This window comes from Ochotona princeps, chromosome 29 (assembly GCF_030435755.1).
Source record: "Ochotona princeps isolate mOchPri1 chromosome 29, mOchPri1.hap1, whole genome shotgun sequence".
NCBI classification, from domain to species: Eukaryota; Metazoa; Chordata; class Mammalia; order Lagomorpha; family Ochotonidae; genus Ochotona; species Ochotona princeps.
The window spans coordinates 23,411,808-23,483,896 of record NC_080860.1 but is presented as its reverse complement, the minus strand read 5'-3'; the positions used below and the strand labels follow the sequence as shown (position 1 = coordinate 23,483,896).

Sequence of the window (72,089 nt, the reverse complement as noted above, 5' to 3'; positions counted from 1 at the left end):
ATATATATATATATATATATATAAAAACATGTATGTATTTTTAAAAAATTTATGTGGAGAAAAAATATTTATAATTATGGGAATAATTTTGGCATTGTTTTTATGACCACAGAAAATATTGTATTTTAATTTCAATCACATATTCAAAAATAAAAGCAACATGATAAATCCATGCTTGAATAAGATATAAAGATTAATAATATATTTTCATTTAGACAAAATAATGTAGCTTATTTATCTATCAAATTGTATTATCCTGAATATCTTTGTCTCCTAAAATGAAAGCTTACTCTTCAAGACTAGCTCAAGTTTTTTTTTTTTCACAATGGAAGCCTGACATTAAAATGTTCATCTATTTTAGCACCTTTTAAGAAATCAAAATTAATTTGACCATTTCTTTATTAACTTCTATAAAACAATGTAAGTGTTCTTTATGTAATTTGTATTAATCTGTTTGAAATAATGTATGGTTCCTATTATAAAGTTAGGTCAATTGACTTGCATGTCAGACCAACTATTCCTCATAGATGTGCTGTATTAAATGGACCACATCATTTTTTATAAGCCATTCATTTTTCTACTTTGCTTATTAGAAGATGAAACCTGAGAAAGTAGAAAATGTGCAGAAATCTGGAGTGAGGCATAGTTCCAAATAATGACAGATTCAAAGGATTTCTCCCTAATGTGTCTACTCAGAGGACTAAAGCTACAAATCAACTAGCTACTAAGTAAAAATTACAACTTCAAAGATCCTGAAAGATTAAGTTTGTTATTCAGACCAAAAACCTTACACACAAAAGATTCATAGCTCCTTCCAAGCTGATCATTCATTGTGGTCCCAATGTGCAAGAGGACTGTAAAGTGGGAAGAATTAATAGGAGTAAACTGAAGATGGAGAAAGATGATAGAAACAGGTAATGGGCAAAAAGATAAAAAATGTACGATAGTATAACCTCTAAGAAAAATGTATATATGTGCAATATATATATATATATAATGGAAAAATAAATATGTGTATATATTTGATGTCATACAGCTCTTTTTCCAAAGGTAACTAACTCACAGTAAGTGTAAGGAATCTGTGTTTTCCAGATGTATATTTTAAATGTTGTTTTAAGAATGGGATGAAAATACAAAGGAAAGTGTTCCAGCATGATGGCTCAATTGGCTCCAACCTCCCCTTTGATGTGCTGGGATTCCACAAAAGCACTAGTTCTTTCATAGCTTCATTTAGCTATACTACAAAGTTGGAATCCCATTTCCACAATTACCATTGAGTTATGCTATTGCCATTTTAAAGGTTAAGGTATGTTCTGACCATTAACTAACTTTATTTATGTTGCTACCAGACAGAACTGAATCAAACTTTGTTCAAAAAATAATTATTATACTTAAGTTAACATAGAGGTTAAGCAAAAATGTGCTGGATATAGTTCAGAGTGGTAGGAAGTTTTAGGGGACATGCAGTTTGGTTTTGTTTAGTTTTTAATGGCAGCATGCTTTTATATGTTTCAGTTGATAAAGGTTGCAAGACGGAAGCACATCTGCGCCATTTATGAAGTGCTTCTGATTTGCAAAATAGAAAACACAAAATATACTCTAAGGCAACAGAAACTACTATTGATTCATCAGTGAATAGTCAATTTATACATACTAATTAAGCAATTTTTCTGTAAATAACCAAAAGGTCTACCATTTTGCAAACTACTCTGAAATAATGGTTATCCTTCCAAAGTAAAATTCAATGATAAAAATCAAAATTAAACACTACAAAAATAACAATTTTTAAGCATGCAATATTTCATTCAGTGTGACTGACATAAGTCCTTTACAACATATTGAAACATTATTTACCCTCCCCAGGACTTATTCATTAGATTCAGATAAAAATTTATTCTATGTGGTTTCCCCTTTTCAATCTTGTTGCTGCTTCAAATTCGTAATAATTTGATATTTTTAAAATACAGAAAAAGACTAATTTTAATGAAGCTTGTCTCCCCAAAATGAATTTTGTAATTTTTAAGGTTATTAAAATGTGATTCTATATAATTATACATTTATTTTCAATGCCACAGAAATTGAGTTAAGCCCCATATTTTAATTACTTACTAAAATAGTTTGAGATCATTAAATATGCTAACTCAACAAAGAATGGATAGAGACATAAAATACATCTTATGATAGCAATATAAAATATATCTTATAATAGTCCTCTCTTGCTTTAATTATTGCAGCCAGACTCAGATTAAGCTTTTCCACCTTTTAAATTAAAAGCCAACTATTTTAATTCTCATGTTTAGGATAATTACTTTATGCAAATTCAAGCATTTAATTCAATATGCATGAAAATTTAATATGCATCTAATATATAAACAATCTAATGCTTTTCCACTTAAGGACCCTTTAATGCATATCCAAAAGCTAGTAATAACTAACATGTCAAGAATTTGGCTTTTCAAGGTCAAAGCACTGATCATTTGTCATCCTCCGAAGCCCCACTGAGAAAGGAAGACAGAAATACTTTCCATTAGTGCTATGGAAATAAAACCTCAAACCTTGTAGTTCAAGGAGAGCTTAGACAGAGCTTTCATAGTTCCTGAATCTAAAATATTTCTAAATAATCAAATTAGTTTATAGTAACATAAATTAACAATCAGAAATATAAAGATTTAACATGTATTTCATACCAGGGGTTGAATAGATCTTTCATAGTTCCAGAATCTAAAATATTTCTAAATAACCATATTAATTTCTAGTAAGATAAATTAACTATCAGAATATATAGACTTAACATGTATTTTATAACAGGGGTTATAGTGTACAGAGAAAAATACTGTACCTCTGTCAAAGTTTTTAGCTGGAATTTCAAGCACATAAGGGTCTTTTTGTAAAGTTTCCAACTCACTTTCAGATAAACTGCAAATAGGAAAAAGCAGCTCTAAGTTACTTTTCCAAGAGAAACCACCCATACTTCAAGAAAATTACCACTGCCATAAATTAGCTATTCTAAATAACACAGTATCTTTGTAAAAGCAGATCTTCTAGGATTATTCTGATCAAAACACTCTTTCATATCTCCCAGTATTTATCTTGGGAAAATCAATATTTGTTACTGAAGGATAGTGTGTTCTACTGAAGCTTGGAATTGCTTTAATTCCACTTCAAAATAAGACTACCATGAATACTGTGACACAGAGCTAAATTACTGAAATGGAAGAGCTTATCAAAGTCAGCCGATCCCACTCCCTCATTTTGCAACTGAGCAAGTTGTTTAAATGAAGTATAAGAAATGACAAGTGCCAGGATTAAAACACAAACTTTATGGGTCTGAGAAACGTAAGCTTTTCATTGTAATGTGACCCATTTGATCACAATGGTAATTTATTTTTTAAATCAGCAATTCTGTAAAATCTTCCTACTACTTTATTGCTTAAACATTTTATATTACAAATGTAACTTCTAAAAGAATTTTCTTAGTTCTTGATCATCAGAGCTGAAACAAACATTAAAAATTCAATTGCTGAGAGTAGAAAAACAAGCAAGAATGCACACTATGGTAAGAAATCAATTCTGGGAAAACAAAGACCATTCTCACAGTACACTTATTTTCCCCCTCCTATTGTACATCACATGTTTATTCTATCATCCAGCTTAATATTGCAAAACAATGTCAATTTCTGCAGAAAAATGAGGACCTGAGATAATAAGATTGCTCTTCACAAATTTATCAAAAGATGTTGATATTTGGAGCATAACTGTGTCGAGCTTCACCCTTTACGTTTCATCCTTCTGACTCCAGCATCTCTGGCTTGAAAACCTACTTTTTTTTCTATACATGTCTGTGCTGCATCTCCTGCAAGACAGTGTGAGTTTCTCTTCAACATGGGCTCCAGTGGGGGCTTGGAGGAGAGCGGTATGTGCAACTTCAAGTTCCATGTGCAGAGAGGCATCTCTACAGGCGAGTCACTTGACTGACAGGTGAACAGATCTAACCACATCCGTGGGGAAAAATGTGGTTTCCAAATCAATAACCCAACACAAGCTGCTGATTCAGGACCATATCAATATGAAAATGTGAAAAACAAGATTTTATACAGTTATATCACATAAGTTTCCTCCAAGTAATAGTTCAGGAACCTAAGTATTTCAGCTGGAAAAACACTAGTAGATACTTCACAATCAAATATGCCAGATTCACTGGAAAACTTGCTACATGTCCTTATGACAGAATTACCTAATTAATAAAATAACAATGCAATAAACTTTTTAATAGTTAATACTAAAATACTCACATTTGCATATCAGCTGTCATTTCTTTCTTTAGGTCACTGATGTTTCTTTTAGCAGTAAAAGCTTCCCACTTAAAGACAACAAAATATTATTAAAATATCTATGCAAAAAATAAGCAAATATCACAGAGCAGAAATGTATCAGTCAATGCACATATAATTTTAACCAATTCTAAGTAAAACACATTGTATTTAAGAAATTATTGACAAATAAATGAGTTTCAGGTAAGCAAATGACCTGCCAACAAATGGTGCTCTCTTACGTAAGATCAAGAATTGTTTGGCCAAGTAATAAGCTAAGGGCTATTTAACAGGTTGCAAGCTTCAAGCAAAGGAAAAAGACTTAGAGTCGTAGAGCTTGGAAAGTTTGGTCAGTTACCTCAAGGCAATCATCTCTAGAGAAAACAAACTGCAATTCTGTGAAACCATAAAGGTCTAAGACACTTTTACAGCTTGCTGGTAAAAAACACACCTTTTAATATAGCTGATATGATCAATGTCTGTTGGACTTCAATGAAGCCCACAGAATTCTATACATCATATTACATTTGTATTGATAAAAAGCTAAAACTCAAAGTATGTTATTCTTAGAAAACTTAGATTACATGCATTTTTGTGGAAGGCAGCAATGTCCAAAAAAAAAAAAAAAAAGATTTACTAGCTTATTCATATAAATGTAAGTACTGTCACTTGGTCTATAATGTTTTAATCAATTTTAACCTAGTTTATTGGAAAAAATGAGGAAACAGAAATTCCTGCACCTGATAGAGCAAGCAAGTATCTCAGCAAAGGGCCTACAGTGCGGTCTGCATTCAGACTGCCTTTTTAATGGATGTGAGTATGAGTCCCTGCTTTTCCCCTGATTTCCTCATGTGGGAAAGTGTTGGTGGGGTTAGGGGAGGAGTTTCTGATGTGAAATTCTCCCAAGCAAATCCCTCTGGACAAAACTGTGGTCTATAATTTTCTACAAGTTAAAAGAACACACAGTATGCAGCTTTTCACAAATAAAAGGAAATATAATATCAAAATATAATATCAAACTTATATTTGCCTAAAATTTAAGTACATGCTAAAAAGAGCAATGGCCAAAGAATAGGTCACATAAAGATTTACAAAAATGACACCTTACTTCTTTGTAGGCCTTGCTTTCAAAAAATCGTGCATGTGCAAAATCTTTTCCAGTATGTAGTGATGTCATCAATTTTTACTAAAAAATTATACCAAAACAGATTAAGAAAATACATAACATATTAAACTGTTAACAATGTGGAAACACATTGTTTCAAAATGCTTTTCTGTACTTTAACACATTTGCTTGTTAAGTAGAAGAAAAAATTGAATCACTGGTAACCTAGTAATATTAAGGCTATATATGAAAAAAATCTATACAAACTAATGGCAAATTCTTGAGATTATTTTATTATGAAAGACAAGGAATCAGATTTTTTTTTCCATTAATTTATTCACTTCTCATTTGCCACACAGCCAGAGAGCCAGACTAAAGAAGAACCCAGGATTCAATCTGGGTCTCCCACACGGGTGTCAGGGACCAAGTTCTTCAACCATCAGCTGCTCTAGCCTAAGGTGCACTTTAGCAGGAAGCTGGATAAGAAGCAGAGGAGCCTGGACTTAAATCAGGCAGCCCAACAGAGGACCAGGTATCCTAAGCAGCATCTTTGCTGCCTCATGAACTGAACACCTAGTTCTGAGTCTACAGCTTATTCTCAAAGGTTAAGACAACTATCAGCCAATCACTATGTTATACTGCAAAACACTATGTTCAAACACTGAGCACTCACATCCACAAAGCCTTCTAAGAGGTCTGCCGACGAAAAAGTGACATTCGCTCATTCATGGAACTTGAAACTATCTCAGGGTAAAGACACAAAGAATGATCACAGTAAGGGCTGTTGTTGGGCCTTGAAGGCAAGCTGCCACTAAAGACAGCCATGTCCCACATTAGAGTACTTGGGTTCAATTCATGGCTCCATTTCCTTGTTCTGGATTCCTGATCATGCACTCTGAAACAGTGGTAATGGATTAAGCATCTGGATTCCTGGCCATCTACACGAAAGATATGGACTGAATTCCAAGCTCTCAGCTTCAGCCACAGCCCAGCCACAATCATTGTGGGTTCTCAGGACAAAAGCAGTTATGTGCAGGATTTTTTGTCTCTTTCTTCTTTTTCTTCTCTCCCTGGCAATTCTTACACAAATAACGTTTTTTAAGATTCATTTATCTTTTTAAAAAAGATTTATTTATTTCTATTGCGGAGTTACATATACAGAGAGAAAGAGACAGAGAGGAAGATCTTCCATCCAATGATTCACTCCCTGAGAGACCACAATGGCCGGTGCTGTGCCAGTGTGAAGCCAGGAGCCAGGAACTTTCTCCAGGTTCCCACGTGGGTGCAGGAAGGCAAGGCTTTGGGTCATCCTAGACTTCCTTCCCAGGCCACAAGCAATGAGCTTCATGGGAAGTAGAACTGCAGGGATTAGAACTGGCGCACATATGGGATCCTGGCACGTTCAAAGCGATGACTTTAGCCACTAGGCCACTGTGCCAGGCCCAAGATTAATTTATCTTTATTGGAAGGAGTGAATGAGTAGACAGAAAAGAGAAAGTTCTTCTGACCACTCATTCGGTCCCCAACTGTCCACAATTGCCTAAGCTGAGTTCATCCAAAGTCAGGAGCCAGGAGTCTCCTTCAGCTCTCCCACATGGGTGTATAATCCTAAGGGTTTTGGATTTACTCCTTTGTTATCCCTGGCCACAAGCAGGGAGCTAGATAGGAAGTATAACAAGCAGGTCATTAGCTGTCACCGTTATGGAATCCTGGTGCATGCAAGATGAGAATTTACTCAATGTTTATATCCCTGGGCCCTCAAATAACTTTACAACATTTTCTTTTTCTCTCTCTCACATACACACATACACACATACACAGACATACACATACACGAATACTACTCAGGCAAAAAAGTATTAAACATCTTTCACAACAAAATGCATGCAAATGGAGAACATTCAGTTTTAATAATCAGTTTCCAAAGGACATGTTTTCACTTTATGGGGTAACTAATCTCGGGGATGAGGTCACAGTGATCCTCTGCAGCAGAAACAATGGAGACAAACTAATAGTAGGGGATGTCGGTTTATTTGAAAGAAGTCACATGCTTATAAAGAGTAGGAAAACGGGCAGGCAGAAAGGTGGTCCTGACAACACTTTCACCCAACTACGATACTGTGACAGGCTGCTAGATATGCCTGTCTCTTTGATCCCTCCAATAAAGTTGAAGGTCAGGAAGCACAGAAAGCTGGCTGTGTCTCAGGGCAAACTCCTTACCTGCTGAAAAGCAGGATGAATGTAACATTTGACTTCCTAGAGTTGTTTATAAAGAAAGTCCTAGCACAGTTCATTAAAGGGGCAGAGAAGAGAGACTGGGATGCAGCTCATCATTCTTGCTGCATCTCCAGTGAACAGGCCAGATTGAGGTCTCAGCCAAGGATATGGTGTGTCACGTACCTATGGCTTCCAGCATGGGCTTAGCAGGCAGAGATCCAGGGGCAACATCCCACAAATATACATAATAACAGTAATAATATATTTTTGAACAAATACTTATTGCCTTTGTCTAAACTCCTCATGAACAGTAATTTTTCTACTTAACATATATATTCAAATATTTATTTAAGGAAAGGGAAATCTTGCACATTTAAAGAAAATGAAAAAATTGAAACAAAAATAAGAAAGGATGAACAATGCAGGAAAGGTAAAGGGGAACTTTATCATGTTCTTAAAACCACATATTTGAAAACTATGAAATACGTAAACAATGTGGAAGATAAAATTTTTAAAAACATTTTAAAAAGATCACAGCACTTCTGCCCATTCAGTCCCCAACTGTCCACAATTGCCTAAGATGAGCTCATCCAATAAATAAAAATAAATAAATCCTTAAAAAAAGGGTACCATCTGATGGAAGGTTAATTGTGTCTATCCCTCCCTCCACCTGTCAATTCAATATATAAACGTTACAAAGTTTTCAAAAAGTGCATGTGCATGTATATATGTATGTATGCTCATGTGTTGCTATATGTGTGCATATATGTCTAAGAGTGCTAAAAAAAGTTTATTCAATGACAGTGATATTGAGGATGACTTTATGGCACCTTTCTGCATCATCTGAACACTGGTTGTTATAGTTATTTAGGTGAAGACATTAACAAATGAGCTCAAGACCTTTGCTTTATCTCCAAAATCTAACAACCGGTGTAACTGACTCAGGACAATGTAAATAAATATATACAACTCTCATGCTATGCTCCACTCAGACTTGCCTAACATCTACAAGTCTTCAGGTAACAACAATGGTAACACGTATGCCTAATCATGTCAAGCACTTGACAAACATCCATAGATTTCTTAATCGTCACAATAAGCCAAGAAATGAGTACTATTAGTATCTCTACTTTATAGGTAAGAAAAACAGGGAATTGTCATAAAGAGTGCATACAACCAAGACAGACTGATTTCAGATGCAACACATTTAACTACAGGGCATGATGCCTCTACCTCCCTGTGACAGGCACTCCCCAGTAGACAGCTACTGTCAACAGCTCTATCTCTGCTCTTCCTTCGAACTGCTCAAAGTCTACAGCCACTTCACTTCCTCATCATGCAGTTCCTCTGCAGCACAGACAACGAGTTCTCCAGATGATCCTTTTCTTAATTTGTACCAACACTCAGAATCACTTAATAGAACCCTCAGTTTTAGAACTAGAAAGGGCTTTAGCTAGCTCCTTTTCTAATCCCATTTGTTTTACAAATGAATAAAATGATTCAAAGAGTTTTCTGGTTCTTCTAGATAACAAGGGGCAATCCAATGTTCCAAAATGTACATGCATAAACAGGAGCATACACACCAAGTTCCTCTAAACCCCTAGCAGAATACAAGTTCTTTCTGAAGTAGCATTGTGCTGAAAGTAGACTGAATGAATAACCGTGATGTAACAATGCATTATTTATCAGAGGCACATAATTTTACTACCTTTTTTTTTTTAACATAGCGCTTTTTCCACCAATTGCCATGCCTAGGTTCTTGACAGAAAACCAAAATTTAATTAAAGACAGACAAAACATTTAAGGCAGTGTGAAACTTACCCAATTGATTTGTGCTTCTTTGTCATAAGAAAGTATCTAAAAAACAAAAAATTCAATGTTTTTTTATAATATAAGAAGCACATTTATCATAAACACTGGAAATAACTGACAAATTAAAAAAAAATACTTCAAGCAACTCCAAAGTCACAAACACCTCTAATGTAAACCTCAATGGCCATATTATCTATTGTGCTTTACATGTAAAAGTAATTAACGATTTTAAATGGTACACTTCTACTTTATGTTCTCCTGGAATAAACGTCCACAAAAACAGATGTCTTTTTCACAGATAACTATCCTGTTTTAATAGGAGACCCCACTGATGTTTTAAAATCTTTTTGTTGAGTGCAATGTGTTTCATTTTCCAAGCAGATACAATTCTAAGATTTTTTTATCTCACATTATTTGAATCCTGAAAATGTGAAAACATCTCTAAACACAAAAGAAATGCATACAACTGGTCAATGTATTCCATTTCTCTTTCAATTCAGATAAACACACTGATATTAAAAACTATATGAATGAATGAATGCACACACACACACATACATACCAATCTTTGGGAATTACGAATGGTTCTATCCAATCCTTGTTCAAGATCTTCAACTCTCTTTCTATGAACAAAAAGTAATTATTCGACTATTAATATGAAATTATGGGAATATCCTATTTCTAAATATTCATTAAAACACCAAGAGAATGCCTGATAAAATTGACATCATAAAAGCACACTATAAGAATTAAATGAGAGATGATTTTTTCTTCTTTCACTAATCTTAATATTGCTATCATTTAGGCAATCCTTTAAAAATACAAATGAGTTTTAGACATGTTACAGCCACAAAACAAAAGGCATTTAATACCTATAGATCAAGATTTCTTTTTTTGTATAGTTGCAGACTTCATCAACAAGTGACACATCAGCCCTTTGGTCTGGCTGGCAGTTTTCCTCGACCATCAGGCACCTTAAAGCAAAAGTGAAAAATCATAATATATTCAAGGCATGTCATAAAAAAAGACATATGCTTTTAACTGTACCAAAACTGGAGCCTCCCATAAAAATATCCATAATTATCACTGCAAACACAACATGAAAACTAATATGCAAGCATTTCTGAAATAGAAATAAATTACAGACTCAAATTTCAAAGCAACACCTCTTAAAATAGTCTTGCTATCACGAAAGTCTGCAGAGTTGTGTATGAATTTGGCACAGGAGTAAGATTTAAAAGGTAAAAAAAAAAAAGAAATTACACGTACAAATAATATATATCCAGACTCCTATATAAAGCAGCATTATATTTGTTACACTGGAGTAAGCCACAATAAACTGGGTTCCAGTCATTTTAGATTGGTGGTTAATGATATGGGAATCCCACATGCAGTGCCTCAGCCAGGCACAGCCCTGGCTGTTATAGCTATCTGAAGAAATCAACCAGCAGGTACAAGTTCTCTCTCTCTCTCTTTCTCTCCAATGCTGACTTTCAAATAAGTAAATGAATAAATCATTTTCAAACCAGTCTTTAAAGTCTTGACGAGGCTTCCAGGTCAGACCAGAAAGCAACAAAATTATATTACACCTAAAGTAAATTTTGCCTTACAAAATTATATTACACCCAAAGTATAATCAGTACTGCCAATTTCTATTAGTGTGCATACTGCTTGCAGTGATAAGTACTTATGGAGCCCTTAGACTGCACCAGAAAATGTCTTAAGAGTGATCTTAAGGACTGAACAGGGATACAGAGGGTTCTAAAATTCCTGTTGAATAAAAATGTAAATGAAACAGAGAAACGAAGTCAAGCCTTGTGTCACTAAAAAAGAAGGACAAATTCTGAAAATAAACTTGAACTAGTATACTTATCACGTCACCAGGTAACACAAATGTTTGGGACCACCATCATATACACTGTCTGACACAAACAACAGTATGCAATATGTGACTGTGATTTGATCCAGTTGCAGGGCTCACGGATAGTGGTTCTTTGATACTACACTATCCATCTTGATTGACGTAATATTTGAAATCCCAAACAGATGACTCTGGACCTTTATGACCTTTAGTGAATTAACTATGGAACTCAGGGGCTCAGTAAATGTTTTATATTCCACATACTATATTAAATGTCACTTAGGAAGCATTTCACCATATCAGGTGTTGTGCAAGCATTAAGTGAAATAAAGCCACCACATTTGGAAATACATGAAACTATGATGACCATGGATATGGGAGAGAAGAATGTTTTTAAAGACAGCCTGTTAGGATTAGAACCGGCGCCCATATGGGATCCCAGTGTGTTCAAGGTGAGGACTTTAGCCACTAGGCCACTCCACCGGCCCAGTTTATTTTTCAATAAGTCCTTGAAGATACGCTAGGTCATTTATTTGAGATATTTCTATTTTTTTTGTAAGCCCAGATGTTATAAATTTCACTTTCAATACTCGTTTTGCTGCATCTCATGGGTTTTAATATTTTTATTTTTATTTTCATTTCTTTCAAAAACCTTTCTCTTATTATTTTCTCAGTGACATGCAGGTCATACACTAGCAACATTTTCTTCAAGAAGGTTTCTGATTTTGTTTTCATTTCTTCAGTGACATACGGGGCATTCAATACTTTGTTGTGAGTTGCATTGTCAGAGGTGAAAAGTTCATTTATTTATTTTATTATTTTATGGCATAGTACCACAAGCTCTGGGATTTCTCTATCCACACTTCTAATCCCATACCTGTAGAATATTTTTCATTTTAACCTAACAAGAACAGCTCAATGTTTTCTAACACTGCAGGTACACCACAAATCTGCCATTTTATCCACATTATTTTTCATGTCCTGAAAAATCCCAAAACTTCCATGATAATTTGAAATTTTTTAAAGATTTATTTTTATTACAAAGTCAGCTATACCAAAGCTGGAGTTGAAATGTTGCAACTATACAATAAATGAGCACTAATGTTTTCCACCACTGTCCAAATATACATGGTAGGCTTGTCATTATTTGCACTGGATTTATTATATAAAGTCAACACAAATCCTGAAATATGGATTGGGCATTGTGGTGTGGCAGGTAAAGATAACATCTGCAATGTTGATACCCACATGGCTCCTGGCCCTTGTCTCAGATGTTGCCCTTGAGATCCTGCTCCCTTTCAATTTCTGGGAGAAGCTGAAGGTAGTGGTCTTAATTGTTTGTACCCTAGCCATCCACATGGAAAAATCCACTTGAAGCTGCTGGATCAACTTCTCACTTCTATATTACATCTATCTGTGGAGCAAACAATTGCATAGAAATTTCTGACTTGGGACAGTGCAGTGTGCTTGAAGTTATATGGCACAGGGAAAAGCAGTCTGTAAATCAACCAAATGGAAAAAAAAATCTTTGCACAATATACAACAGATAGTGGAATAACATCCAAGATTTACAGAGAGCATCAGATACTCAAACAATAGCCAAACAAACAACTCCATTAAGAAATGGATGAAGGACATGAACAGGAATTTGTCAAAAGGAAAAATTCAAATGGCCGGCAGACATATGAAAAAGCGCTCAGGCTCCATAGCCATTAGAGAAAAGCAAATACAAACCGTACTGAGGTCCCACCTCACTCCAGTGAGAAAGACCTACACACAGAAATCTACTAATACCACCTCTCATAAGAATGAGGGAGAAGGGCACACCTGCTCCATTTTGGTGGGGAGAGTACCTTGTAAAGCCACTATGGAAATCAGTATGAAGAGTGCTTTGGCAAGTGGAAACTGATCTGCCATATGATTGAGGTATCCCACTTCTGAGAATATATCCACATGAATTGAAATCGGAATATGAGAAAGTGACCTGCATACCTATATTTACAGCAGCATAATCCATGATAGCAGTCATATACTAATAATCTTATATCCATAGAAACTGCGATGGTTACAAAAGTGGTATATTTACTTCATCAAAACATATATACCCATAAAAAATAATGAAAATCTACCAATAGCAACAATCTACTATTTGTAATTGGAGAGGAGAGCATTATGCTTAGTGAAATAAACAAGTTCCAAAAGGAAAAGAATATAATATGTTCTCTCTGAAATAAGGCAATGTTATGCAACTACACAAAACAAATACATATATTGGTAAACAGATGAGTGTATATATATATATATGTGTGTGTGTGTGTGTGTGTGTGTCTTTTCTCATATATCAACTGCATAATGGAGACTAGAATACTGGGAGTGAATAAATATTCCTGTATGCGTCTCTACTCCTGAATAAAAGACGGATTCCCACATGGGTAAATTCCCATTGTGCCAGGATATATATTTTAAGACAGAATGATGGACTTGTGACTTCTCCTGAAGGACTATAACATTGTGAACCTACGGGAGAAATGGTTAGGAGGAATGGGGAAGAGGATGGGAGAATCCTTAAAGCTGAAAAAAAAATCATCACAGAAAACAAAAAACCACTAAAATAGAGGAATAAGGTTTATAAGAAAACTGCCAATATTCAGCAATAGAATAAATACAGAATTTAGAATTTAGATCCTTAAATTCATGCCATTTATATTCCAATATTCAATGACTAACAATAATGAATTGATGGTGGAGATTACATCTATTCATGGCAACTAGGCTGTGCATGAGCCTAATGAGAAATCCCAAGGCACTAACGGGTCATCATGGGGAGGTGCTTCTCAAGAGAGGGCAGGTAGGTTACAGAGGCAGAGTATGCTTCACATCGCTCTCTGCTTCCTTGTCTGCTGTGTAATGAATGGGCTCTCCACTGTTCTCCACCCTCACCAGTTCTGGACTCAATTTTGCATAGCCTATTATCTAGAGCCTGTTGGCCAAAATAAATCTTCCTTCCTAAGCTATTACTAGTCAGTACTTCAAATAGTCATTAAAAGCTTACTAAAACACAATATAAAACCAGAAGCCAAGGATGCCTTGAGCAGTCACTCTGATCAACCAAGCAAATGAACCCTCTTTGATGAGTCAAGGAATACTTGGCAGTGTGAGAGGAGTTAGACTGGGTAGTAGTAAGTTAGAGTATTCTGGGTCCTCAAGCCATTTTTACTCAAATAGAAAAGATTATTTCCCCCCACCATTTCTTGGATTCACCAGAACATGTCTCTTCCAAGGAACAAAGGTGCTTTAGCGTATCAATTCCTCAACCTGAAGTATCAGTCACTATCTCTGGCCATTGTGTGGGAGGGCCTCAGACTGGTCTCCTTATCATTGAAGGACTGGAGGAAGTAGTATTCATTGCTAGGAATGTCCAATGTCTGACACCTGTCTGGTCTTATGCCCCAAAGCCAGATACCAGGGGGACCAGGAATTTCCTTTTTTCCTTGGAGAGCCCCTTTGAAGTAAACCATTAAAAGATGCTTTCTCCACCATTAATATGGGTTTCTTTTTCCATTTTTCCTCCTGCCACTATGGCAGAGGACTGGGGTCTCTTTTTTCTCCACTTCTCCTGCTATTATGGCAGGAGGTAAGGGTCCTTTGTATCTCAGAGCCCCCTCCCGTCACTAGGACGGGAGTTTCCTTTCTCAACTTTTCTAATAAATCTTGCTTTAAAATTAAATTGTATCCGCACGAAAATTCTTTCCTATGAGACAAGAAATGAGGTTGCTGCTATACTCGGGGTCAAAAACCCAACAACAGCAGGAGCAATCTACCCAAGAAAGTTCAATCAGTGATGTGTGTGTAATCAGAGATGCATGTAAAGAATAATGCAATCATGCATGTCCTCTTTATTTCCCTGACCTGCCCTGACAGTATAACTATATTTAAAGCAAAAATATACTGAATATTCACATAATAGAAATAACACTACCTTAAAAGTGTAAATATTACTTCAACAGTTCCCCCCCAAATAGTTTAGGATCAAATAATATCCCAAGAAATGAATGAACAAATTCAATCAGAAACTGAGAATATCTAGTAATCACAAAAACTGAATGTGCAATATAGGACTAGAATTTCCAAGCTTTATTTCATTCTGTTTATTGGAGCTATCAACATATTTTTTGTTATTTGTGAATTTTTTTTCATTTTCTTTATACCACTTAGAGAATAATGGAAATATCTTTGGAATTTCACTTTCAAAATGCACAAATTTTAATTGCCTTTTCCACTTGGTTTGGATATTTTTGATGTGCTTTCAAAATAATGACAATGAACTAGCTACCTAACTTCGTTCATATACATATCAAAGATGGAAAACTTTAAAATTTTGTAGGAAAGCTTTAATCTTTCAAATAATATTCCAGTGACCCAAGAACTAAACAACAGCCACAAAATGAGTAAATACTTCAAAATGAAATATGCAAGATTCACCATACCCTTTCCTATTTACGCTTACAAAAAAATTAACTATTTCATAAAGCAGAATAAAGTAGCCAAAGTTTTCAAGTGTTATCACTGATATACTTACATTTTCCTTTTATTTTCTTGCTTCAAGTCATTCAGGCTTCTTTGAGCAATACAAGCTGCCAACTTAAAGATATGCAAACTTTAGATTAAAATGAGCAACAGCATCTTAGAGTGTATAAATATCATAGTCAATGCACATATCATTTTTATTAAAAATCTTATCTAAATAAAAGATTTTCATTTTAAGGATTTATTGAAACAGGAAATGAGTTAGAGAATAATGTGAACATAAAGCTGAAGCCTATTGTGCACTTGTAAATAAATGTTAAGCTCCCCATGTCAGATGAAGGATGTTTGATTAATCAAGAAATATTCCATGAGCTATGGCAATGGAAATAAGAGACCCAAAGTCATTATCAATGGCAGCTTTGCTTATTTGCCTCAAGACAATCATTTTTAGAAAAAACTCCCTATAATTCTGTGAAATCATAAAGGTTTAAAACAGTGTCACAGCCTGTGGCTAAAGGCTATTTTTTAAACAGTTAATATAATCAAAGCATGCCACATTTCCATTAAGTACATACTATTGTGTAAATACTAACCCATTTATTTCACAAAAGATAAAATTTAGTATGTTACTGACAAAAAAATTACACAACATGGTAAATATCAACCATATTCAATAACCACAAAAAATTAACATGAAAAAGTTAAATGCATTCTGGGGAATATGGAGGTTAGATGCAGTATTTACCTAGAAAATCTGACTAACCAAACCATCAAAATCCAGCAGTTCGTCACATAAAGGTTGGTAAAATCACTTAGTACATACTTTTGTAATATACAACTGAAAATCACACAATTCAAATTTTTACACATGTAAGGACACACAATAACAAATTTATTATTTGACTTATGATTCATCAAATGGTAGAAAGGAACTTGGCCAAAGAATAGAGAAAACATTCACAAATTATTTGTAGTACTTTCCATCCAAAAAGATTACATATAAAAATCCTTCCCCAACACAAAATGATGTCATCACTTTTTTTCCGAAAACTATGTCACAATCATCCTGTTATTACAATCACCAAATTTTTGAACTAATAATAATATGGAAACAATGATTTCTGAATGTTTTGCATAATACTGTAAGATAGCTACTTGTTAATTACAAGGCAGAAAACTATATAGGCAATAGACTACTAATATCAAAGACATGGTGCCAAAAATAAATACATACAAAATCACAGCCAATAGTTAAGACTTCTCTTATTCTTGTATCTGAATGGCAATGAAAACTTTTTCCATACACCTGTTTACTCCTCATCTGCCACACAGCCAGGCAGCCCAACAGAGGACCAGGTATCCTAAGCAGCATCTTCACTGCCACATGAACTGAACACCTAGTTCTGAGTATACAGCTTATTCTCAAAGAGTAAGACAAATCTCAGCCAATCACTATGTTATACTCCAAAACACTGTGTTCAAACACTGAGCACTCACATCTTCAAAGCCTTCTAAAAGGTCAGCTGACGAGAAAGTGACATTCGCTCATTCATGGAATTTGAAACTATCTCAGGGTAAAGACACAAAGAATGATCACAGTAAGGGCTGCTGTTGGGCCTTGAAGGCAAGCTGCCACTAAAGACAGCCATGTCCCACTTTAGAGAACTTGGGTTCAGTTTATGGTTCCATCCACTGGTTCTGGCTTCTTAAACACACAAACACTGGAAAGCAGTGGCAATGGATTAAGCATCTGGATCCCTTGCCACCTGCATGAAAGACATGGACTGAGTTCCAAGCTGAGCATCAGTAGTCTCAGAAAATTGCACAAGTAGATTAGCTTTCAGAGATCTAAACAAAATGATGACTTCGCTTTTGCATGCCTATTTCTCTCTCCCTGCCTCTCTTTTTCCATTTCTTTCTCCTTGTCTTTCTCCACCGAATTATTTCTCAAGTCTTTAGGCTCATTTCATGCACACATATAATGGAACAGCAGTCACACATTAAACTTTGTCTTTCACAAAACTATTATGGAATTGGTGACCATTACGCATACTTGTTATTTCAGTCACCAAGAGACATTGATTCTTTCCCTAATTTTGCATAAAAACATACAGAGTGCAACAAATATAGAGATATTTTGTTATTTCACTATCATGTATAGCCGTGGTCAATTCTCCTAAAGAACATTAAGTGTCTAATTATCATAGGCTGAATTATTCAATTAACGAAGGAAAGGTAAAGCTTATGATTGTAAAGAAAATGGGAAGTATATAATTTTTAAAACTAAAGCAAAAATAAGAAAGTAGGAAGGAGAGAGGAGACAAGAATAATGTAGAAAGCATATTTTAAAATCATGCATGTGAAATATATGAAATTTCTTAATTTTGTGTATGTGAATAATACATTTAAAATGACCTCAGTAAAGAACACTGTATTCACCACAGCACATGAAAGAGACTACTATGTAAGTTTAAAGCAAATAAAGTTAATCCAACAGGATGGAACAAAGCAGTGGTCAATGAAGAAAGTAACAGTTGAAATTATAAAGGTAAAAAAGTGGAAACAAAGCAAGCTTAATCAAATGTGTAGGTACTTTCAAAGTATCCACACATTATTTAATGTTCTAGGAAAGGCAGATTTACACAGAGAAATGAACAGAGAACAAAAGATCTTCAGTCCAGGGTTTTGCTCCCTAAGAGGTACAATGTCCAGAGCTGAGCTGATCTGAAGCTAGCAGCTAGGAGCTTCCTCACAGTCCCCTATGTAGGTGCAGAGTTCCAAGGCACTGGGACAACCTCCACTGCTTTTCTAGGCCAGAAGTAGGGAACACACTTTCTAAATGTTTTAACACAAAGTCACACGTACTAAATAAATATTAAATGCAAACTAACAGAAACTGTACAAGACAAGAATCTAAATCATCATAAGTCCTTGGGCTGTTTTCTCATCTATAACATCTGTAATTATAAAATCCAATTACAGATATTAAATGGATTTCATAACTATATATGCAAAATACTTTCAAGTACTTTGCCGAGTATAACAGGAATTAAAAAAATTATCTTTAAAAATTAACATGTATAAGTATTTAGAAAATGCTGAGAAATGGTGAAGAAAAATGAATCTATAATGATGCTACCTAATTCACTAATGATTCTTCACTTGAACTCTGGAAACCAAAACAAACAGAATGTCAGAGAAGGGAGGGACCTGACAGTCAACACACCACTCTCTCATTCTATGCTCCTCTCAGACTTGCAAGTCTTCACTATAATAACAATGGTAATACCAGTTAACATTGACTTAATGCTTATCAGTGTCAAGCACTTGACAAACATCCCTGAATGCTGTCTCCACCTCCCTGTGACAGGCACTCCCCAGTAGACAGCTACTGTCAACAGCTCTAGCTCTGCTCTTCCTTCTAACTGTTCAAAGTCTACAGCCACTTCACTTCCTCATCATGCAGCACAACTAGTTCCCCAGATGACCCTTTTCTTAATTTGTACCAACACTCAGAATCACTTAAGAGAACCCTCAATGTTACAACTAGAAAGGGCTTTAGCTAGCTCTTTTTCTAATCCCATCTGTTTGACAAATGAGTAAAATGATCCAGAGACCTTTCAGGCTCTTCTAGATAACAAGGGGCAATCCAGTGTCCCAAAATGTAAATACATAAACATGAGCACATGCACCAAATTCCTCTACTTTGGAAGAAGAAAAATACTAAAACCAGGCTGTGAAAACAACCAGGATACAACTTAGAATTTAAAGCTCACAGTAAACATAATTCCATTATTGATGCAAATAAAACTGGCCAAATCTTTTACACACGTTTCATAAACTTAACTCCCCAATGTTAACTCTGTGAATGAAATACACAATTTGATTTGAAGAAAAGATTAAAAGGGCATTTGAAACTTACCCAATTATCGTGGGTTTCTTTCTGAACAGAAACAATCTAAAACAATGTCATTGAAACATTAGTTTTCTTAAAAAAAAAAAAAAGCATATCTATTGATAACAAAGGAAGTAACTCACAAACTAAGAAACACTCCAAGAACACTTTGTGTCAGTAAACACACTTTTACGGAAATTTCCATCATCTATTGTAAGTACACTTAAACACAGCTAAAATTTATATAATAAATTTTTACTTTATTTTCTCTGGTCACTGATCAGCCACAACAGGAACTATCAATTAACAGATAACTGACCTGGCTGAATGTGACACCTTATCAGTGATTTAAAATCTATTTTTATGTCTGCAATGTAATTCCACTTTTCCAAAGAAACAGCAGACATGATGACTCTTAAAATTTCATATCTCATATTCTTTGAATCACTGAAATATGGAAGTGTCTGAAAACCACATGTAACACCTGAAGAAAGATAAAAAACTAGTAAAGGAATCACTTTTCCCTTTCTATCCAACATAAATTCACAGGAACAAGTAAATGCATGTGTACACACACACACAGGCACACACCTACCTCTTCCTGGTAATAATGAAATGTTCTTTGAAGTTCTATTTCAAGATCATTGATTCTGTTTCTGTGAGGAACAAAGAATTACTCCAATATTTAAATGTAATCAAAATACTGTCTTTATGCCCATTTAAAAAATACTAACATTAATTGTTATTTATGCTAGCCTAAAACAAAGCTCAAGATTTATACTAAGTGTAGTATAGTGTATGTTTGTACTAACATGAATAATGCTCACAGACTTACCCTTATATAGATATCTATAATCTTCATATAATCACAGGATATTAATGAAATCCCCCATAAAGTTCTGATCACCTTAAAAATACTAGTAAGATAGAGCAGCACCATGAGACAATGGGCTGTACCTACTGCCTGTATCACAGTAATTCCATACTGGCAACTGTTCTAGTTCAGCTGCTCACATAAATTCCAACACCCAGACAATGTTTTGTGGAATGTGGAGGATGAGCCTGATGCTTGGCACCCTTGTACCATGTGGGAAACAAGTGAAAGCTACTGGCTCCAGAATTCAAGCTGGCTCAGCCACGATTGTTATGGCCATTTAGAGAGTGAATCAGCAGATGGAAGCTTCACTGTCTGCCTTATTCTCTGTTATCTCTTCACCTTTTCTCACACTCTCTCTAATTCTGCATTTCAAGTAAATACATCATTCCAAGGTTTTTTTTTTTTTTTTGGTAAACATTAACCTTAATCTACCTAAATAAAAAGAAGTGCCAAAACTCTCAATATACAGACAATTCTTGCCCTTTGTCTCTAAGCTTTCCACTATCTCCTTAGTCCAACAGAAGAAGGATTCAAGGCAAAAACTAGATTTAATATGAAGAAACTTGAACTGAGAGACAAAAGTGTCCCACTTGTTTCTAGATCCTTTAACATTATTTTCTGGAAATGACCTTTAGATATGCTTCATCCACAAGACTAAAGGCATTTAATACCTATAGATCAAGATTTCTGTTGCTGTATAGTCCCAATCTTCATCAACAAGTGACACATCAGCCCTTTGATCTAGCTGGCAGTTTTCCTCGACCATCAGGCACCTTAAAGCAAAAGTGAAAATTCATAATATATTCAAGGCATGTCATAAAAAAAGACTTATATGCTTTTAACTGTATCAAAACTGGAGCCTCCCATAAAAATATCCATAATTATCACTGCAAACACAACATGAAAACTAATATGCAAGCATTTCTGATATAGAATTAACATTACAGACTCAAATTTCAAAGCAACACCTCTTAAAATATTCTTACATATAATACATAAAATATTCATCCAGACTCCTATATAAAGCAGCATTATATTTGTTACACTGGAGTAAGCCACAATAAACTGGGTTCCAGTCATTTTAGGTTGGTGGTTAATGATATGGGAATCCCATATGCAGTGCCTCACCCAGGCACAGCCCTGGCTGTTGTAGCTATCTGAAGAAATCAACCAGCAGGTACAAGTTCTCTCTCTCTCTTTTTCTCTTTCTCTCTCTTTCTCTCCAATGCTGACTTTCAAATAAGTAAATGAATAAATCATTTTCAAACCAGTTTTGAAAGTCTTGATGGGGCTTCCAGGTCAGACCAGAAAGCAACAAAATTATATTACACCTAAAGTAAGTTTTGCCTTACAAAATTATATTACACCCAAAGTATAATCAGTGCTGCTTATTTCTATTAGTGTGCATACTGCTTGCAGTGATAAGTACTTATGGAGCCCTTAGACTGCACCAGAAAATGTCTTAAGGACTGAATAGGGATACAGAGGGTTCTAAAATTCCTGTTGAATAAAAATGTAAATGAAACAGAGAAACGAAGTCAAGCCTTGTGGCACTAAAAAACAAGGACAAATTCTGAAAATAAACTTGAACTAGTATACTTATCACGTCACCAGGTAACACAAACGTTCGGGACCACCATCACATACACTGTTGACCCAAACAACAGTATGCAATATGCGACTGTGATTTGATCCAACTGCAGGGCTCACGGATAGTGGTTCTTTGATACTACACTATCCATCTTGATTGACGTAATATTTGAAATCCCAAACAGATGACTCTGGACCTTTATGATCTTTAGTGAATTAACTATGGAACTCAGGGGCTCAGTAAATGTTCTAGATTCCACATACTATATTAAATGTCACTTAGGAAGCATTTCACCATATCAGGTGTTGTGCAAGCATTAAGTGAAATAAAGCCACCACATTTGGAAGTACATGAAACTATGATGACCATGGATATGGGAGAGAAGAATGTTTTTAAAGGCAGTATAAGGTGCAGACAGTCAGAAATCCTTTGACACCTGTCCCTCTAGAGATGAGGCCTTTGTACACTCTCCTTGGTTTTGAAAGGGCCTACTAAAGTATCAATGCAAAGAAACCCTGATGATATGATCAATACATGATTGTTTCTTACTTCAAATATTTAAAGCAGCACACCTGACTATTACGTTCTTTCATTTCATTTTCTCCAGTATTAAATTTGGAAATGTGTTACTAAAGCACCAAACTGGTAATGAGAAATAGACAGCCAGCATACAGAAAATCAATGAAGCTAAAATACACCATATGTTTTCAAGAATTTAAAAATAACAATTCACCTATACTATTGATTGTATTTGCACACTAAAGAATTACTAGCAGCAACATCCATTGAATCCCATTAGGAAACAGTTTATGGGCAAGAATGACACATTAGTATTAGTATCAATTCACAACAATCCAATTTTGGGGGTGTGAAATCACTGAAAGAGCACACATAGTCAGGATCACCTTTTTAAAACAACAAAAAGTACCATTTCCTGTTTAGAATTTTAAATCAACACTGTTTAAAATTCATTAATCAACAACATTCTTTAATGTTTTCATGATAGAGTCAAAAAGTTCCTTCACCTAACTAATTTAACATTCAACTCACTTAATTTTCTCACATGAGCCTAATAAGAAGAACTTACTTTAGGTTTTACTTTCTGAGTCATAGCAGCCATACGTCACCTGATGCATTTTGCCAATTTTAACCTTATTTGATATCCTGAGGAATTGCATATGTCCAGAAATCCATGATGAATAGACATTTTAAAAAAAAAAATTTGAATTGAATCCAAAGCTAGAGTTGAGGTGTTATAACAGGAGGCTGAATGAGCCTAAACAACTCCCAACATTTTAAACTCAACAGAACATTAATGTTCCCTATTAGGTTCTAAATACATTCAATACACTTATTATTTGTGCTGGTTCCATTCTATAAAGTCACCACAAATCATGAAAGAGGGATTCAGCAGTGTTGTGGCCTTTAAGGAGACACCTGCAACACCAGCACCCTCTATAGATGCTGAATCATGTCCCACATGCTTCACTTATGATAACCTCCCTTGAAATACACTAAGATAAGTAAAAATGATTGCCATATTTGTATGCCTGCCACATAGCAATGCTTGCTGCTGAGTATAAGGAGAAAAAAATAACCTGCCCCGTTGCTGCTAGAATCACAGAATAGTATACCTACTATGACAGTGTGAAGAGTGCTCAGACAACTGAATGTTGATCTACCATATGTCCAAGGTGTCCCATTCCCATGAATATATCCAAATGAAGTGATATCTGTGCATGGCAAATCAACCTGCCTCCCTATATATAGCACCAGAATCTATGATAGCAAAGACATTGAAACAATACAGACTCCCACTGAAAGAGGGATGAGTAAGAAAACTGCTACATTTACCGCAGGGATACAATGTAGCCATTAATGAAGGGATTCTACTATTTGCAACATTCCATTATTTGCAAAAGTTGATCATCATACCCAGTGAATTAAGCCAGTCCCAAAATGGAAAATAACATGTATTTTCTCTGATACAAAGCAACTTTCAGGTAAAACACTAAACAGATATACAGGTAAGCCCAGAGTGTGTGTGTGTGTATACACATATGTGTATATATATATACACATTAGATGTATGCATATGCATACATATATGTGTGTCTATACATACAGGAAGAATTATATAATGAAGATTAACATACAGAAGATTAGAAGATATGTTGCAGTATCTATCAATACAGTCAAACAAAAGGAGAACGTAGTCAATAAATTTATCTTGAAAATAGATACGGATGTCTATGTTAAAAAGCAGAGTGTTGGCAAGTAATTGTTCCTGAAGGACTGTACTACTGTAATAATACCGGGGAAATTGATGGAAGGAAGGTGTTGAGGGAGAAAGCAGAGGTAGAACAGGGAATCTCTCTGTGTCAAGAAAGATCATAAAAATAAAAACACACACACACAAAAATGAGTATAAGAAAGCTGCCAAAATTTAATTACAGAATGAATAAAAAGTGCTGTGATTTGGCTCACTGATTTCATCAAATTATACCTGAAATTTGAAAGTTAATGATCGGAGTCTAGGAAGGTAGCCGAACGTAGAGGTTGGTGTAGCTAAGCACATGCAGAAATAGAGACAAATATTGGCAGAGTAGAGAATAGGAAGAGCAGAATTGCTGGAAAAGTCATCTGAAACTCCCCGGAGTTGGCATGATCAAGGCAGGGGACGAGCAGACATCGAGGACTGAAAAAAAAAAAAAAAACTCTCAAGATCCAAGACAGCAAATGGCAACTTGAACTGGTGGAAGCAGCACCATCTAGGGTAAACACTGTTGCAGACAAAGAAAAACATAAAAAGAGGAACTGGTGAGACACTCTTTGAAGTCTCATGTGGTGGAATCTGAGCCTATCCCCTCCTGAATGCTCTCTTAGATTGGGGCCACTCAGACAGACACCTAAATCCCCCAAAACAGAGGATCCTAGGGGATAAAGGTCTCTCTCAGAGACTAAGGCTTCTTTTGGCAACCCAGAAATGGGAGGGCAGATTCCAGGAGAAAACAAGACTGGTGATGCAGCAAAGTGAACCGCCCGGCTGGTGGCAGTGGGTGCGTGAGAGCAAAAGCACAGTGAACTGCCATCACTGGCCTATCACGACTGGGAGAAGATGTAGTGCCCTCGGAGCGTAGAAAGGCTAGTTTCTGATCACACACAGTGTGGGAGGAGCTGGGCCACTCCCACTCAAGGCACCAGTTGGGCAGGCAGAGGCCGCAAAAGCACAAGGCGGTGGGGGACCTTTGCCAGCCAGAACACTCTGAATAGCCACTCCACTGTCAGAACTATCTAATCTATACCAGCCCCATATCTGCCCCACAGCAGGAAAGGTGAGTACCCAGGAAAGTGAAAGCACCTGTCACCCACAAGGTGGCAGCAGCCAACAAACATTCTGACTACCTAACCAGCTGACAGAAAAATTACTGTTGGATGACAGAGAACCATTAGGATGAAGCACAAGAGACAGGTTACAAGGAAAAAAAGGGGTCAGGCAGTTCGCAGGAGGTACCTGGAGACCCTCTTGACAAGGGGAAATGGCAACAATGCTGGAGCAGTGTTGTAGTGAACGGCAATCCCTACCAGTGGCTGGTGAACAACAATACAGACCCCAGCGACAGCTAAGGATCTAGCGGCAGCCATGGCTCAACTCTTGTGGCAGCCAGGTAATGCATCTTAGAAATCTGCACTAAGGAGATGAATCTGCCAACCAGAAATCCAATGTCAAATGGCAAAAGAAGACACAGAGGTACTATGATTGTTACTGAAGACTCTCCAGCAAAGGAGGAAAAGCCTTGACCACCCTCAAGAGTTAATTGAGGAAGACCCTGAAAAAAATGGGAGACATAGAATTCAGAGAACTCATAAACTTTCTAAACAATGAAAAGCACAAGGAATTTAAGGAATATGTTGGAAAGTAAGAAACAGCAATGAATCAAATGAAAGCAGATATATCAGAAATTAAGTACACAGTGGAGCAAATTAAAAGTACAGTGGAAACTCTCAAAAAATAGAATGAATGAAGCCGAAGAAAGAATTTCAGAATTGGAAGATATTTCCTGTCAACAGGGGGAAACAATCAAAAAGCTGGAAGCAGAGCAAAGTCAAACTAAAAAAAAAAAGTATCCACGAATTACACGAATTAAAAGATACGATTAAAAGACCCAACCTAAGAGTTAGTGGAAGTTCCAGAAGGTGCAGAAACAGAAGCTGGGATTAAAGCTGTATTCAAAGAAATAATAAATGAAAAGTTCCCAAAGCTGGAAAAGAATCGGGAAACAATATACAGGAGGGTCATAACACTCCCAACAGAGTTAATTAAAAACAAACCTCACTACGACACATGTAATCAAGCTCTCTTCAGAAAGATCCTTAAATGTGCACGTAAAAAAAAAAAAAAAACTGAATGACCTATAGAGGAACCCCACACTCACAGTTGACCTCTCAGAGGAAACACTTAATGCCAGAAGAGAAAGGAGTGACTTATTCCAGATTCAAAAAGGGAAACATTTTCAGCCCAGAGTAACGTATCCTGAAAAACTCTCCTTTGTGTTTGAAAATGAAATAAAATTATTCCACAGCAAAGATAAATGCAAGAAATTGCTTTCTAGACTTGCCTTGCAAATGGTATGAAAGATGTTCTCGTGAAAGCAAAAAGGAATAGCAACTACCAAAACCAAAGGCAAATGTGAAGAACATTCCACTAAAAAACTAGCAGAAGACTAAATCAAATAACAACCCATTGCTAAAATGACGGAACCAAACTGCAACCTATCCATATTAACATTGGATGTAAATGGCTTAAACTTATCAATCAAACACTATAGATTAGAGGACTGGATCAAAAAATTCCATCTATCTGTTGCTTGCAGGAGACACATCTCACCAACAAAGATCAGAGGAAACTGCAAGTGAAAGGATGGGAAAGATATTCCAAGCAAATGGTAAAGAAAAACGTGTGGGTGAAGCCATTCTTATATTACATGATATAGATTTGGTGTGAAAAACATCAAAAGAGATGAAGGAGGAAACCACCTGATGATCAACTGATCCATTCAGCAAGAAGAGATCAATATAATAAATGCACATGCACCAAATGCTAAGGCATCTGGCTATGTGAAACAAATATTGATGGATTTAAAGGGAGAAACAGACTCCAATACATTCATAGTGGAGGACTTTAACACCTCATTAACATCAATGGACAGTTTGATGGAACTGAACTCAGCAAAGAAACAACAGAATCATCCAAACTCTAGAACAAATGGGTTTACTTGATATCTACCAAAACTTTCATCCTACAGAGAATGCACTTTTTTTTCATCACTACATGGAACCTTCTCCAGAACGGACCATGTTACAGGCCACAAAACAAGCCTCATTGAATTTAAAAAAAAAAAATGAAATCATACCATGAATCTTCTCAGACCATCATGGAGTGGAGCTAGAGACCAAAAGTCAAAACACCCAAGAAAACTTGCAAACACATGGAGACTGAATAATATGTTACTAAATGATTGATGGGTTAGAGAGGAAATCAAAAGGAAAATTTAAAAATTGCTTGAAACAAATGAAGACATCAACACAACAAACCAAAACTTTTGGGACACAATCAAGACAGTGTTAAGAGGCAAGTTCATCTCAATCAATGCTTACATTAAGAAACTGGAAAGGAACCAAATAAATGAGTTAACCCTGCAATTGAAGGATACAAAAAACAACAGCAAAGTAATCCCTAGATAAGTAGGAAAAATGAAATAATCAAAATAAGGAATGAAATTAACTAAACAGAGACCAAAAGAACTATATATGAGAACAATAAATTAAAGAACTGGCTTTTTGAGAAATTCAACAAAATAGACAGCCCACTAGCCCAACTAATCAAAAAATGGAGTGAGAAGATGAGCATCTGTAGCATCAGAGATGAGAAGAAAAATCTAACAACACATAGCTCAGACACACAGGAAAATATTAGGAACTATTACAAGCAATTATATGCAAACAAGATGGACAGAGTTTTGGACATATACATCCACCAAAACTAAATCAAGAGATAATTAACAACCTAAATAGATTTATACATTGAACTGAAATTGAATGCAAAATTAAAGCCCTTCTAACCAAGAAAAGTCCTAGACCAGATGGTTTCACTGCTGAGTTCTAAAAAACTATTCAAGAGGAATTTACTCCAACCCTCCACAAGCTTTTCCAAACAATAAAAATGGAGGCAATCCTTATAAGCTCTATGAAGCCTATATCACCTTAATACCAAAGCCAGATAGAAAAGCAACAGAAAAAGTGAACTGTACACCAATATCCTTCATGAACAAAGATGCAAAGATCCTCAAGAAAATACTAGTCAACAGGAACAGACAGTACATCAGGCAGATCATTCACCTGGACCAGGTGGGATTCAGCCCAGGCATGCAGGAAAGGTTCAACATTCGTAAATCAATAAATGTGATACATCACATCAACAAATTGAAAAAAATATGATCATCTCAATAGATGCAGAGAAAGCATTTGATAAGATCCACTACCACTAAATGATGAAAACCCTAAGCAAGATCAGTATAGAAGGAACATTCTACAGCACAATCAAAGCCAATGCCAGCATCATACTAAATGGAGTAAGACTGAAAGCCTTTCCACCAAAATCTGGAACTAGACAGGGATGTCCACTGTCACCATTATTATCCAATATAGTATTGGATGTTCATAACAAAGCTATTAGGCAAGAAAACGGAATCAAAGGAATTCAAATTGGAAATGAGGAACTGAAAGTATCTCTATTTGCAGATGACATGATCCTCTACATAGGAGAATCAAAAAACTCAGTCAAGACACTACTGGAACTCATAAGAGACTTTGGCGGTAGCAGGATACAAATTAATGAACACAAATCAATGTGACTAGTGTACAAAAATAATTTCATGACTGAGAAGGAAATTGTAAGTACAGTCCTTAAAGCAGAGAGGAATCTTAAATATCTAGGAATTAAGCTAACCAAATATGTGGAAGACCTCTATGATGAAAACTATAAAACATTTTAAAAGGAAATAGAAGAAGACATTGAAAAGTGGAGAAATTTACCATATTCCTGGGTTGGCAGGATCAACATCATCAAAACATCCATATTACCAAAAGTAATATACAGATTCAATGCAATCCCAATCAAAATCCCAACATCATTCTTTTCAGAAATACAAGATACAAAAATTCGTCTGGAAACACAAGAGACCACGAATAGCCAAAGCTATCCTGAAGAAGAAAAATCAAGCAGAGGGAATCACAATTCCAGACTTCAAGACATACTACAGTGCAATGGTCATCAACACAGTCTGGTACCGGTACAGAAACAGATGAGGATATTAATGAAATAGAATAGAAACATCAGAAGGGAAACCACACATGTATTACCAACTACTCTTTCACAAGAAAACTGAAAATAATCCAGGAAAAAAATTCTTGGTCATTCAACAAATGCTGTTCGGACAACTGGATAGCAGCCTGCGGAATCAAGAAACAAAACCTGCACTTGCCACATTATACAAAAAAAAAAAAATCAGCTCTAAATGGTTCAAGGACCTAAATATACACCGAGAAACCATCAAGGTATTAAAGAAAAATAGAGGAAGCTCTCTCCTAGGAATAGGAATGGAACTAGACTTCTTAGGAAAGACCCCAAAATCATAGGTAGTCAAAGATAAAATAAACAAATGGGACTATATCAAACTAAAAATCTTCTATGCAGCAAAGCAAATGATTAACAAAATGAAGAAGCAATTAACAGAATAGGAGAAAATTTTTGCACATTACACAGGTGATAGAGGACTAATATCCAGGATTTACAAAGAGCTTCAGAAACCCAGGGACAGAAAAATCAATCAATCAATCAATAAAGCAACCCTGTGAAAAATGGGCAAAGGAAATGAACAGAGATTTTTCAAAAGAAGAGATCTAAAGGCTAACAGACATATGAAAAGATACTAAGGCTACCTAGCTGTCAGGAAGATACAAATTAAAACCATTCAGACTGGCCTACATTCAGAACTCAACTAACAACACCTGCTTGCAGGGGAGTGGGAAGAAGATATCCTCCTTCACTGCTGGTCGGAGTACAGGCTAGTACGGCAGTTATGGAAATCAGTATGGATAGTGCTTAGAGAATTGCAAATGAACCTGCCACATGAACCAGGTATTCCACGCCTAGGAATATACCCAAAGGAAATGAATGCTGCATATATGAGAGGCAGCTGTAATCCTATATTCACAGCAACAAAATCTACAGTAGAAAATCTATGGAAACAATCAGGATGCCCATCCAAAGAGGAGTGGTTAAATAGGGAGCGGTACCTCTATTTTATGGAGTATTACTCAGCCAATAAAAGAAAGGAAATCATATCATTTGCTACTAGATGGTCACACCTAGACACCATCATCTTCAGTGAAATAAGTAAATCCCAAAAGGACAAATACCATATGTTCTAATAAAAGAAAACCATTATGAAAATTAGACTTCTGTGTTTTCTTTCCATCACCTATGAACTGGTTATTCAATGGCATATTTTTTAACTCTATGGTACTGTATTTTTGCTTTGCTTTGTCTTTGCTTTAACATCATATCTGTTATCAAACTTATTTGTGGCTTCTCAATTAAGGCAATGTATAGTGATGGAGTAAGAGGCTATTTGGCTGTGTAATGAATGGCTACTCTACTGTACAGTGCCACAACAGATCTTGAACCCAAAACATCACACAATTTTTGATGATCTCTCTCCTGTGAGCCAAAATAAAACTACCCTCCTAAGAAACTCCTCTCAAGTGTTATAAAGAACATCATAAAAATCTTACTAATACACATAACAGAAGAAAAGCATGGCTTTAGCAGTCAACTTGACAATAAGGCAAACGACATTTTTCATGAAGACAAGGAATAACTGGGCAGCAGCAAAATGCATATATATAATGGTTATATATAAATATATGATATATATAAATGTCTGTTGCACATAAGGCAAATAAGCATTATGTAGGAAAATTAAACACTCAGGTAACCTAAGTATTTAAAACAAAGGACAAAACGAGTAAACACTTTACAATGAAAAATGCTGGAATCACTGAAATTTCATTATTTAGCCTATAATATTATCTAATTAAGTAACAATAAAAGAGCTAAAAGTTGTTAAGTGTTACCATTAAGAAACTTACCTTTTCCTTTTACAAACATACTCTTTCTTTAAGTCATGGAGTTCTCTCTCGGCAAACCGAGCTGCCCACTGAAAAATAACAAAAGATGGAGAAACATGCAGACAAATGTTAGATGAAAATGAGCATGAACATCCTACAGCATACAAACATCGCTGTCAATGCATGCATCCCCTGAAATGAAATGCAGATAAAACATTTTGAGTTGAAGGATCTTTTGGAAAAGGAAATATTTCAGGTAAGCAGATGACATGGGCCTAAAACTGGAGATGACTTGTGCACTTGCCAATGAATGCTGCTCTCTGATGTGAGATGGAGGACTGTTTGATTAGTCAAGTAATATGCTAAGGGCAATGTGGGAGGATGCAAGCTTCAGGCAATGGCAACAGAGACTCAGAATCATTACACATGGCAGCTTTGTATATTTGCCTCAAGGCGATCATCGCTACAGAAAATTCACTATGATTCTGTGAAACCATAAAGGTCTAAAACAGTTTTGCAGCATGTGGCTAAATGCTATTTTAAAAAATAGATGAAATTATCAATGCATGTTGTACTTCCAGTAAGTTCATGGCGCTGCATATATCATATCCCATTTTATTCAGTACGAGGTAAAGATAAAATCAAATGTTGCAGAGAACAAAGCTTGCACAACCAAGTGAATATCAACAGCATGCAATAATCACAACCATTCAAGTGGAAGGTTAACCCCATTCTGAGAGATCTCCAGATCATTTACACAATTATGTGAGACTTTGGACTGGAGAAACTATTACGATCAATTAGTCTTAACATTTAAAGATAGATACAGTCACTTAATTTACAATCATGGTAGAGGCATTTAGCTCAATCTGCAATTTCTACAAATAAAATGGAATCCAATAACAAAGTTTTACTTTAAAATGAATTCCAATGTAGAAAGAAACTTGACTCCCCAAATTAGAGAAGCACAAAAAACATATCTCATTCATTACTATCCTTCATATCAGAAAGGGTTACATGTATTAACCAACTCCAATATTTATGATGTCATCAACATTAGGTGAAAAACTGCCAAAATCATTGTTATCAAAATCAACAAAGTATTGAATGAGTAATAATATGGAATCAAAATTGTTTGATCTTTTGTTTATTTTTATAAAGTTCTATTTATTTTTATTTGAAAGTCAGATATACAGATAGGACTATCTTTCATCCACTGAATCATTCCACAAGCATCTACCAAGCTGAGCCTATTCAAAGCCAGGGGCCAGGAGCTTCTTTTGGGTCTCCACTGAAGGTACAGGGTCAAGACTGGGCCATCAACAATATTCCCAGACCACAAGCAGGGAGCAAAATGGGAAGTGGGGTGGCTAGTACCCAACTTGGATCCCTGCAAATGCAATGCCAGGACTTTAGCCTCTAGTGTATTTTATTAGGTCCATTTGTGAATCTTTTGTAAAATTAATAAAACACATCTGTCTTTATGTACTAGGCAGAGAAGCATCACAGATAATAAAGAACCAACACTAAAGACATATGGTCAAAAATAAATACATACAAAGTCAGTACTAATAGTTAAGACCTCTCTTATTCTTTTATTTGAATAGTAACGAGACATTTTTTTCCAACACCTGTTCACTCCTCATTTGCCACACAGCCAGAGACAGGCCAGACTAAAGAAGAACCCAGGATTCAATCTGGGTCTCCCACGTGGGTGTCAGGGACCAAGTTCTTCAACCATCAGCTGCTCTAGCCCAAGGTGCACATTAGCAGGAAGCTAGATAAGAAGCAGAGGAGCCTGGACTTAAATCAGGCAGCCCAACAGAGGACCAGGTATCCTAAGCAGCATCTTCACTGCCTCATGAACTGAACACCTAGTTCTGAGTATACAGCTTATTCTCAAAGAGTAAGACAAACTTCAGCCAATCACTATGTTATACTCCAAGGCACTGTGTTCAAACACTGAGCACTCACATCCACAAAGCCTTCTAAGAGGTCTGCTGACGAGAAAGTGACATTCACTCACTAATGGAATTTGAAACTCTCTCAGGGTAAAGACACAAAGAATGATCACAGTAAGGGCTGCTGTTGGGCCTTGAAGGCAAGCTGCCACTAAAGACAGCCATGTCCCACTTTAGAGAACTTGGGTTCAATTCATGGCTCCATTTCCTTGTTCTGAATTCCTGATTAAACAAATCCTAGGAGACAATGATAACTGTTAAGTATCTGGATCCCTTGTCACTCAAATGGAGATGTAGACTGAGGTCCAAGCTCTCAGCTTCAACCATCTGGGCTCTGACTAGTTTACTTTCAGTGGACTGAAACAGCACTTTCACTCTTATTCATATTTATGTCCTTCCTCCCCTTTCCCCTTCATTAATATCCTAATTGTTCTCTCAAATAGTTTTTAGAAATATTTTCACTTCCACAGATACAACGTTCATAGTATTCAGTTATTTAAAAAAATGAAACCTTGTCTTTCCCAATACATATAGAAATGGAGACCATTACCCTTAAAAAAAAAAAGTCCCACGAATATATGTTACGTGTTCAATTATATGTAGATAATTGACAGCTGAAAAATATACATATATTTATGTATGTATGTTACATATCTATATCTAAAAGATAAAGATAGGGCCCGGCGGTGGGGCCTAGCGGCTAAAAGTCCTCGCCTTGAAAGCCCCGGGATCCCATATGGGCGCTGGTTCTAATCCTGGCAGTTCCACTTCCCATCCAGCTCCCTGCTTGTGGCTTGGGAAAGCAGTCGAGGAAGGCCCAATGCATTGGGACACTGCACCCGCGTGGGAGACCTGGAGGAGGTTCCAGGTTTCAGGCTTCGGATTGGCGAGCACCGGCCGTTGCGGCTCACTTGGGAAGCGAATCATCGGATGGAATATCTTCCTCTCTGTCTCTCCCCTTCTGTGTATATCTGACTTTGTAATAAAATCAATAAATCTTTTTTTTAAAAAAAGATATAGATATATATACATATATGCACACACACACACATATATATACATGATATTTTGAATTTTGTTCATTTTCATGGCCTTTGTACATCTGAGGAACACTACTTTTCCTGTTTATTATTTTTGGAGTTTTTTATTTAGAGGAAGGTACAATTTATTATAAAGTTAAATGGAATGTAAATCACTGAAAAAGCTAAAATAGAAAAATAAGAAAGGATGGGGGGAAAAATAATGTGGATAGTACCATGCTTTTAAAATATGGATTGGAATACAGAAAATTTCTTAATTTTAGGTATATTAATTTAAAACGTTTTGTACAAATGACCTCAGTAATTTATCACCACGCATACAAGACATATTCATCACCAGACATACAAGTAAGTAAGTTCAAAGGAAGAAGGCAATAATTCTAACTGGGCGGAGAAAGAAGGTCAAACAAGTAATAAACAGCTGAAATTATAAGGAAAGGGAGTAGAAACAGAATAAAGTTCATCAAGTGTGAAAGCTGACTTTTTGTAAAGAAAAATAAATTGTGAAATATTCTTTAGAAATTCTATAATATATTAAGTAAAGAATTCAGGATGCAAATAATAAGATACAGCACAGCCCCTTTCTTGTTAAATTTTCATAAACTTTGTAGCTCAGCAGGTTCAGCCATCTCTATGTTTACCATCATCCCATATCAGAGTTCTTGATTCAAGTCACAGTTACTCTAAGCTTCACAAAGAACTTACTGCCAATGTGCCTTACAGGGAGGGGAGGATGGATCACTGCCACACACCTAGGAGGCCTGAAGCTACTGGCTCCTGCATTCTGGAAGGTCCTACTCCTTGATTTGTGGTCTTTGGAGAGTAAAAAATATATAAATCATTGTTCTCTGTCTCTCTTTCTCATTTCATCCTTTTTCCCAGAATTCAAGTAAATAATCCTTGAAAATGGTTTTCAAAAAGTACACACAAACACAGCACTCACACACAATTTTTGTTTCATCTGAACAATGATCGGTGTAGTCATTTATGTGAGGATAAGATCCACATAATGAGCACTCAACTAATGTTTCACTCTGCATACTTAACAACAGTGAAACTGGCCCAGGGCAAAATACAATTAAGGAAATTTCAGGAGCTGCAATCAGCAGTCGAACCAAGTTACCACTGTCTGTGTTGCAGGCATCCTAATTGGCATTCTAAAACACCAGACCAAATGCCAGCACTGATTTGATTGTTTCAGTAAATCTATAGTACTTTTCTTAAATCTTGAAAATAGCATTTTGCTGAAATCTAGATGGCACACCTTCTATATGTACTAATGTTAAAGTCACACTTACCAAACAAGAATTCTACAAAAACTAATAGAATATGTATAAGACTGGACTCTAAAAAACTATGATTTCTATCTCTAGCCTTCACTATCTAATTATATGATCTTGGGCCGTTTTCTCATCATAAAACCTGAAACGGTATAATCTAATTTATACTTATTAAATGGGTTTAATAAGGAACATGTGCAAACTACTTTTAAGTATCTTGCCTAAAAGAGCAAGAATTTAATAGACATCATCTTCATCTTTTAAAAATAAATTCTTGCCTTGCATGCATCAGGATTTCATTTGGGTACCAGATCATGTTCCAGTTGCTCCACTTCCCATCCAGCTCCCTGTTTGTGGCCTGGGAAAACCAGTAATGTATGGCCCAAAGCCTTGGGACCACCCAATCTCATGGCAGATTCAAAACAAGCTCCTGCCTCTTGGCTTCATAATGGCTCAGCTCCAGCCATTGCAACCACCTGGGAAGTCAACTGGCTGATGGAAGATCTTTCTCTCTGTATCCCTGCTCTCTGTAAATCTGTCTTTTTTAATATAAAATGACTAAATTTTGATAATAATATGCATATGTATTTAGAAAGTGCTGAGAAATGGTGAAGAAAAATGAATCTATAATGATGCTACCTAATTCACTAATGAATCTTCACTTGAACTCTGGAAACCAAAACAAACAGAATGTCAGAGAGGGGAGGGACCTGACAGTCAACACACCACTCTCTCATTCTATGCTCCTCTCAGACTTGCAAGTCTTCACTATAATAACAATGGTAGATGAACCATAGCTTTCTTATCCAATCCTCTGTTGATGGGCATTTTGGTTGTTTCCATGTTTTTGCAATTACTGATTGTGCTGCTATGAACATAGGAGTGCATGTTGGTTTCTCATAGAACAAGTGTTCTGGATATATTCCTAGGAGTGCTATTGCTGGATCATACGGTATGTTGAATTTGAGTTGTTTGAATATTCTCCATACTGATTTCCATAGAGGCTGTACCAGCCTGCAGCCCCACCAGCAGTGGAGTAGGGTTCCCTTTTCCCCACAACCTCGCCAACAAGTGTCGTTGGTGCTTTTATTCATGTGGGCCAGTCTTACTGGTGTTAGGTGGTACCTCATTGATGTTTTAATTTGGATTTCCCTTATTGCCAGGGAACTTGAGCATTTTTTCATATGTTTATTTGCCATTTGGGTTTGTTCCTTTGTGAAGTGTTTGCCCATTTCCCGTGCCCATTTCTTGAGTGGCTTGTTTGTTTTGACATTTTGGTTGTTTTGTAGCTCTTTGTATATTCTGGAGATCAGCCCTCTATCACCTAAGTCGTGCGCGAAGATCTTCTCCCATTCTGTGGGTTGCCTTTTTACTTTGTTGATTGTTTCTCTAGCCGTACAGAAGCTTCTTAGTTTGATGAGGTCCCAATTGTTTATTTTGGTCTTGATTTCTACTGCATCTGGAGTCTTTTTTAGGAAGTGAGGGCCTACCCCTAAGTGTTCCAGTGTGTTTCCAACATTTTCTTCCAAAAGTTTGAAGGTTTCTGGATGTAGGTTTAGATCTGTTATCCATTTAGATCTGATCTTAGTGTATGGTGAGAGATGTGGATCTATTTTTTTGTTTCTGCAGGCTATCAACCAGTTGTCCCAACAGCATTTATTGAACAGACCTTCCCATTTGCCTGGGTTGTCGTTTGTCTTTTTGTCAAAGATTATTTGGCTGTATCTGTGTGGGTTTCCTTCTGGCATTTCTATTCTGCTCCATTGGTCTTCCTCTCTATCTTTGTGCCAGTACCACGCTGTTTTGATAACCACTGCCCTATAGTATGTCCAGAGGTCCGGAACTGTGATTCCCCCTGCTAACTTCCTGTTCTTCAGGATAGTTCTAGCTATCCGTGGTTTTTTGTGCTTCCAGATGAACCTTTGGATCATTGTTTCCAGTTCCATGAAGAATGTTTTGGGCAATTTGATTGGGATTGCGTTGAATGTATATATTGCTTTTGGCAGTATAGACATTTTAATGATATTGATTTTTCATCTACTCCATGGAATACTACTCAGCTATTAAAAAAAACAAAATGCAGTTCTTTGTGGCCAAATGGGCCAAACTGGAAACCATAATGCTAAGGGAAATGAGCCAATCCCAAAAGGTTAAATACCACATGTTTGCCTTAATTTAAGATGATATGATGTTAAGTATAACATGTTATGTTTTGAATGTTATATGTTGTGTATAAACTAAAATTGAAGTATAGGTGAGGTGGTCACAGAAGGTGGCTGGGAACCCGCATTTACTTTTAACATATTGGTTACTCATTACTATGTCAATTAATTCCATAATGATGTAAATTTTTGCTGATGGTATGTTGGAGCTTTCAATTGACTGGGATGATGCTCTGCTGGCTCTGTCATCAGACCAGAGAGGGTATACCTAAGAAGCCGTTGAACTTGACGGGACAATAAGATGCTGGACTCTATGTTTGGTATACGCTTGCAATGGGGAAATCTCAACTGAACTTGAGCTGTGGTTATGCAACAAGGTGGAGGAATCCACCATGGTGGGAGGGTTTGGGGAGGGGTGGGGAGAACCCAAGTATCTATGTAATTGTGTCACATAATACAATGTAATTACTGAAGTTAAACAATAAATAATTAAAAAAAAATAACAATGGTAACACCAGTTAACATTGACTTAATGCTTATCAGTGTCAAGCACTTGACAAACATCCCTGAATGCTGTCTCCACCTCCCTGTGACAGGCACTCCCCAGTAGACAGCTACTGTCAACAGCTCTAGCTCTGCTCTTCCTTCTAACTGCTCCAAGTCTACAGCCACTTCACTTCCTCATCATGCAGCACAACTAGTTCCCCAGATGACCCTTTTCTTAATTTGTACCAACACTCAGAATCACTTAAGAGAACCCTCAATGTTACAACTAGAAAGGGCTTTAGCTAGCTCTTTTTCTAATCCCATTTGTTTGACAAATGAGTAAAATGATCCAGAGACCTTTCAGGCTCTTCTAGATAACAAGGGGCAATCCAGTGTCCCAAAATGTAAATACATAAACATGAGCACATGCACCAAGTTCCTCTAACCCTCTCACCCTCTTCTAGGCTACTTTGGAAGAAGAAAATGCTAAAAGAAGACTGATGGAATAACCACCATTTGATAATGTATTATTTCTCCAAATGGAATGTAATACCACTAGTGATTTTTTAATATACCATCTTTTTTATAAATTTAAATCCCTAGCATTATCTTCCAGAAGGAAAAGCAAAATTTATTCTAAGAAACAGAGAAATCTTTAAGGCAATTTTTAACTTACCCAATTATGGTGGGCTCTTTTCTTACAATGAATAACCTGAAAAACAGAATGCTTGAAAATTAGTTTTCTTAAACAAAAAGAATATCTGTCTTTAACATAGGAAGTAACTCACAAGTTAAGAAATAACCCAAGCACATTTTGTGTCTGTAAACACAATTTTCTCCAAAATTTCATGAACACATCATCTATCGTGTGTAAGTACACTAAAGGCAGCTAAAATTTGTAATTCATAAAGCTTTTGGTTTATGTTCCCTTGTCAGTATTCAGCCACAAAAGGAACTTTCAGTTAACAGATAAATAGCCTGGTTGAATATGAGACCCAACTGGTGATTTAAAATCTATTTTTATTTCTGCAATGTAATTCCTTTTGTCAAAGACAGGAGACACGGTGACTTGAGATTTTTTTATTACACATTCTTTGAATCACTAAAAAATGGAAATGACTGAATACCACATTTAGCACTTAAAGAAAGATATAAAACCAGTAAAGGAATCACTTTTCCCTTTCCATTCTACATAAAGGCACAGGATCTGATAAATACATACACACACTCCTAAACATGCACAACACACACATTCAACAAACACAAACACACACTTACCCTTCCTTGGTAATAAATAGTGGTTCTTTGCACTCTTTCTTCAGTATCTTTGGCTTTTTTACTATTTAGAAGATATAAATTTTCAATTATTCATATGTAATCACCATAATAAAATAATATACTCTACCTAAAAAATATACATCAAGGACAATCTATTTACTGGAACAAATAACAAAAACTGCACATGCTGAGAAATACCAAATAGAATTCTCATTTTTTCTTGATCTAATATAAATTCTACTCATTAAACTTTGCTAAAACAACAGTACATACAGTATTGTAAGTATATGATGAAGATTCATCCAGATATTTATAATCTTTAAATGACTAAAGGAAATGAATTATTTCCCTCACAAAATTATAGACCTTATCAGACTGCACATGAGGGCCTGGTGTTGTGGCACAGAGGGCAACCTACATCACCTGATGCCCATATGGATACCTGTTAAATCCTAGCTACTACTACACATACAATCCAGCACTGTGATAATGTGCCTGAAAAGTAAAGGATGCTGACCGTTATGCTTATGCCCTTGTATCAACAGGTGAGTTCCAAAGGAAGCTCTTGGCTCCTGGTTTCAGACTGACCTAGCCTTGGGTGTTGTGACAATTTGGAGAGTTAACCAGCAGATGGAAGGGTCAGTCTCTCCCATTCTGTGTGACTGTGTATCTCTTTGTGTGTATCTCTTTGTGTGTGTGTGTGTGTGTGTGTGTGTGTGTGTGTGTGTGTGTAATTCTCTCCCCCTACCTCCAGGTTCTATCTTTGTTCTGTCTTTCAAGTGAATAAATCAAAAAAGAAGACAAATCAGCTACTTCCTTCATTAAAATAAGACCGACCCAACACTACTCTTCCTGACATATAATGAAGTATCCCAAGTATGCAAATACAGCTGAATCTTAACCCTTTGTGTTTAGGTTTTCCAGTGTCCCCTTTGTGAAGTAAGGAAAGCTTCAAGGTAAAAACTAAACTTACTCTCTTATAAACCTATACAAATATTAATTATGGCTCATACATTCCTTTATATGTATGAGCCATATGCCAAATCCCTTCATATCCTACACATTCTTCTCCATTGGAACTAAAGAGTAAAAACCTTGAATTAAATGTCTACCCATAAATTCCCTGATGTAATAGGTAAGACTGGTCCATACTCAAACATAAGATTAAAAAAATCACACATGCTGAAAGGATATTGCTTTTCCTTTTAAGGTTTTCTATGAAATTTCATAACAGCAAGGATTTGAAATTAAAAAGTAGCAAAATATGCTACTTATATTTGGCTGCTTAAATATTTTTCTGGCTATTCTCCAGGTCACAAAAGAAAAACATTAATACCAATATAAGTCAACTTCTTTTGTAGATTTGAAATTTGCATCAACAATCGAGATAGCTTTCTTCTCCGGCTGGGAGTTTTCCTCGATCATCAGGTGCCTCAAAGGAAAAGTGGAAATTTATAATATATTCAAAGCATGTCATAAAGATTTATATTGTTTTAACTGTATCAAAACTGGAGTCCCCCATAAAAATATCCATAATTATCACTGCAAACACAACATGAAAAACTAATATGCAAGCATTTCTGATGTAGAAATAACATTACACACTCAAATTTCAAAACAACAACTCTCAAAATAATCTTGCTATCACAACAGTCTCCAGAGTTTTGTGTATGAATCTGGCACAGAAACAAGATTTAAAAGGCAAAATAAAATGAATATAACAGATAACTTATAGATAACATACTCGAATCAGCATTAGACATTAGCAAAACCATAAAGGCATATAGGAGGAATCAAGAGTGATCCTGACAACCTCTTAACAGGAGGTCACATGCACAGAGCAGGGGGGGACCCCAGAGTGGAGCAGGTGGACAGGAGGATGCTTGTATCCCAACCCTGGAGACTCCTGGATCCTCACCAAGGACTATCAGTACAGGCACCAAGGGCTATATCCCAACTGCCAAGGAGACCACGGGGAATTGGACTGCCCTTGTAGTCAAAGAACTCTGAAGTCATCCACTCCCTTTCAGATCTCCCACATGGGATGGAAGAAGCCCAAATCCTTCCTCACAGGATCTAATGTCATCAGAACAATAGCTGGGAGCCCTGAGCAGTCTGCAGAAACAGAACAGTAAATTCCCTTCAAAACTCAAGAGGGGAGCTTTCTCTGGTCCTTACTTATTTCCAGCTTTGGATCCCCACCCTCTCTTGCAATGACCATCGGGATCACTATGGAGCCATTCCCCCACAAAATTAGGATAGGCATAGAACAACAAGGAAAACTTAGAACCAGACAGGAAATGGTCAGCTTGGACTCACATATATCTTACTAGGTAGGACACAAAGATTAGTTACTCCTCACTAAGGTATTGAAGATTCCTCTGCACACACTTCCTAAAACGGTTCTGTGCCTCAACTGTTGACATATGCCTTGTTAGAGTTATAAGCAAGTCTCAACTATCCTAAAATCCACCAAGTTCAGTAAAATTTATGCTTCAACACTATAAACTACTAAATACTAAAATGAAAATAGACACGAGACAGCTGAATAGTACCCTATAGCCATTTAAAGGTGCATAGCAGCCGGTTGTGAATAAACTAAAATAGAAATGTCAATGAAGAAGTCACAGGATGTGGTTAAGAACCTGCATTTTCTAACATATTGGTTACTCAATACTATGTCAATTAATTCCATAATGTAGTAATTGTTGCTGATGTCATGCTGTGGCTTTTAATTGGTCAGGATGATATTTTGTCAGCTCTGCTTTCAGACCAGAGATGGTCTCCCCAAGAAACTGTTGAATTTTTATATTTTTTTATTTTTTGCATTTTATTACTATTGCTATCATTTTGATACAGCTCCACATTCCCTTACTCCTCCTAATTCCCTCCTCCCCCACCTAGTTCCTCTATATCATTACTAACATATAGTTCTTCATGCTCAGTCATATGTCCATCATTGTGAGCATGGACAATGGCAGAGTCCAGAATCCTATTGTCAACATATAGTAAACAGTTTCATTGTAAGTCCACCTTTGTCTGGAAGCAAAAATGCATACCACACTGCATCCTCACATCTGGATATGTTAGTCTCCATTTCACAGCTACTGTACATCCCCTTAAATGAAAAGTCATAATACAAAATCAACAATAGAAAGAAAAATAGAAATTTACAATGCCATGAAGTTAAATCACATGTTACCAGATATGACAGTCTCCATTACACAGCTACTATACATCCCCTTAAAAGACACAAAACAAAATCAACATCAGGGAGAAAAAAGAAATTAACACCACCAAGAAGTTAAATAACAAGCTATTAAATGACTAATGTGTAGCTGAAGAATGAAAATCAAGAACCTTCTTGAAGAAAATGATGCCACTGCATGATCTACGAGTCATTGAATGATTTCATCATAACAAAGTGTTTTGAAGAGATGAAACCAACAGAAAACAACAAAACCCATGTGATATAGTTTCCGCTGATCTTTGTTGAAGTGTGTCTCCTCCAGACAAGAAACAGATGGGTTTTCTTTTTTCATCCAGTCTACTAATCTATAATGTTTGATTGAACTTAAGCCATTTACATTCAGAGTTTAATATACATGGGTGGTACTTTGGTCCTGTCATTTTAGGAATGGGTTGTTCATTGGTTTAGTCTTCTGTTGTCATTTTACAGGATGGTCTTCTTATTTGCCTCTGGTTTTGGTGGGTGCTATTCCTCTTCTCTGTCAAGACAACATTTTGAAGTATCATTTGTAGGGCAGGTTTGGAAGAGGAAAAATTCTTTTAACTTTTCTTTACTGTGGAAGAATTTTATTTCATTTTCACAGGCAAAAGAAAGTTTTGCTGGATATATTATCATAGGCTGACAGTTTTTTTCTTTTAGAATCTGGAATATGTCACTCCATTCTCTTCTTGCCTATAGTTTCCTGTGAGAGATCTCCTGTGAGCTTAATTGGCATTCCTTCATATGTCAATTGATTTTTTCACGTGCACATTTAAGGATCTTTTTCTTATGTTCGATTGAAGAGAGCTTGATTATCATATGTTGTGGTGAAGATCGCTTTTAATCAAGCCTGTTGTGAGTTCTGTGCCCTTCCTGGAACTTGTTTCCCAATTCTTTCTCCAGATTAGGGAAATTTTCCTTTAGTATTTCATTAAATACATTTGCAAACTCAGCTTCTCTTTCTGCACCTTCTGGGACTCCCATAACTCTTACATTTGGCCTCTTCATAGTATCTTTCAATTCTTGAATACTTTTTTGGCCTGATCCAGCTCTGCTTCCAGCTTTTTGTTTGCTTCCCCCTGGTGACAGGAAATACCTTCCAATTCTGAGATTCTTTCTTCTGCTTGCTTCATTCTATTCTGGAGACTCTCCACTGTACTTTTAATTTGCTCTACTGTGTTCTTAATTTCTGATATACCAGCCTCGATTTATTTTGTTGCTTCCTTAAATTCTTTGAACTCTTGCATGAGCTTCTTATTTTTGATCAAAATCTTTAAAATGAGTCTTATGGATTTTGTGTCCCCCATTTTCTCGATGTCTTCCTCAGTGAACTCTGAGGTTGGCATAGCGTTTTGCTCCTTTGCAGGGAGTTTTCGGTAACATTCATTCTGCCTTTGTCTCTTCTTTTGCTCTTGATCATTGCACTTCTGGTTAGCAAAGTCTTCTCCTTTGGACAGGTTTCTAAGCTGTGTCACGCACAGGTCTACAATGTGATTTTACTTATTGCAGTTGATACACAACTTTTTGCTTGCAGCCAATTGTGCCACAACCTCCAGCGAGTTCCAGTTCTGGGTTCTTATGTTAGATTTCCACCGTGGTCTCCATAGCTCCGGCTCCTGGCTCACCACTTTCCTCCTCTTGTGATAGAGTGCTGAGGCTGCACCGTTGTTTCTGAAACCTTTATCCAACTTTCGGTTGGAGCAGGTACCAGGATTAGCAAGACACCAGGCGTCCTATAGAGTTAGGTTGTTGGTGGCACTGATCTTGTCGGAACCTGTTGGACATTAGGTCTGGGTGCCACATGGACCTATTTTGGCCGATACCATGCCACAGTCGGTATTATTTTCCTGCGGGACCAGTGCAATCCACTGAACTCAGTGAGTTCTCACAAGCTCAGCACACGCGCAGTTCACTGTTGTCCCCTGCAGTCCCAAAGCTATTGCCACAGTGTGCAAAATGGCGCCTGATGTATCACTACTAAAGTTCTTCATCTGCTGGCTGTCAGATCCAAGGGCTACCCACACCTGCCCTGGGTGGAACCCATAGAATGGCACATCATTGCAGTTCACCGAGTCAGAAATGAGTTCACTCCCAGCTCAGCGCATGCTCCATCCTGTCCCCTGCCCTTTCCCCCTTATGCAAAATGGTGCCCAATTCGGCCCTAGGGATCTGACCAGGCTGTGAAATCCACCCTGTTATCACACTGTCTGTCTGGGATCTGCTGCTCTGTCTCTGCTCCTGGTCAAACAGACCAGCAGGACGGACAGGTCTTTGTCTGGGTTCACCTCCCGAGCTCCCAGTGAAAGTCCCTTCCCACCTGGTTGCTGGTGGAGTTCTGACTGCTGGTGGAGTTCAGATTGCCGTGCTGGAGTATCAGTCACTGCAACACCACACTGCTGTACCCAGTGCTTTCCTGTGTCTGTCAGTTTCCAGGTACCCCTCTGCTGCTCTGTCCTTTCCTATTTCCTGAAATATGTCCTCTCTGCTTCATCTGATTAATGTTTTTCCGTCCGTTTAAATGTGTCCATACCCTATTCCGCCATCTTGATTCTCAAAACTGTTGAATTTATATGGCCAATAAGATGCTGGACTCTACGCATGGTACATGCTTGCAATGAAGGAATCATGACTGGATTTTTCTATAATACTGCAACAAGGTGGACGAAGCCACCATGGGGAAGGGTACGGGGAGGGGTTGGGGGAACCCCAAAGTCTTTGAAATTGTGTCATAAAAGAAATGCAATTTAAAAAGATAAAAGAAATGAAATAACATATACAAATAATATTTTTCCACTCCTATATAAAGCAGCATTATATTTGATACGCAGGAGTAAGCCACAATAAACTGGGTTCCAGTTGTTTTAGATTGGTGGTAAATGATGTGGGAATCCCACATGTAGCTCCTCAGCCAGGCACAGTGCTGGCTGCTGCAGGTATGTGAAGTATCAACCAGCAGATGCAAGGTTTCTCTCTCTCTTGCTCTCTCTCTCATGCTGATTTTCAAATAAGTAAATGAATAAATGATTTTATATCAGTTTTAAATCTTGAGTTGGCTTCTGGTTCAAATCAGAAAGAAGCAAAATTGTACAACACCCAAAGTAAATTCTGCTAGTAGTATAATCAGTGCTGCCTATTTTTATTAGTGTACATACTATTTGCAATAATAAGTACTTATAGAGCCCTTAGATTTTAACATAAGCTGCCCATACGCCTTGCAGATACTCATCTTAATGACTAAAGCAGCTCCTGTAGAAGGGTAGCTGATATCTGAGATGCCTAGTACCCAAATGGGAGACCAGGTTGAAGCCTGTGTGCTCTGCCCCAGCCCTGACTAATTCAGCTATCCTAGGAGGAGAAACAGTAGATAGATCTCTGTTCCGGGAGTTCTGTTGCCTTGCAGACTTTTGCGGAATGAACCAGCAGCAAGTTCATCTTCCTTGCTCTCTTTCGATAAATTTCTTTCTCTTTCTCTCAGTAATTCTGTGTTCCCTGGTATCTAACTTTAGACCATAAAAGGAATCAAGAAAATACTTTATCAGTGATAAAATCCTGAAGTGTTAAATGGTGTATCAGTACTTCTAAGGATAACACAAGGCAACATTCACGCTAGATTATAACAAAACACTTTCATCAGTCAAGCAATACTTACTATGTTACAGGTTTGCTTTAGCTGTGATTCATTTAATATAGTATTATTGACTTATTAACATTGGGCTCAGAGTCAATAGCCCTGTAATTAATGCCAAAACAAAATTTATCTGACACAAATACATCCTCTTCAAAAAACATAGTATCATTCTTACACTTAGGAACAGTGGAAGACATTTCTGTACTATGCTTGGGGATCACAGTAAGTAGCTAATTAACTAACAACCACCGAAACGTGGCACAATACATACTGTGTATTAGACACTTGTTTATACAATGAGAACTGAAACTTATTTTGCCTTGCTCAATCTCAGCTGGAAATATATGCTTAATAAATTACTAGTTAGCACTGATGTTATATTACAAATGTTAGCAAGCAGGAAATTTTTTAAAACAGAAACTAAAAATTAGCCTGGAATGCCCTTCATTAATTTACTAATTAATTTACTAATGAAGTATCAAATTGTTGTATTTTATTTCCCTTTATGATGAAAACCATGAGCTACAGAAATATTTCATAATTGAAATCTCTGAGGCTGGCACGGTGGTATAGTATGTTAAGCCTCTGCCTGTGACACCAGCATTCCATATGGGTGCTTGTTTGAGACCTGGCTATTTCCAGGTCTCCAATAAAGCTCCCTGCTAATACAGCCTGGAAAACAGCACAAGAGTGTTTAGGTAGCTGGGTCCCTGTACCCAACTGGAGCTCTGAAAGAAGCTCTCAGTTTCTGGCTTCAGTCTCACATGTATTCAGGCTTGCATAGCTTTAGACACAGACAAAACAGGAGAACACCATTCTCTCATAAAGTTTACCTTAAAAGTGAAAACGCTTTTAACAAACATTCACAGGACAGTAAGGACAACAAACAAAAATAATAAGGGCTATGAAAAATATAAAGGATAGAACAGGGAAAGGGGTTTCACATAATGTTTTAATTATGTAGCCAGGGAATGATTCTTTGAAGACAACAATGAAAACAGGAAGATCTCATGAAGCTATTGGAATGACTCAGGTATAAGTGGTAATGGATTACACCAGAATAATAGTAGGCAGTTTGGAGAAAAACAGTCTGTAAATCAACCAAATGGAAAAAAAAAATCTTTGCACAATATACAACAGATAGTGGAATAACATCCAAGATTTACAGAGAGCATCAGATACTCAAACAACAGCCAAACAAACAACTCCATTAAGAAATGGATGAAGAACATGAGCAGGAATTTGTCAAAAGGAAAAATTCAAATGGCTGGCAGACATATGAAAAAGCGCTCAGGCTCCATAGCCATTAGAGAAATGCAAATACAAACCGTACTGAGGTCCCACCTCACTCCAGTGAGAAAGACCTACACACAGAAATCTACTAATACCACCACTCATAAGAATGAGGGAGAAGGGCACACCTGCTCCATTTTGGTGGAGAGAGTACCTTGTAAAGCTACTATGGAAATCAGTATGGAGAGTGCTTTGGCAAGTGGAAACTGATCTGCTATATGATTGAGGTATCCCACTTCTGAGAATATATCCACATGAATTGAAATCGGAATACGAGAAAGTGACCTGCATACCTATATTTACAGCAGCACAATCCATGATAGCAAAGAAATGGAAACAATCCAGATATCCTTTGAAAGTGGAATTGGTTATACAAAACAAAAACAATGTGGTGCATCTACTTTTTGGATGTAGTTTCCCCCAAAATAAATAATATATTTTCTCTGATGAGAAAAACTCACACAAAATACAAAAAGAATAGAAGTATGGGTAAAAAGTATAGACATATATTCCAATAGATGAATTTGAAAATGGAGGATGGCACACCAGTAATGTAAGATATGTTTTGGTTTGCATCTCTACTCCCAACTGAAAGGAGGACTCCAAGCAAGGCTGTCAAGTACACCGTGACAGTCTGATACTAGATTCTATATCATTAGTTATACCTACAACCCCATTATACACTTCAACAACAAATGACGCACTCACGGCTGTTGCTAAAGAGTAATACTATTGTAATAATATAGGAGAAAATGGTATGGGGGAGAATGAGGAGAGAGGAAGGAGAGCGGCACTGGGAATCTCCAAATAAACACATAAAAAGAGGGCAGAGACCATAAAAATGGTCAAAATACATTTATAAAATGAGTAAAAATGTTATTATTTGCCTCCCTGAATTCAATCTTTTATTTTCAAAGTAGAAAGGCTAATGATTAATGATAGCTCATTGATGGTGGAGGCAGGATCAAATCATATCATCTAGAAGCTAGTTGCACCTAAAGAGAGATTGTAGGTCCCTGAACGGTTGCCAAGAGAAGGCAGATCTCTAGAGAGAGAAAGTTATAGAAGCAGAGTATGTTTCCAGTCTCTCTCTGATTCCTGACCCACTCCATGATAAATGGTCTCTACACTGTTCTCCACCCTCACCAAGCCAGAACCCATGAGGCCACTCAATTTTGAATAGTGTACTTCCAGCCCATTAGGCAAAAGAAATCTTCCTTAATAAGAAGTTCCTCTCTAGCATTTAAAATGTCATAAAGAGCTTATTAATATAGGATAGAAAAACTGAAGTCTAGTATAGCTTGAGGAGTCACCCTGACAAACTAGACAAATGAATATTTAACTAAGACATAGAATATCTGAGCAGGAGCAATTAGCACAAAGGAGAGGTGTCAGCTTTATACATATTAGAGATGGATGCGTGCAAAATTAAATGGAACTGAATTCCCCTGACCCAGTCAGATAGCATCAATTGTGATCTAATTTAAGGTGATCAGACAGTAAGTATTCACATGAAAATGATTACACAAGCCTTTGTGTAATAGATTAGAATGTCAAACATTACTTTCAATACTTTCTTGAGGAAAGTGTTTAAGATCAAATAATATTTTATAAATGAATCATGAATTGTGAATGTCTAGTAATCACAGAAACAGAATATGAAATATACACTTAGGCTTTGGAGTCTAGTTTTCTTGCCATCCAGTGCAGCTTGTCCTATACTCTTTGTCACTGATGACATTTTGTTTCACTTTCTTTATACATTTATTACTTAAGTTTTTCCTGAAGCTTCTGAATTTTTGCCTTTTTCACTGCAAAGATACTTGTTCAGTCTGGAGATTTAAGCATGTTTCTCAATTAGTAATCCTAGAATAAATGACTAGCTTAGTCCATATTAAATACTGAAAAACATAAAAGTATACATAAAAATCAATGAAGTTTCTTTCAACTTTTATGTCAGGTAATCTAAGCATTTAAAAAATGTAAATACTTTACAATGAAAAAATGCTGGAATCACTGAAATTTCATTATTTAGCCTATAATATTATCTAATTAAGTAACAATAAAAGAGCTAAAAGTTGTTAAGTGTTACCATTAAGAAACTTACCTTTTCCTTTTACAAACATACTCTTTATTTAAGTCATCGAGTTTTTTCTCGGCAAACTGAGCTGCCCACTGAAAAATAACAAAAGATGGAGAAACATGCAGACAAATGTTAGATGAAAATGAGCATGAACATCCTACAGCATACAAACATCGCTGTCAATGCATGCATCCCCTGAAATGAAATGCAGATAAAACATTTTGAGTTGAAGGATCTTTTGGAAAAGGAAATATTTCAGGTAAGCAGATGACATGGGCCTAAAACTGGAGATGACTTGTGCACTTGCCAATGAATGCTGCTCTCTGATGTGAGATGGAGGACTGTTTGATTAGTCAAGTAATATGCTAAGGGCAATGTGGGAGGATGCAAGCTTCAGGCAATGGCAACAGAGACTCAGAATCATTACACATGGCAGCTTTGTATATTTGCCTCAAGGCGATCATCGCTACAGAAAATTCACTATGATTCTGTGAAACCATAAAGGTCTAAAACAGTTTTGCAGCATGTGGCTAAATGCTATTTTAAAAAATAGATGAAATTATCAATGCATGTTGTACTTCCAGTAAGTTCATGGCGCTGCATAAATCATATCCCATTTTATTCAGTACGAGGTAAAGATAAAATCAAATGTTACAGAGAACAAAGCTTGCACAACCAAGTGAATATCAACAGCATGCAATAATCACAACCATTCAAGTGGAAGGTTAACCCCATTCTGAGAGATCTCCAGATCATTTGCACAATCATTTTGTGAAACTTTGGACTGGGAAAACCATATGATTCACTAGGCTTATCACATAAGTATAGTTAAAGTCACTTAATTTATAATTTATTATAAATAAAAAGAAGTTAGTCTGCATTTTTAAAAAATAAAAGTAATTACTCTGGTATTTATTAAAAAGTGAACTGCATAGTAGAAACAGCTTGGACAAATAAACCACATAAATATTTACAAAATGAATCACTTATTTGTAAACCTCGCCATCATATAAAAATACATGTGTAAATATTATTCCTACATGTAATGATATAACAAATTTTTACTAAGAAATTATGCCAAAGATAATTACTAAAATAAACTACTGAACTATTGATATGTGGAACCAAAATTATTTGAAATTACAAGGGAAAGAATGAAAAACAAACAGATTAATTGAACATGACTTTTTAAAACAAATTATGAAATATTTGTTTAAAAAATACCTGTAACACATTAAGAAATAAGGCTACAAAGTTGGGCTCCTTGCTATGGTCCATGCCTACAATGATGGACATATGGCTGTTTATTTATTACGTGTTATAGTAATAATATAGGGGAACTCAGTAGGGGAAGGGAACTTGGGAAAGGGGTAAGGGAAATCTCAGGGCCCATGGAATTGTAGCATAAAATGTATAAAAATGGTTTTAGAAAGGCAAAAACACACCTGTAACACATTAAGAAATAAGGCTACAAAGGTAGCATATAATGTACTCCACTTTTTGTGAAATGCTCCTATGAGCTTTTAGTAATCCTCATGGCACCACAGGACTAGAGACAACATCCATATCAGAGAACTTGGTTCAAGTCACAGCTACTCTAAGTTTCATTCAGAGCTTCCTGCCAATGTGATCTAGAGGCAAGGAATGATGGCTCATTGCAACCACATAGGAGATTGCATGGGGAGTTCCTAGATCCTGGATACAATCAGATCTAGACACATTTTGTGGCCATTTTGGACAGTTAACCAGCCGAGTCGATGGAAGAATGCTCAATGTCTTTCTCTGCATCCCCCTCTATCATTCAAATAAGTAAACAAACCTTAGAAATATTTTCAAAATGTGTGTAAATGCATGCTTTGTACATCATCTGAATTTGGGTTGCCATATTTATTTATGTGAGGAGGCAGATCGATGGAATAAACTCCTTATACTCTGCTTCACTTCCCAAATCCGACATGAGCTGGAACTGGGCCAGGGCAAAGATGGAAGTAAGGAAATTGAAGGAGCAGTTCAAGAGAAATACCCTGTATGTGATGCAGGCATTCTAACTGGCATCCAAAATGCTAGGTCAAATAACTGCCCTGATCTGAACTTTCAGTAAGTATATGCTATTTGTAGTGGATGTGACAAATACTGCTTCATTGAAATCTAGATGCACACTTTCTGTATCTTTTAACTTAAAGTCAAACTTACTAAATAATAAATTCAATGCAAAGTGACAGAAAATGCACAAGACTTAGGCTCTGAAAGATCAGGATTGCAATCTCTACTTTTCACTTCCTAGTCATGTGTCCTTGGGCTGTTGTCTCATCTATAAAATCTGTAATAATAAAATCTAATGGACGTTATTTCACACTATTTTCAAGTACAGTGCCTAGAACATCAAAAGGCGCAAAAGTAGCCTCCTCCACCTCTCTGTGTCAGGGACTCCCCGAAAGACACCTCATAACCTCATGCAGTTCCTCTGCAGCACATACCAGTGTTCACAATCATCCACTTCTTAATATGTAGTGAGTAACTCAATACATATTTAAAGAACTCTGAATTTTAGAACTAGAAGGGGCTTAGTTAACTTAGCGCTTTATCCGCCCCATTGTTTACAAACGATTAAAATGATTCAGAGAACTTTGTTTCTTCATAAATAACAAGGGGTAATCCAATGCCCCAAAAATGTGAATCTGTGACCGTGATCTTTGTATATGCACACCACATCCTTCTGACCCTTGCGGACAGTATAGGTTCCTTTCGAAATAGCAACGTGCTAAAACTAGACTGTATGGATTGGTCAATGTGTTCATTCTCACAAGAAGGGCAATTCCACTTTTGGTGCAATTAGAATACAGTGATTCTTTTACACAGTAATTTATTTTCTTCAATTTAGTTGCTCAGTATTATCTTCTAGAAGTAAAATCATAACTTGATTTATAAAAGGTAAAAAGTTTTATGGGAATTTGATACTTACCCAATTGTCATTTGCATTTTTCTTCAAATAAATAATCTGAAAAACAGAATATTTTAAATGTATACTTTTCTTGTATAAAAACATACCTAGCATTTGCTTAGGAAATAACTCAAGTCAAAACTATTCCAAATATCACTAACATCAGTAACAACAATATTGATGCAAATTTTCATGTACACATCACGTATTATAGGTATATGTGAAGACAATTAAAATAGAATTAGTACACTTCCACTTTAGGTTCTTTGGTCAATAATTTTCATTTGTGAAATTGAATGTACTTTTACAACAAAGCAGGAGACATGATACCTAAGAATTCTTGTGTCAAGCTCTTTGAAATCCTGAAACTGTTGAAATGTCTTAGCCACATGTGACATTCTAAACAAAAGTGTACAACTGATGGAGCAGTTCATTTTCTCTTTTGATTCAACACTCAGGTGTTAGGACCTACATATATGCATGTGCTTGCACACACGTACACAATACCTAAACATGATTATAATGAATGACACATGCATGCATGTATGTGCACACACATACCTGTACTTGGTAATAAAGAATGGTGCATGCATGCACATGTGCACACACACACACACATACTCCTGTACCTGATAGTAAAGAGTGGTACATGCATGTATGCACACACATATGTATACCTGGTAATGAATGGTACACATAAACACACACACACACACACACCTGCAGCTGGTAATGAAGAATGATACACACATGCACGTGTGCACACACACACTGTACCTGTTTATAATGAATGGTACACACGTGCATGTGTGCACACAACACACTGTACCTGGTAATAAAGGATGGTACACACATGCATGTACGCACACACAGAGACACACACACCTGTACCTGGTAATAATGAATGGTACACACATGAACACACACACACCTGTACCTGGTAATAATGAATGGTACACACATGTGCATGCACACATACCTGAAATTGAAAATAATCAATTGTTCTTTCCAGTTCTTGTTCAAGGTCTTTGACTCTCCATCTATGAAAAAAAATTATTTTTACATTAATGTATAAGCACAATACCCTGGGCACTCATAAAACATTATTTACATCAAGAGTTTTCTATTCTTACCAAAAAACTCCCAAAACTATATATATTGAGAAATAAACATGAGGAATTATCACGTTCTCCAAAAAAACATGATCTGATGTTAATATTCTAGTATTTAGGCACTCCTGAAACAAAGGTCATCCCAAGATTTAGACTGTGTGTATATCTGCTTCAAGTCTGATCAAGGGACACTTATTTGGACATCTGAAATCTTCATGTGATCATAGAAAATTAATGTCCTCTATTTGACAAATGTTATTCATTACCTTTGCAAGATTGAAATGATGGGGACAGCACTGTGACAAGGTGGTCAAAGGCTGCTATGCTACTGCATCACCCACATCTCGCATGGGCACTCATTTAAGTTCCACCTGCCCCACATCATCAAGCTCCCTGCCAACGTGCCTGGGAGCGTAGAGAAAGATGGTTTACATGTTTGGGCCCATGTAGGAGACCCTCAGGAAGCTTCTGGCTCCTTGTTTCAGACTGTCCCACCCACAGCTGTGGTCATTGAGAATGAGTCAGCAGGTAAAAGACTCATTCATTCATCCTTTCTCTAATTGTTCCTTGCTCCATGTTTCTCCTCATTTCTGTTCACTGCCTTTCAAATACATGAATCAATTAAAAAAGACTATCAAGCTAAATCTTTCAGATAAAATCCAACTTTGCTTTTTGCTGATGCACAACTAATCACATACAGCTGAATCTTGCCTTTTGTCTATAGCTTTTACATTAGTTCCTTGGGTCAACTGAAGAAGGATCCAACGTTAAAGCTGGACTTAAAATCTTGTAAACAAAGCTGACTCCGTGGCATAATGGGATAAGTCTCCCTCTGAGGCACCATAATCTCATAATCTCATATAGGCCACTCATTCAGATTACAGGAGCTCTATTTCTGGTCATGCGGCCAAGCCAATCTAACTTTTATCTGTCTTTCTGTACCTCTAACTTTCAAATAAAATAAATAAATGAAAAGAGACTTTTAAACAGCCTAGTGTGAAGGCTAAATCTTCACCTTGCAAATCATAGGGATCCTATATGGGCAGCAGTTCCTATCTCAGCTGCTCCACTTCCCACCCAGCTCTCTACCTGTGGCCTGGAAAAGAAGGGAGGCTCAAAGTCTTGGGCCCCTACAACCATGTGGAAGACTCAGAAAGCTCCTGGTTTTGGATCAGCTCAGCTCCGGCTATTGCAGCTACTTGAGTGAACCAGCCGATGAAAGATCTTTACTCCTTGTATCTCCTCTCTGTAAATCTGCCTTTCCAAGAAAATTGAATAAATTTTTTAAAATTTCATATACCTATCCAAATAATGTTAACTGTGCATTTTCTCTGATTTTTCTGGTAGTGAGCTTTTAGCTACTCTCCAACTCACAAAAGAAAAAGCATTTAATACCGGTAACTGTTGACTGCTGCTGTCTCACAGTTAAGATTATCAGCCACTTTGAAAATATGATCTTCTTTCTTTAGTTGGCAATTTTCTTCTACCAGCAATTTCCTTAAGCAAAATATTACACATGTCCCTTAATACATATCATAAAACAATTTTATTGAATTTTATTGCTTAACTACATCAAAGTTGGTGATTCCCAAAAGTATTTCCATTCTTATCATTACAAACACGGCATAAAACTGCTATATAAACATAGCATTTAACATTATAAACTCAAATTTTAATGCAAACCATCTAAAATACCACTGCTATCACAACAGATGCCAAAGTTTTGTGTAGGAATTTCACACAGAAATTAATTTAAAAGGTACAAAAATGAAATTATGAGAATACATAGCATTTATCCAGACTTCCCATATGATAAGTGGCTTTTGAAGCCCTGAGATTGTATCAGAATCTATCCTTAGGCCTTACATGTAATGATCTTGCTTAAAGACTGAAACAGCACTACAAAAATACTACAACCCATTACACAATATATATATATATATATATATATATATATATATATATATATATATATATATGAATGCAAGAAACTAAGTCAGGTCTTGTATCATGATAAATGCAGATAAATTTTTTTCTTTATATACATTTTATTTTTTATTTTGTTTACACAGTCGATTAGGGTGGGAAGCGTCCTGGATTAGGGGAAAGTAGATGAGACCATCGTTTCAAATTTTTTCTACTTTCTGTGTCTTGGAAAACAGGGAATGGGAGGGGAGCAACACCCAGACTCAACTGCTTCAGCACCTGGGGATAGGGAATGGCCCTCCAATGCCATCCTAGGGTCCCCAGTGTGGCACAGGCTCCAAGGGTTCTGCTCCCTATTTATTCAGGAAATGCCAATAAAAACCACATTACCATTCCAGCAAATACCAGTGAGAATGGTCTGTATTTGTCAATCTATTCACAACAGGTGCTGGCATGGATGTGGGAAGAATGGTACCCTGTTTCACCGTTGGTGGGAATGCAACCTGGTGCCACCACTTTGTCAGTCAGTATGCAGAGTATTAGGACAACTGAAAGTGAATCTACCATATTGTCCAGCAAGTCCAATACTGAAAAAAATCCAAATAATGTGAAATCTGCATATGAAAAAGTGACCTGCAACCCTATATTTATAGCAGCATGATCCATACAAGTGAAGGCATGGAAACAACCCAGATGCCTTTCAAAAGATGGATAAAGAAACTGTGGCAGATCTACTACATGGAATAATAGACACCGAAATGAAATCAAATTCTACCATTTGCTGCAAAATGGTCCCAGCTAGAGACCATTATTCTCAGTGAAATAAGTCAATCCCCAAAGGACAAACATCACATATTCACTCTGATATGTCAACCTTCACGCAAAATACCAGATCAATATCTAAGCTAACATATACATACATATATTTATCATTGAAGATACTTTCCAATATGCACCTCTTCTCCCTAAAAGAACTCACAATGAAACTGTTAAACATACTTTGACAATAGCATATGAGATTTTCTAGCATTGTCTATACCTACCCTACAAAGCCAAGATAAACTTAAATGGAAGAATCATAGACTTGTGATTGTTGCTATAGGATACTATTGTTATAATACAGTAGTTCAGAATGAGGTATGAAGCGGGAATCTCTGTGCCTACAGAACAGTGAAAATACACTAAATTGGACATAGGTATCATGTCACCAGGTAATTTAAACTTTAGGGACCACCCACATATATACTGTCTGACCCAAACAACAGTGTGCAATGCATGACTGTGATTTGATCCACAGGCAGGGCTCACAGGTAGTGATTCTTTGATACTACACTATCCATCTGGATTGAATTTTAGTGACTTAACTATGGAAGAAATCCTGTGGGAGATTCATAAATGTATTACATCCTACACACTATAGCAAATACTGGTTAGAAAGAGATACTTTATATGAGGCATCATGCGAGTATAAAAAAATGAAATCACCTCATTAGGAAACAACTCATAATGAATATGGATATGGGAGAAAAGAGTGTTTTTGAAGACTCCATAGTCTGCAGATGGTCATTAATTGACACCTGTTCCAATGAGACAACAGATCTATGTACCCTCTTCTTGATTTTGAAAGGGCCTATTAGAGTATCAATGCAAAAGAAACCCTGATGATATGACCAATACATGGTCGTATCTTACTTCAAATATTTAAAGCAGCACACTTATCTATCAGGTTCTAGCCTTTCAGTCTCTCCAACAATAAATTTGGAAAAGTGCTAGTAATTTACCAGTAATATTTACAATACAGTAGTAAGAAATATCAATCCACTTAATTTGGATGCTATACCTACAGCATATTAGCCAAAAATAATTCTTCCTTCCTAAGAAGTTCCTTTCCAGTATTTTAAATAAAGCCATAAAATACCTATCAATACAGGATATAACAAAACAGAAGCCACCAATGGCTTAGGAAGTCACCCTGATCAATTAGGCAAATTAACTCCTCTTAATTAATAAGATAAGGAATACAATTCGCACAGGGTACAGGAATCAGTTTACCATATATCGGAGTTGTGTATAAGGGATTTAACTGACACTTAAAATTTTCTAAATGAGATACTCCATACATTGGAGATGTGTATAAAGAATACTGAAACCAGACATGCTCAGATTCCCTGACCGTAGTCTCAAATATTATTTAATTTAAGGCAATCACATACTGAATAGCCAATTCCTGGAAATTACACAAGATTTTATGAACTATTTCAAAACTTCCAATAGTACTTTCAACACTTTCTTTCTGTTATCTGCCCCAGTTTCTCTCTTAAAGAAACTATCTTAAGATCAAATAATATTTTTAAAATTTATTATATATATATGTGCATGTGTGTGTGTATACACACACAAACATATGTGTGTTTTATTTTTATGGTTCCATAGGCACATGCTTTCCACCCTCCCACTACCCAGTCCCCCTCCCCACCATTTTCCCCCATGTTATTACAACAGGCCCTTCAGCAACAATCACACATCCAACATTCTGCAATTTAAATGTATCACACATTGTACGTATAGACAATGGTAGAAAGTCCAGCATTCCTATTATCACGGTATATTTAACTACTTTCATTGAGAGTTCTTTTATTCAGGGGTAGAGACACATTGTGCAGTGGATCTTCACTTCCCACTATGCTACTCTCCATTCCACAGTTCATCAGAGGGAATGCATGTATATACATGTTTACCTATATATCTATTTAACTTCTATGTTGCATGAAAGTTTCTTTATATCAGAGAAAACACATGTTCCCTTTGGTACTGGCTTTTTTTCAGTGAGCATAATGGTAGATGGTTTGGGACCACTTTGTTGCAGATGGTAGAATATCAGACTTTCCAAAGGGTGAACAGTATTCCACCCTAAAAAATGAATGAGCAAATCTAATCATAAATTAAGAATATTCAGTAATCACAGAAATTTGAACATACAATATATGACTCTGCTTTCAAAGGCTATTTTACTTGTCATCCAATGGAGTTGGCAATGACTTTTATTACCTGCATGGCATCATGTCATTTCCTTGATATGCTTCAGTCATTATTGGGACTTCCCGCGGATGTGTCCCAATTTCACTTCCAAATTGTGTCCCTTCTGACTTCAAAGGTATTTGTTCAGTCAGATGATTTTCAATATGTTCTAAAGAAAATTTGGGGTCATAACAGAAGTAATATTTTAAGTTACACACTAACATCTGAGGGCAAAAGTTACCAAATTAATAAGTTAATGACAAAATTAACAAAATTAAAATGGCTCCAACAATAGAACATCTAATGCTTTTCAATAGTTTAAAGATCTAGATCTACTATTTTAAATATTGTTTCATATTTTTTTAATTATTTATTATTTAACTTCAGTAATTACATTGTATTATGTGACACAGTTACATAGATACTTGGGTTCTCCCCACCCCTCCCCAAACCCTCTCACCATGGTGGATTCCTCCACTTTGTTGCATAACCACAGCTCAAGTTCAGTTGAGATTCCCCCATTGCAAGCGTATACCAAACATAGAGTCCAGCATCTTATTCTCCAGTCAAGTTCAACGGCTTCTTAGGTATACCCTCTCTGGTCTGATGACAGAGCCAGCAGAGTATCATCCCAGTCAATTGAAAGCTCCAACATACCATCAGCAACAATTTACATCATTATGGAATTAATTGACATAGTAATGAGTAACCAGTATGTTAAAAGTAAATGCGAGTTCCCAGCCACCTTCTGTGACCACCTCACCTATACTTCAATTTTAGTTTATACACAACATATAACATTCATAACATAACTTGTTATACATAACATCATATCATCTTAAATTAAGGCAAACATGTGGTATTTAACCTTTTGGGATTGGCTCATTTCCCTTAGCATTATGGTTTCCAGTTTGGCCCATTTGGCCACAAAGAACTGCATTTTGTTTTTTTTAATAGCTGAGTAGTATTCCATGGAGTAGATGAACCATAGCTTTCTTATCCAATCCTCTGTTGATGGGCATTTTGGTTGTTTCCATGTTTTTGCAATTACTGATTGTGCTGCTATGAACATAGGAGTGCATGTTGGTTTCTCATAGAACAAGTGTTCTGGATATATTCCTAGGAGTGCTATTGCTGGATCATACGGTATGTTGAATTTGAGTTGTTTGAGTATTCTCCATACTGATTTCCATAGAGGCTGTACCAGCTTGCAGCCCCACCAGCAGTGGAGTAGGTTTCCCTTTTCCCCACAACCTCGCCAACAAGTGTTGTTGGTGCTTTTATTCATGTGGGCCAGTCTTACTGGCGTTAGGTGGTACCTCATTGATGTTTTAATTTGGATTTCCCTTATTGCCAGGGTGTTTCATATTTTCGTATAAAATCCTCAAAAACCCCCATTGAATTTAGCATCTATTTTTCAACCTAGAAGCTAAAATGCATAAAAAAGGCTTTTAAAAGCATTTTTTCAATAGTTCCTTAAACTATTTCCATAACAATCAGTAATATCCATTTTATCTAGTAAAGAATTTGCCTCTCAATAGTATTATATTTCTATTCAGCAATAACTTTTAGGCTTAAACATAATATGTGTTATAAATCATACAAGGAATTTAGACCTTTTGGCTAATAAATACTCAGATGTCCTCTAGACTTAAACCAAACTATGCCTGAGAGAAATGTATAAACTTTAACCTACCTTCAACTGCTAATTCACCTACAGTAATCTATAAAAATGAAAACTAACAATTCTAAATAATCTGAGTGCTTCAAAATCAGTGTATTTATTATTTGATGATAGAATGAAGGAAAGATATATTTTCCAAAATGTGGCATGAATCACTACCACAAACTAAATCACTACCACAAACTTAATGAAAAGAAAAAATACAAAATCGTATTAATAAGTCAAAAATTTTAGTAATTACATGTATTGAGTATATAACTATCCTAAAATACTCACTACTTATTTAAATGAAAATGCAAGGAATTTTTAAGTAAATATCTTAAAAATAAATGATTGAATACACACAAAACTATGTATATCTGTACTTTTAAAAAACTTTTGCAACCCATTTTAAAAGTTAAGCTACTTATTCTGCTGCTAAAAACAATTATTTATTAAATTGATGTTGAGTATTTTTTTTAAAAGATTTATTTATTTTTATTGCAAAGCCAGATATACAGAGAGGAGGAGAGACAGAGAGGAAGATCTTCTGTCCAATGATTTACTCCCCAAGTGACCACAATGGCCAGAGCTGAGCCAATATGAACCCAGAAGCCAGGAACTTCCTCCAGGTCTCCCACGCGGGTGCAGGATCCCAAGGCTTTAGACCAACCTCGGCTGTTTTCCCAGGCCACAAGTTGGGAGCTGGATGGGAAGTGGAGCTGCCAAGATTAGAACCAGAGCCCATATGGGATGCAGGTGCGTTCAAGGTGAGGACTAGGCCACCGCACCAGGCCCGAGAATTATTTATAAAACAGTGTTTCATTATTAGAGATAATGCTCATTTAGTGTAGAGTTTTGAAAATACAGATTAGATTATAAACTGCCCATGCTTCTCTATTCAAAAATGATCATTATTGACATTCAAATATTTCCTTCAATACTTTACTAATATAAATTCTGTGATTTAAAAATTTTTAAATGAGATACTTTTTAAAACCCAACTTCAAACTTCAAACTGACTATAAAAGAAATGTTATAAATATCGCTTTATATTTAGTTTTTTTGTTAACCTCTTAATTTGTCTGACCCATAAATTCAGTTTTTTTGTAAGCTGCATACTTACAGGAAAAAAAGGACATAATAAATGTGAGATTCAGAACAAGTCAGTTTCAAGCCTAAAATCATGCAATATTCCCCTTACTAAATAAGCCTACTATGAGAAGCAATTTTCTCTTGCCATAATATCGCTGTATCTCACACACACACACACACACACACACACACACCATTTTAAGTACACCTTCCACTTCCAGTCCAGTTTCCTATTAATGTACCAGGGAGTCAACAGATCAAAGTTCAAATTCTTGGGTTCTGGCCAACCACATAGGAGACCTGGATCAATTCCTGGTCTTCCGTCTGGTCCAACCCCAGCTGATATGGGCATTTGGGGACTGAATCAGCAATAAAAGATCTCTCAACACCCATCTCTTGTCTGTCATTGTTCATTTTCAGTAAATGAATAAATACAGAAATCCTTCACAATTTAAAAATCACATCTTTCTTCATGAATGTATTTATTACTTGTGCTGTAGTTCAGGGGGGAAAAAGCATAACATTTGGAAGAACCATCAAGGAAGGAAACTTGTTGTAAGGAACATGAGATCTGTCTATATTACTTTTAAATTTCCTGTAAATCTCTAACAATTTCAAAATAAAATATTTTCTAAGATGTATTTCTTTGAATGGCCGAGTTATAGAGAGTGAGGGAGAGTAAAGGAGAACCAGAGACAGAGACCAAACTTTCTTCTGCTGCTTCACATCCCTAACACATCAACAGCCAGGGCTGGGACAAACAGCATCCAGGAACGCAGAGCTCTCTCCAGGTCTCCCTTGTGGGCAGCAGGGACACAGGTGCTTTCATCTTCCATTTCCCACTGTCTTTCTTTTTTTTTTTAAAGATTTATTCCATTTTTATTACAAAGTCAGATATACTGAGAGGAGGAGAGACAGAGAGGAAGTGGAGCTGCCGGGATTAGAACCAGCGGCCATATGGGATCAAGGCGAGGACCTTAGCCACTAGGCCACGCTGCCAAGCCCTCCCACTGTCTTTCTAGCTACTTTAGCGGGAAGCTGGAAAGGAAGTATGGCAGGCTGGACTCAAACAAGTATTCATATTGATGCCAGCATTGCAGGTGGCACCTTAAAACACTGTGCCACCAGCCCCTAGATGTCACTTAAAGAAAAAACCAAAGTCATCAGAACTGGTTTGAGAACACAGTGAATGGCTTCAGCTAACCCAATATTTGGCAGGTCGACTGCAATGGGTAATGGTAAAAATTACTGTGATGATCCAAAGTAGTGTAACGATTTAACTTAATAAAAACCTTGAGCTATGAATCAGTGCTTTATGTAGCACTCATATTTTGAGCATGTCACCTACCCATTTGTTTAGCCTACAATAGGGAGAAAAACAAGCACTGAAATGACTATGGTATTAATTTTTTAAAACTGCTGTAAGGAAGACATGTATCAGCTGTGAGGAGAACAGTAGGGAAGGAGACTACAAGTCTCTCTAAGGAGTTGAAGGGATTGGTTGAAGGTGTTCCAGCTGAAGGTAAATGTAAAGGGAGACAATGACACTGTGTTGCAGACATGCCAAAGCACAGTGTATCAAAAACAAGGACTGCAGGTGAACAACCAAAAGAAGTAGCCATCATTTTATCGAAAGATGAATCCTGACTTAATACCTAAGGGAGTACCGTTTTCTGAGTCACTCTTCATGTCTTGTTCCACACTGCCCTCATCGGTAATCTCTTCTCCAAGGATGGCAGAGCAATTTTCCGTCTTTAGAAAGTGTTCAGAGATTTAAAAAAAAAAAAAGACAGAAGGTAATAACTTACACTAGTGCATTTATTATTTCTTTTCTCTTAAGATTGATTTACTTCTTTATCTCAAAGTCAACAGAGAGGAGAAGACAAACACTCTTCCATTTATGGGTTTGCTACTCAAATTATCACAACATTCTGAAGCCAGGAGCCAGGACCTCCATCTGGGTCTCCCACATGGGTGGCAGAGGTCCAAGTAATTGGGCCATCTTTCTGTTGCCTTTCCAAGTACACTGCACCAAGGAGCTATGAGATGCTCATGTATGTGGTAGCTTCACCTACAGTACCACAATACCAGCCCAAATGTATTTCTTGTGGATGTACAATTGCACTTTTTAAATAAATCTACCTAGAGTAGGTATTTGGCACAATAGTTAAGAAGCCCACTGAGATGCCCATATTCTCATCTGAATGCCTGGGTTCCCATCCTCACTACATCTCCTGATTCCAACTTCTTCTTAGTTCTCCTCCATGACCATATTCACCCCTAAACGCCGCACCAACAGGTGGTGCAAGTAGAAGCATCCCTGCCACCTTGATTGGACATTCAGATGGAGTTCCTGGCTGCTGGCTACAACAAAGTCCAGGCAAGGCTGTTGTGGCTATTAAGTTCTATAAGATAAAACCAATACTAGTGATTCTTAATGAAACATCTTATAATAGTTCATTCTTGCTAAATCCATATTTTAAAATGGCAAAATGTTGTATAAGATGATTATCTGCTACAAATAAAAGTGATCATTAACATAAAGTATATATTTTATATAATGACCAATCTGTGATATAAAGATTACAAATTTTAATGTATTAAAAAGAAAACATAAGTGAGGAGTTCAACTGAGATAAAATACATTCTTAAGAAGTATTCAAATTAGAACATGAGACGTTTCCCAGCATTGGGTTGTTATTTCTTGGATTGCAGAAAAATTTTCTAGCACTGTAACAAAAATATCAAATGACTGTGTCGTATATTTCTCTGGAAAGCCCCACTTAAATCTATTCTGCTCTACAATTTCCATCCTTCAGTTGCCTCACACTTTTAAGAGTTTGAGGCACCAAACGAAAAGGTCTACAGCTTTGCACACAGTGCTAGGATTGTTCTGTTTAACATGTATTTCAAGGTCTGTCAATTTTTGAGCTTAGAGAAAAAGTTAAACAATACATTTCTCACATGGCATCCACAAAAGGAAGGGTTCAAGGACAAGCCTTCTAACTCACAAATGCAAAAATCCACATATGTTCAAGTCTCTTATGCACAATAGTGCATTATTCACAAACAGTCCATAAATACCTGCATTTTAACTCAGTTCTATTCTGCTAATGATACTTAGTAACTCTGTTATTGAAACAGTGATAGCATTATATATTTAGAGAATAAGCACAAGAAGAAGAATCTGTCAGACACAATACATTTTTTTTTCAAATAGATCTGATGCACAGTTTGTTGAATCTATAGCTGTGGAAATTGTGGGTGCAGAGGGCAAGCTATATGATAGTAAGAATATTGTCAAGATTCCAGCCTAGCAATTTAATTCATAATTTGCCATTGCAATGATTTGCTTCAGTTTATTTTGTTTGGAAAACAAAGTTTTTAAGTTTCTAAGTTAAGACACAATTCTACCCAACTCAGTCACGCACATCAGTAGAGTCATTTACCTCAATTTGATTTTCATTGTTATTGATCGGTTGGTCTGTCAGTATTGTAGTGCATATAAATGTCATTTTCTCTCTAAGTCCATTTAGCTCTTGTTTCGGTATTTTAGCTTCTCCAATAAGCTGAAATCGCAACAAAAAAATGCAATTCATCATACATGTTTGTAAACAGATGCATTTACAAGTCTGGTATGTCAATAACAGACATCAAAAAGACAGGAAAGATTACTCCTATTGCAAAGAATTTTCAAATTGGGGTAGTATAAAATAATAGGCTTAAGTATTCTTTAATTCATTTACATATGTATATAAAATCAAAAGTTTTCTGAGACAAAAACACAGATACTTTATAAAGTTCATGTAAAATGACTAGGGATAAGTTTGTCACTAAAAATTCTTTAAAATCCATGCACATTTTTAATAGTATGAATTTTTTTCTATAAAATGGTTGGAAACACATCTCTCTCCATTTCCCTCTATCCCTCTGCCATTCTGTTACTTTGCCTGTCCTAGAAAGAAAATCCTTTATTTAAAAGTAACAAACTTAGGCTGAAAAAAGAGACTATGTAGATAAGTAAAAAAAGGTATAAATTCATGAAAGAAATTTTCCATACACATATGAAAGAAACATCTACTTATACTTCATAACTTTACCATCAAACAATAAATTTCTCTGTCAAACTGGCCCTTCATTGGAGAATATCCTACACAATCACACCCCCAAAAATCCTTTTCTGTAAAATTACAAAAGAATCAGATGATGGCTAACAGGAATTCATGATGGGGGAAGGGTTTGGGGTGAAGGGGGGGGAATCCCAGTCATGTAATGCAATGTAATTAATGAATAAATGAATATTAAAGAAAAAAAAAATGAATACTGGGGCCCGTGCTGTGGCACAGCCAGTCAGGCCTCCGCTTGAAAGACCTGCATCCCCTGGGGGTATCCAATCAAGTACTGGTGGCTCCACTTCTGATCCAGCTCCCTGCTTATATCCTGGGAAAGCAGTCTGGGATGGCTTAAATTCTTGGCCCCTTGAATCCACACAGGAGACCCAGAAGAAGCTCCAGCTATTGCAGCCATTTGGGGAGTCAACCAGAGAGGGGAAGATCTCTCTTTCTCTATAACACTACATGTCTCTCTTGTAAACATGCCATTCAAATAAAAGTAAGTCCTAAAAAACTGAAATTAAATGGCCTGGTGTGATATCCTAGTAGTTAAAGTCCTTGTTTTGAATGCGCCTGGAACTCATATGGGTGCTGGTTCTAATCCCGGGAGGCTTGCCTTCCATCCAGCTCCCTGCTTGTGGCCTGGAAAAGCAGTCAAGGATGGCCCAAAGCCTTGGGACCCTGCACCTGTGTGGGAGACCTAGAAGAGGCTCCTGGCTCCTGGCTTCAGATCAGCTCAGCTCCAGATATTGCAGCCACTTGGGGAGTGAATCAATGGATGGAGGATCTTCCTGTCTCCCTTCCTCTCAAAGTATCTGACTTTGCAATAAAAATAATAAAAAATTGAAACCAAGGAAAAATCATCAAATTTAGTGACTAGATGCTATCTAATACACTGCTAAAAAGTGATGTAAACATGCAGTAATAAAAGGTTAGTGAATGATCATTATTACAATAATTTGTTTCAGGAACACTGATAATTAAAACTACATAAAAGTAGTTGTAGCAAGTAATGCCATCTAAGTCATTTTTTAATATAAAAGTGTATTTTTGATTCTATCAGAAGCTTAACACTAGGTTGACCATCACTTGCTCTTGACATTAAGATGACAAAAGATTGCTGCTTTTTGTTATTTTAGAGGCATAGTGTTTAATAGGTAAAATAGGAAATGCATCAAAGATGACTGTAAAAATAAAACGTGGAAAGTGACAGAAAAATACTAATAAACTCAGCAGACCTCAGAAGCTAAGACATAAAAATGGGAATGCCTAAAGGCAGATTAATTTGGTAACACTCCGCAAAAATTAAATAGTCTGAAGGCAAAAAAAAAAAGCCAGCAACAGCATCACAGAAAAAAAAAAAGGAGGAAGAAGGAGGAGGGAGGAGGGAGGGGGAGGGAGAGGAAGGAGGAGGGAGGAGGAAGGGGTGGGGGGAGGGGGGAGGAGGGAGGAGCAGGGGGTGGGGGGAGGGGGGAGGAGGGAGGAGCAGGGGGAGGTGGGAGGAGGGAGGAAGGGTTAGAAGGGAGGAGGGAGGAGGAGGAGGGGGTTGGGGGAGGAGGGAGGAGAGGGAGGAGGAGGAGGGAGGAGGAGGGGTGGGGGAGGGGGAGGAGGGAGGAGGGGGGAGGAGGAGGAGAAAGGAGAAGAAGAAGAAGAAGAAGAAGATGAAGAAGAAGAAGAAGAAGAAGAAGAAGAATTGGATTGAGCCTCTCATGTAACAAGGCACCACTCGACATCCACATCCAGTATCTCTGATAATGAAGCGGCTCAAGTCTCAGTCCACCCAGTTTCCTCTTTCCAATAAATACGACCCTGAAGAGTCAGTAGGTGATGGTTTGTGAAGGTGGATCCCTGCTGCCTACCCGGCAGACCAAGAGTGAGCTCCCAGTTCTGAGTGTTGGCCTGGCTCAGCCCTAAAATTACAACTATCTGGGGAGTAACCCAGACGATAAGAACTTTCTCTATCTCCACCTCTCAAATAAACACATTTTATAAGATTTACATCTCTTGAAAACAGTGTATTGATGAATTATGAATAGGTATATAGGAATCAAAATAATTATGATAAAGAAAATGTTGGGTGAGACAGAAAATGTAATCCTATTACAAGACCCAGATACAGCACTTACAGAATTATGATAATGCAATTATTGATCATATGTAAAGTTTCCCACTGAAAAACTATCAAGTTACTGGGAAAAGAAATACATGTGAATGAGTGTATCTTACCTATATAAATGGGAAAGAAAAGGATAAATATAAAGTCCTCATTTTATCTACCTCCAGAATCACGTGTGCCATTAAACCTCAGATAAGGTTTTGGTGTAACTGCTGTGATTGCCAAGGTATAAAATATGCTGGTTTACTTTCACTCCCAGGAAAGAATAGCAGAAGAATATACACTTGTGTACACCTCCCTAAAATATACACTTGCAAGTGGGCAAAGAAAGTGTCCTACTCTGATAATAACAAGAAAAAAATATCTACTCTAGGTCTTAATATGTTGTTGGTCACAAGTATGCCCAAAGTGCTTCTAATGACATAGCTGAAAGCTAGAGTCTCTATAGAGTACAAACCTGTTTCAAGCTTTCGTGAAGCTGCAAATTTTCATTCAGTACTTTAAGTAAATCCAAATGTGTTTGAAAGCTCTTGGTTGTTCTTTTAGCCTAAGTATAAAACATACTAAGTCAGTAACAATTAACATAACACAATAGATCATCTTCATGGACTCCCTAGAATATCCACGTGGACAATAGCTAAAGTATCCTAAAGCATGGAAACAACATGCCAACAGAGGCAGCAACATGCCAACAGAGGCAGCCCAGCATAGCAGGAAGAAAGAACCTAGAATCAGAGTATAGTTGTGCCACCAATTTGCCATGCAACCTTGGACAAATGACATAACCTGTTATCAATCTCCATGTATTGCATAGCAAATTTTGTGAACAATGTATTCTGTATCTCATCCACTAAAAGCTAACTTTATGAGAGTTTTTCTGCCTTAATATGTTAAACACCAAGCATCTTCAACAGGACTCAGTATATAGCAACAGCTTTTCAAATATGTGTACAGTGTTACAATAAACTTTCATCAAGTGCCTTGTGTGTGTGTGTGTGTGTGTGTGTAAACTGAAGATCATCTACCTCTGAAACCATAACATCAAATAGTATTCCTGAATGATACAAGCAACAACCAAATTTAACTTATTTGCAAAAGCAACAGACCTACAAGTGTTAAGACAAATTCAACTTACTGCAGCAATTTGTGATTGGAGGAATTTTCTTTCATCATCCAGGGTCTGGATGCTTTGTTTTGCCTGGAAAGAAAGTATCAGTTAGTAGAGAAGTATTTACTAAACCCCTCCAATTTTCAAGATGCCACATCTCAACTTTGATACTTCACAACACTTAAGGTACATAATGTACATTACACCTTACACACATCATGATTTTAACTGCTCATATTTACAATGTCCTAACCAAAATTTTTAATGAATAAAAACTATACAGTGTGTATGTGATCATTCAACATAAATGATTTATATGGCCTACATCAGTAGTGAATGTAGAAAGTTCTGTAAGAAAATATGCAAAAAAAAAAAAAAAACCCTACTTCACATATGGCATCTAAGGAAGGGAAAACAGAGGATCTGGAAAATGGTGCTCTCCATTTTTTGACCTCTATATTCCTTACCTTTTTGTATAGTACATGTTATACTTTGGCCAATAACATTACATTCTGAAACCCCATTAGCATTTTATAATATTTTCATTAAATACAAAAAGTCTTACCAATGCGTTTTGTTCAAAATGTTCAGATTTCTCTTTTTCTAATTGTTTTTCTAAAAAGAAAACGTCATCCTGTATGTTGAATTTGCAACTCTCCAGCTTTTCATGCGTTTCCTAAAAGAAAAATCAACTTTGTAAGACATATGTGGGAATTTGTAGTTAGGGAAATCAGGTGACTACATCCAAACATATGGAGTATAAGTTAAGTCTAGTTCATAGATCCTAACGATTGTCAGAACAAAGTGCCAACAAGCAGGTGCCAACAAGCTTCTTCACAGAGAATAAACAGTTCAGGCTTGCAGGCCACACAATCTCTATCACAGTTATTCACACATACTATGTTAATAAGAAACAAAGATAATTCTAACTGAATGAGCAGCATTGTGCCGTAGAACCTTTTTTTTTTTAACAAAAACAGGTGGGGTGAGAGGGGAAATCCTTGAGCCTACGGAACTATATCATGAAAAATCAAACAGAAAAAAGAAACTGGTGGAGAATCCACTGTGTAGAGTTTGCCAACCTTTGCTTTAAAGCATTCTAAAACAAAAAAGGTGAAATAACCTAATTCATTATAATGTAATAACATCAAAATTAAATAAAATCAAGATTTCTTCATGATATTTGATATTGAATTAAAATAATTGTACAATTAAAAATTTTAAATAATTATTCCTACTGAATTTTTTAAAAATGTAATAAATATGCCTCTGCCATTTGTGAGCCTTCAACAAAAGTTGAAAAAACAAAATCAAAAGTTGAAAAAACAAAATCAAAAGTTTCAAATGTAAGGCAAGCAAAAATAAATTTTTTTAAAAAATGCTCTATTGTGCTGCTGAAAAAAAAAAGTTATTTTTCCTATCTCTCTAAATTTGACTATTTTTATAGCAATTCTCTGACCTGAATCAGAAATACTCTACCTGCTCTACTGGTTTAATTTTTTTTCTAGATTCAACTAATAAATTCGTGAAAATTCTCACACAGCTTGTATTCAATTATGACTACTACCGCTGAAAATAAATGCTGTGTCTTCTTAATTAGTAATACAAGAAAAAAACATCCCAAAATATCCAATTAGCTAATTTTTCTGGTATGTTACATAACTGAAATGCCTTCACAACAGGCTGGCATATTCCATTATTTCAGTTTGTCTACACATATACTCCAGGTTGAGTAAATGTGTTTGCTATTGAGTTTTTCCTGTTCTGTTAGCAAGCCAAATGCCTTCTAAAATTCTTCTGTCAAACTACTAGTCAATTACTACTAGGATGGTGTTTTAAAGGGTCAGCAAGTATAAGAGGTTATCAATATGCTTTTGATATTATTAGGTAACACAGGAAGAAAGCATTAATAGATATATCATATTTGCAACACAATTTATGCCATCCTTTGCACTGCACAAGGAAATTAATGACAAACAGATGTTCTGATGATGAAAGACATCAGTGATTGAAACTGCCATGTGGAATTGAACTCCTACACCAAATTAAAATGACTACCACCTTCTAACTTCACATCGGTGGAAGCAGACCTCTTCTGTACTGCGTTATTACTCCCTGCTTTTCACATCCCGATCTTTAAGTGGTCGTGGCATATTCTAATCACTTAACTTAATCCATCTTAATTAAACTAAAGTGTAGTATATTTTCCTTACAAGGAGTTGAATCACACCAGGCTCAGGAAAGCTGAATCATGAGAATACTCCTCATTCAGTAAGCTCAGGTTGGTAACTTGAGACCAGCCATGGGGGAACATTTTTTTTTTTCCTCAGAACTCAGCAAATGATTTTTGGACAGGCAGTTCTGAAACACTTAGCAGCGTATCAATATTTACAATGCAAATCCCTGATCTGATTCTGAATAATTCCCAGTGTTCTGAGGATTACAGAAAGGTAAATACCATTACACAGTGTAGGTAATTTATTGCTGACAACTATTCCTGAAATTGTTTGAATGAATCCTTCATCTCCTCGTGGAGTAAACTGGGGCCAAAAAAGGAAAGGTCACTTCAGGAATTTTCCGGGAAGGAAGAACAAACAGCTTCTAGTGAGCTCTACCGTGAACTGAATATGCCTCAGTCAAAACATGCTACCTAGCAATGACCTATTTCTAATATTTAACCATTTTTAAGTTATAAAAGCTAAATTATTCTTTCACACCTCTTTGTAACTTACTTTACTGACAATATATTATCTATAAAGTCTATGTTAGTCATCAGCAACAATATTTGCCCCAGCTTTCAAAAGGAGGTCATTTGGTTTCTTTACCTTCAAAGCTTGCGCTTTATTGGACTCCTCAACGCTGGAATGTTTCAAAGATGGCTCTAAATTCTCATTCTGAAACAAACCAACACCGTGAGCACAAACTATAAATTATTCTAGTAAACATTTACTTATTTGTTTGGAAGGCAGGGCTTCACACAGAGAGAACTTATGAAAACACCTGTTTGCAAGAGCCAGATTAGAAAACCATAATTGAAATACACATAATGAAAAAAGGACTCCCTTATAAAATGTATGAAAATTATTAAAAGGAAAATATGAATATGCTTTTTTAAATGTGAAAAAGCAAGTCCATAAAAAGGAAATTCAAGTGGTTCAAAGACATATAAAC

The 72,089-nt window shown here is 36.4% G+C and overlaps 2 long non-coding RNA genes across 2 annotated transcripts; both read right to left on the bottom strand.

Annotated features, from left to right (window-relative positions):
• Positions 1-15,878: 15,878 nt before the first annotated feature.
• On the bottom strand, positions 15,879-21,336 carry LOC131478236 (uncharacterized). The gene is made up of 4 exons (XR_009244375.1): positions 21,276-21,336; positions 20,323-20,383; positions 19,755-19,790; positions 15,879-15,946 (listed from the first exon to the last, which is right to left on the bottom strand). It is a non-coding gene; the product is annotated as an uncharacterized LOC131478236 (long non-coding RNA).
• Positions 21,337-31,405: 10,069 nt separating this feature from the next.
• LOC131478219 (uncharacterized) lies at positions 31,406-39,662 on the bottom strand. The gene is made up of 3 exons (XR_009244367.1): positions 39,595-39,662; positions 38,993-39,028; positions 31,406-31,476 (listed from the first exon to the last, which is right to left on the bottom strand). It is a non-coding gene; the product is annotated as an uncharacterized LOC131478219 (long non-coding RNA).
• Between the last annotated feature and the right edge of the window lie 32,427 nt (positions 39,663-72,089).